The 70,155-nt window shown below is 50.9% G+C and overlaps 1 protein-coding gene across 2 annotated transcripts; it reads right to left on the bottom strand.

Moving 5' to 3' along the window:
* Positions 1 to 18,003: 18,003 nt before the first annotated feature.
* Nkain1 (sodium/potassium transporting ATPase interacting 1) lies at positions 18,004 to 58,792 on the bottom strand. 2 transcript variants are annotated; one of them, XM_070037415.1, is made up of 7 exons: positions 58,612 to 58,792; positions 24,020 to 24,157; positions 22,367 to 22,447; positions 20,925 to 21,137; positions 20,004 to 20,064; positions 19,691 to 19,772; positions 18,004 to 19,601 (listed from the first exon to the last, which is right to left on the bottom strand). In XM_070037415.1, the coding sequence occupies exons 1-7, from the start codon at positions 58,663 to 58,665 to the stop codon at positions 19,592 to 19,594; spliced, it is 639 nt and encodes a 212-aa protein (XP_069893516.1). In that variant the 5' UTR covers positions 58,666 to 58,792; the 3' UTR covers positions 18,004 to 19,591. The 2 variants fall into 2 exon arrangements, with proteins under 2 accessions (XP_069893516.1, XP_069893517.1); XM_070037416.1 differs by having other exon boundaries at positions 20,925 to 21,122.
* Positions 58,793 to 70,155: the final 11,363 nt, after the last annotated feature.

Here is a 70,155-nt window from a genome sequence, read left to right as displayed (position 1 = left end):
TCCATGGGGCTGGGAACGTAGCTGAGTGGTAGAGCGCTTGCCTCACATGCATGAGGCCCTGGGTTCAATTCCTCAGCACCACATAAGCAGAAAAAGTTGGAAGTGGTGCTGTGGCTCAAGTGGTAGAGCACTAGCCTTGAGCTGAAGAGTTGAAAAACAGCGCCCAGAGTTCAAGCCCCATGACTGACGAGAGAGAGAGAGAGAGAGAGAGAGAGAGAGAGAGAGAGAGAGAGAGAGAGAGAGAGAGAGAGAGAGAGAGAGAGAGAAAGAAAAGAAAAGAATTCCTTCCAGCTGGGTGTCCCCTAGCTCATACCTATAAGCCTAGCTACTTAAGAGGCTGAGGTGTGAAGATCATGGTTCATAACCATCCTGAGACTTTATCTCCAATTAACACTAGAAAACCAAAAGTGGAGCTGTGGCTCAAAGTGATAGAATACTAGCTTTTTTTTTTTTTTTTTTTTTTTTTTTTTTTTTTTTTTCCATCATGGGGGTTGAACTCTGGGTGCTGTCCCTCAGCTCTTCAGCTCAAGGCTAGCGCTCTACCACTGGAGCCATAGTGCCACTTCCAGCTTTTTCTGTTTATGTGGTGCTGAGGAACCAAACTCAGGGACACACGCATGCAAGGCCATAGTGCTAGCCTTGAGCAAAAGAGCTCAGGAACAAAGCCCAGGCCCTGAGTTCAAGACCCATGGCTGAAAAGAAAAAAGAAAAAAGAATTCCTTCCAAAGCTGGGTGCTAGTGGCTCATACCTATAATCCTGGCTATTTAGGAGTCTGAGATCTGAGAATCCAGGTTCAAAGCCAACCCTGGCAGGAGAGTCTGTAAGACTCATCTCCAATTAACCACCAGAAATCAGGAAGTGGCTTGTGGTTCAAAATGGTAGAGCACTAACCTTGAGTAGAAGAGCTAAGGGGCAGAACCTAGACCCATGTTTCAAGCACTATGACAGACACAAAATAAACAAGTAGATAAAAATAAAAATAAAAATTCCTTCTAGGGGCTGGGAAGGTGGCTCAGTGGTAGAGCGCTTGCCTTGCATGCATGAGGCCCTGGGTTTGATTCCTCAGCACCACATAAGCAAAAAGAAAAAAGCCAGAAGTGGCACTGTGGCTCAAATGGTAGGGCGCTAGCCTTGAGCTGAAGAGCTGAGGGACAGCGCCCAGGCCCAGAGTTCAGGCCCCACGACCAGACCCCCCCCCCAAAAAAAAATCCTTCTAGCCAGTGATGTGAGGATAGCTCATTGGTGAAGCCTCACCCAGCATGTGTGTGGCTCTGGGTTCAATCTCTAGCACTGTAAATAAATGAGCAAATAAATAAATAGTTTAAAAAAAAGAATTACGGAGCTGGGAATGTGGCTTAGTGGTAGAGTGCTTGCCTAGCATGCATGAAGCTCTGGGTTCAATTCCTCAGTGCTACGTACACAGAAAAAGGCTAAAGTGTTGCTGTGGCTCAAGTGGTAAAGCACTAGCCTAGAGCATAGAGAGTCCAGGCCTGCACTGAGTTCAAGCCCCAGGACCGGCAAACAAAAGAAAAGAAAAAGAAAAAGAAAAAGAGGGGCTAGGAAGGTGGCTCAGTGGTAGAGTGCTTGCCTTGAGCTGAAGAGCTGAGGGACAGCGCCCAGGCCCAGAGATCAGGACCCATGACCGGACACCCCCCCCCCCCAAAAAAGAAAAGAATCACATTTGGGGGCTGGGAAGGTGGCTCAGTGGTAGAGCGCTTGCCTTGCATGCATGAGGCCCTGGGTTCGATTCCTCAGCACCACATAAGCAAAAAGAAAAAAGCTGGAAGTGGTGCTGTGACTCAAGTGGTAGAGTGCTAGCCTTGAGCTGAAGAGCTGAGGGACAGCGCCCAGGCCCAGAGTTCAGGCCCCACGACTGGACCCCCCCCCCAAAAAAAAAGAATCACATTTGGACAATTCAAGTGTCAGATAGTACATTGTTTTATTTAAGAAAAACTTTCCAAGTTGCATGCCAGTGACTATGTCTGTAATCTTGGTGCCCAGGGGGCTGAGATCTGAGGATCATGGTTTGAAGCCAGTGTGTACAGGAAAGTCCATGAGGCTGTTCAGTAAACCACCAAAAAGCCAGAAATGGAGGTGTGGCTTAAACAGTAGAGGGCTAGCCTTGAGCAAAAAAAGCTCTCAAGAACAGTACTAAGGCCTGAATTCAAGCCCCAGTACTGGCCCAAAACACGCAAAACAACAGCAGTGCAAAAAGAATTTCTCATTCAATACAGACAACAGCAATGGTAAATGTGCAATCAGAAGTCTGAGACAGGAGAATCATTGTGAGTTCAAGGTCAGCCTGGGCTACACAGTAAGACCTTGTCTGAAAAAAAAAATAGAAAGCACAATTTGCAAAACACTGGTAGCTCATACATATCATCCTAGTTGAATCTTAAACCAGCTAGCCAACAGCCATAACAAATCTCCTAATTCTACTGAGTTCTCCCCAGAACTCAGGAGATGGTGAATGAGTCAACTATGGCTTGGGAGGATGGAGGAGGGAGCTAAGATGCAGAGAACTGTTGCAATTCTATTTTGAATAGCATTAACTCTACAGATTTCTCTCCTCCATACGCCACCAACACATCCTTTCCTTCCTTCCTTCCTTTCAATGACTTTTTTCTCTTTTTATTTATTTTCTGTTTATGTGGTACTGAGGAATCGAACCCAGGGCTCATGCATGCTAGGCAAGCACTCTACCAGTAAGCCACATTCTTAGCCCCCAACACATTCTTTTTTTTTTGGTTGGTTGTGGGGCTAGAACTCTGGGCTTGGGCACTGTCCCTCTGCTCTTCAGCTCAAGGCGAGCACACTACCGTTTGAGCCACAGCGCCACTTCTGGTTTCCGAGTGGTTTATTGGAGATCATAGTCTCATGGACGTTCCTGCCCAAGGTGGCTTTGAACTGTGATCCTCAGATCTCAGCCTTCTGAGTATCTAGGATTACAGGTGTGAGTCACTGGCGCCCGGCCACATTTTTTTTTTTTTTTAAATTTCAGTTCCTATGTTATTCTAGGTCTAGATTCTGTATATGAGAGAGGACATGTACTGTTTGTCTTTCTCAGTCTGGCATATTTCACTTCACATGCTGGGTTCCACTTCTGCCCATGTCTCTGCAAACAACATAATTTCATTCTTCCTTCCAAAGCCCGATCTTTCAACTACCCTAAGGACAAAGACACCACCAAGACTAAAAGAACAGACAGAGAGGGTCACATTGCAGCCCATGTTGGTCATGGGGCTTGAACTCAGTTCTTCAGTTCAAGGCTAGCGCTCTACCACTTGAGCCACAGTGCCACTTCTGGTTTTCTGGTTTCACGGACTTTCCTGCCAGGCTGGCTTTGAACCTCAATCCTCAGATCTCAGCCTCCTGAGTAGCTAGGATTACAGGTATGAGCCACCAGGCCGGCCAGCCCGGGACCATCTTTGACATAAAGTAACAAGTCTTCAGGGCATGAATGTGCAGAATGGGATTTTTGTTTTGTGAGTGGTAATGAGGCCTGCAGACTTCCCAAGTGGGTTCTGGATCCACGGGTAAAATACATTTGCTAGGCTTTGCCTGAGAATTCACACTATTACAGTCATGTGTGAGCACAGGTGGCTGAGAGTAACTCCCAAAGGCCCAAGGGAGACTGGGTCTTGATGGTAACAAGCTTGGCTTTATGAGTGAGAGAGTAAACATTATAAAGGGAGGATAATGTTCTAATCAGCAGTGAAAGTTACCAAAGGCACCCGGCCCAGCAGGATCCTGTGTATCTTGGTAGACATCAGGTAATGCCAAGGTTCTGTGGTCCTTGTTGTACTGAATTGCTTTTAATTCCTGCAAGGCAATCTCTCTCTCTCTCTCCCTCCCTCTCTCTCTCTCTCTGTCTCTGTCTCTGTCTCTCTCTCTCTTTCTCTCTCCCCCCCCATCCCTCCCTTACCCCTCATGCCAGTCCTGGGCTCAAGCATCTGGCTAATTAAAACCATTTCATTTATTTATTTATTTTTGTCAGTCGTGGGGCCTGAACTCTAGGCCTGGGCACTGTCCCTGAGCTTTTCAGCTCAAGGCTAGCACTCTACTGCTTGAAGGACAGCACCACTTCTGGCTTTTTCTGCTTATGGGTTGCTGAGGAATCAAACCCAGGGCTTCACTGAGCCACCTTCCTAGCCCCTAAAAGAGTCTTATCCCCAATGAGCCACAAGAAGCTGGAAGTGGCTGGGCACTATTGATTCATGCCCACAGATCCTAGCTACTCAGGAGGCTGAGATCTGAGGATGATGGTTCAAAGTCAGTCTGGGCAGGAAAGTCCATGTGACTTATTTCCAATTAACTATCAAAAAAAAAAAAAAAAAGCCAGAAATGGAGGTGTGGCTCAAGGGGTAGGGGTCCTTGAGCAAAAAAGCTAGGAAAAGGGACTGGGGAGGTGGCTCAGTGATAGAGCGCTTGCCTCACATGCATGAGGCCCTGGGTTCCTCAGCACCACAGAAGCAGACAAAAGCTGGAAGTGGCGCTGTGGCTCAAGTGGTAGAGTGCTAGCCTTGAGCTGAAGAGCTCAGGGACAGCGCCCAGGCCCAGAGTTCAAGCCCCATGATGGAACACCCCCCTCCAAAAAAAAAAAAAAAGCTAGGAAAAAGCACCCTGAATTTAAACTCCAATACTGACACCAAATAAAATACATTCTGTTTTTTTTTTTTTTTTTTTTTTGCCAGTTGTGGGGCTTGAGTTCTTGCCCTGGGTGCTGTCCCTGAGATCTTTTGTTTGTTTGTTTGTTTTGGGTCCGGTCATGGGGCCTGAACTCTGGGCCTGGGCACTGTCCCTCAGCGCTTCAGCTCAAGGCTAGCGTTCTACCACTTGAGCCACAGTGCCACTTCCAGCTTTTTGCTTATGTGGTGCTGAGGAATCGAACCCAGGGCCTCATGCATGCAAGGCAAGTGCTCTACCACTGAGCCACCTTCCCAGCCCCTGTCCCTGAGATCTTTAGTGGTGAGCATTCTACCACTTGAGCCACAGCACCACTTCCAGTTTCCTAGTGGTTCATAGGTGATAAGAATTTCACAGAGGGGCTGGGAAGTTGGCTCAGTGGTAGAGCGCTTGCCTTGCATGCCTGAGGCCCTGGGTTCGATTCCTCAGCACCACATAAGCAAAAAGAAAAAAGCCGGAAGTGGCGCTGTGGCTCAAGTGGTAGAGCACTGGCCTTGAGCTGAAGAGCTGAGGGACAGTGCTCAGGCCCAGAGTTCAGGCCCCACAACCGGACCAAAAAAAAAAAAAAAAAAAAAAAATTTCACAGACTCGGGGCTGGGAAGTTGGCTTAAGGCCAGGAGAAATAGCTTCAGGCACAGATGGATCCAGGAGCTTTAATGGTATCATCAGAAGCAAATTTCTAGAAGCTGCTTTCTTTTGCGCTGTCTCCATTCTCAAACGGACTGTGTCAAATATTTTTCACCACAGCTACAGCCCTAGGCCAAGCTCTGTATTCGTGTGTGTGTGTGTGTGTGTGTGTATGTGTAGGTCCTGGGACTTGAGTTCAGGTCCTGGGCATTGTCCCTGAATTTTTGTGCTCAAGGCTAGTGCTCTACTACTTGAGCTCAGCTCCACTTCAGAGTTTTTCTTTTTTCTTTCTTTCTTTCTTTTTTTTTCCGGTCGGGTCTTGGGCCTGAACTCTGGGCCTGGGCGCTGTCCCTCAGCTCTTCAGCTCAAGGTGAGCGCTCTACCACTTGAGCCACAGCGCCACTTCTGGCTTTTTTTTTTTTTGCTTATGTAGTGCTGAGGAATCGAACTCAGGGCCTCAGGCATGCAAGGCAAGCGTTCTACCACTGAGCCACCTTCCCAGCCCTTCTTCAGAGTTTTTAGTAGGTAATTGGAGCTAAGAGTCACAGCCTTTCCTGCCCTGGCTGGCTTCAAACAATGATCCTCAAATCTCAGCCTCCAAGTAGCAAGGGTTATAGGCATGAGCCACTGGCCCTCAGCTCCAAAGCATCTTCTCTACCTCCAAGAAGGTAACAGTCTCTCTTTTTTTCCTCTGCCACTTTCCCCCACTCCACGGCTCTCTTACCCAACAGCCACAAGCCCATGGCAGACTTACTTCGGTCCAGATCGGCGGGACCCCGCCCCGCCCCGCCGCGAGCCGTCAATCACACTGTTGCTAGGGGCTGCTTTGCTCTGATTGGTTGAGCTCGAGAGTCACGTACTCCAGAGCCGCTGGACGTGTGGGCTGAGTGGGGGATGCCAGATCTCCTGGAAAGGCTGGGGTTCTCCTGTTACTAGAAGGGAGAAGTCATGCTGGCAGTGAGAATAACAAATGTGCGTTTGTGTGGTGTTTGCACACCAGCTGACAGATATTTAAAAAGCAAAAAACAAAACAAAAAACCAAACTGCCAGAAGCCAATCAGATTGAACTGGCTGTGGGAGCCCCAGGAGGATTTTCTTCATCAACAGTTCTTCATTTAACAACTTCGTATTGTTATCACTCATTTCCAGGCTTTATCCAAAGGGAATCTGCTACTCTCTTGAATCAGAATGTGATAATATACTAAATGATGAGCCTTGTCTCGAGCTGTGCCTGGCATTCACTCAACAATATTTATTAGGCTTTTATTAGCATTAGAGAGTTGCTGCAGCAGATGACAGCTGTGAAGGCCACAGCAGTCACTCTCCCTCTTGGGGCTTTTATTGAAGGGGGAGGAGAGGAAGAGAGATAATAAGGCACCCTAGCTGTAATCCTAGCTACTCAGGATGCTGAGATCTGAGGATTGTGGTTTGAAGCCAGGGGGGGGGGGGGCAGAAAAGTCCCTGTGAGACTCATATCAGACTAAGCACTCAAAAACAGGAAGTGGCACTGTAGTTCAAGTGGTACAGCCCTAGCCTTGAACACAAAGAGGTTCAGGGGCAACACCCAGGCCCTGAGTTCAAGTACTATGACCAACAACAGAAAGTTCAACTTAAATAGACACAAGCACTTCCTAAGACTCAACTCCCTGAGACTCTGCTTTACTTTGTAGTTTCTTATACCACTGGAATTGTCCAATCGTATTAAATCAGTTATAAAAGTAATGGCATAATGAGCTGGGCACCTGTAGTTCATACCTGTAATCCTAGCTAGTCAGGAGGCTGAGACCTGGAGGATCAGTTGGAAGCCAGCTGGGGCAGAAAAGTTTCTAATTAGCCAACAAAATATTGGTAGAGCTCCAGTCGTGAGTAAGAAAGACTAGCAAGAACATTATGCCCTGAGTTCAACACACACACACACACACACACACACACACACACACACAATGCCTTAGTTAAAAATAAAAATATGACAAGTTAAAGCCAGGTGCCAGTGGCTCACACCTGTAATCCTCAGGAGGCTGAATTGTGAGGATCATGATTCAAAGCCAGTCTGGGCAAGAATTATCCATGAGACTCTTCCAACTAGCCAGCAAAATATTGAAGTAGAGCATTGGCTCAGGTGGTAGAGTGCCAGCCTTGAGCAAAAAGCTAAAAGAGTGCTCTGGCCCCAAGTGCCACCAGCACACACACACACACACACACACACACACACACACACACACACACACACACACATTTTTAACGAAAGCCAGGCACCTGTGGCTCAGGTCTGTACTCCTAGCCACTCAGGAGGTTGCCCTCTGAGAATTAAGGTTCAAAGCAAGTCCAGGCAGGAAAGTCTGTGACTCTTATCTCCAGTTAACTGAAAGCTGGAAGTGGCACTGTGGTTGAAAGTGGTAGGGCATTAGCCTTGAGTGAAAAAGCTCAGGAACAGGGCCCAGGCCCTGAGTTCAAGACCCACGACACATACAAATATCAAATAAGTAAACAAAAAATTGAAAGTCAGATAGGGGTCTATTACAGAAATGTGCCACAGGGTGTGAGCATGTGGCAGAATCCAAGGAAGGCCCTTACTGAGGAGTAATCTCAAAGACAAGATTTCTCAGGGCCTCCTGCTCTCCCTGATAGCCAAATCTGGACACGTGTAGTGAACGGCAGAGAAAGGAGATTTATTACGTGACGATCATGGGAAGACAGCACTTCAGAACATCTTCAGTCTTCCTCCCCAAAGAGACATCTGCTATAAGCAGGCAGAATTGGGGACACAGGGCTGAGGGGTCTGCATGGGCCCACCGCTGTCACAGGCGAGGCCCACCGATCAGTCGCACTCTCAGGCCTTGTACTGGGAAGGAGGCTGGAGAAGCTATCACTGAAGGAAGAAGCATCCCGCTCTGGATAAACACATCTTTGGGGTCTGGCGGGTACCTCCAGACTTCCAAGATGGCTGCAAAGACAGAATGGCTCGTGGCAAGGGCAAGGGAGCCGGACCTCAGTGCCGCTCTCGGGCTTCTGGGGACCCTTCCGGGGCGCACTGTGGCTGGCATTTTCCCGGGGCGAGGCGGAGGCTGGGGCTGGAGTTTACCTGGGCCCCGCCCTGCGTGGGGGGGGGCTGGGGCAGGGCCAGGCTCTGGGAACAAAGGAAGTGCTCCCGCAGCGCCCGCACAGCCCACCGCCGGGGCGGGGCGGGGCCCGACCCCAGGTCGGCGCCTGCACCCCGGCGCACCCGCCCAGGCCGCAGCGGAGCTGACTCCTTGAGGCCGGAACCCCAAGGCTCCAGAACAAAGAGGGTCGGTGGGGCCCGGATCCCGTGAGCGGAGGGGCGGGGCTACGCCTGGCCGACCCACCAATCAGGGCCACGAATCCAGTGCTACCGGGGCCGGGGAGCGGAGTGGGCGGGGCCTGTGAGGACAGGCGGGAGGGTAGGGCGGGGCCCCGAGCTTTGTGGCTAGACACTCTTTAGGGACTCAGGGGTTTGGGGGTACAGAGGCGGGGCCAGAGCTCCAGGAGGGTGAGGCAGGGGACGGAGGAACCTGGAATGTCTCTGTCTGGGGACACAGGAGTTTAGAGGGGGGTAAGGAGAGGGAGGGGCCGGTGGGGAACCACTGACACCGCAGGTTGTCTATGGGGGGCGGGGACACAGGGACTTAGAGGGGTCGGAGGTGGGAGAGGCGGGAGGGGTGCAGGGCCTGGCCTCGGGCTGGATTCCCAATGCCGCCACAGTTCCCCGCAGCCGCATCTCTGTCCTGCCAGGAGTCCCTTCCCCGTGGGTGCGAGGCCCACAGGGTGGCTGGATTCGGGCTGAGAGAATGGAAAACCCCCTTCGCTAGCACCTGCTTTGAACTTGACAGGAGAACTAGCTGCTCAGGAGGCTGAAATCTGAGGATCAAGGTTTGAAGCCAGTCTGAGCAGGGCTGTCAGTCTTGGGGCTTGAACTCTAGGCCTGGGCGCTGTCCCTCAGCTCTTCAGCTTAAGGCGAGCGCTCTACCCCTTGAGCCATAGCGCCACTTCCCGTTTTCTAGTGGTTTATTGGAGATCAGAGTCTCAAGGACTTTCCTGCCCAGGCTGGCTTTGAACCATGATCCTCAGATCTCAGCCTCCTGAGTAGCTAGGATTACAGGCGTGAGCCACTGGCACCCGACTCCAAGACGTTCTTATAGCCAATTAGCCATCAAAAAGCTGGAAGTGGAGCTGTCGCTAAAGTGGTGGAGTTCTAGTCTTGAAGGGCCCACACCTGTAATCCTAGCTACTTCAAGAGGCTAAAGTTTAAAGGGCACAGTTTGAAACCAGCCTGGGCAGGAAAGGTCAGGAGACTCATCTCCAACAAAAGGGGCTGAACCTCAGCTCAAAATGGTAGCGAGATGAATGAATAAACAATATCCCTGAGTGGTTAATTGGAGATAAGAGTCTCATGGATTTTCCTGCCTTGGCTGCTTTGAACCCCTGTCTTTAGATCGCCGCCTCCTGAGTAGCTAGGATTACAGAAGTGAGTCACCAGCGCCCAGCTTCCCTAGCTTTTTTCACTCAAGGCTGGATCTCTACCCTAGAACCACAGCTCCACTTCTGGCTTCTTGCTGGTTAACTGGCTGTAGGGTCTCATGGACTTTCCTGCCTGGGCTGACTTTGAATTTTTTTTTGTTTTTGTTTTGTGGTCCGGAGGCTTGAACTCAGGGCCTGGGCTCTGTGAATGAGCCTATCTGTGTGCAAGGCTAGCACTCTACCATTTGAGCCACAGCACCACTCGGCTTTTTCTGATTAGTTTATTGGAGGTAAGTCTCACGGACTTTCCTGCCCAGGCTGGCTTTGCACTGCGATCCTCAGATCTCAGCGTCCTGAATAGGCAGGATTACAAATGTGGGCCACCAGCTCCTGGCTGGCTTTGAACTTGGATTCTCAGGTCTTAGCCTTTTCAGTAGCTAGGATTACAAACATGAGCCACTCACCCCGCCTGGCAAGTTTTGACTTTGGTGTTCGGTGGCAATGGTTCACGCTTATAACTCTAGCTAGTCAGTAGGCTGAGGGTTGAAGGTTTTGTTTTGTTTTTGTCAGTCATGAGGCTTGAACTCGGCCTGGGCACTGTCCCTCTTCTCTTCAGCTCAAGGCTAAAGCTCTACCACTTGAGCCACAGAGCCACTTCTGGTGTTCTGGTGGTTTATTGGAGAGAAGAGTCTCACAGACTTTACTGCCCAGGCTGGCTTTGAACTGTGATCCTTAGGTCTCAGCCTCCTGAGTAGCTAGGATTACAGGCGTGAGCCACTGGTGTCCTGCAGGGTTGAAGTTTTGAGGCCAACCTGGCAGAAAAGTTTGGGAGACTACAGCTGTCCTTCCCCTTCCCACCCCCACCAATAAATAAATCCAGCTGGTGCTAGGTGCTGATAGCTCACACCTGTAATCCTAGCTACTCAGGAGGCTGAAATCTGAGGATCAGTGTTCAGAGCTATCCGGAGCAGGAAAGTCCATGAGAAAACTGGAAGTGGCACTGTGGCTCAAAGTGATAGAATACTAGCCTTGAGGAAAAAACAAACAAACAATAAAACCAGCTCAAGGATAGTGCTCAAGCCCTGAGTTCAAGCCCCACAACCACTACCACCACCACCACCAAAAGTCCAGCTAGAGGTGTGACTGACTGGGTTACTGGCCCTGTGGCTTGGTTCACCTCTGATGTCATTCTTTGCTGATTTCTCTGTTCTCTTGTCCAACTCAAAATGAAAGACCCTAGGACTCTTCAGCCCTCTCAGTCCACACCTGCTCCCTTGGTGACTAGACCCACCATTAAGATCAACACCAAGAATTATAGACTGTCTTCAGTCCAGAACTTTCCTCAGATCAAACTGCCGTCTTCCCATCTTCACTCACCTAGGCATCTCAAACTCGCATATCCACACTCAAATGCCAGAATCCTCGAACCTGCACCTGTTGCTCTCATTCCATGGCAACGCCGTTCTTCCACTTGCTCAGGCCCTAAACTATGATTCTCTGTTCTTCCCTTTCAATATCTCCCAGATCCAAATCCAGCAGCAAGTCCTGTTAGTCCCTCTCAAAAACATATGTATTGCCAGTCCTGAGGCTTGTACTCAGGGCTTGGGCACTGACCCTGAGCCTTTTTGTATTCAAGGCTAGTGCACTAACACTTGAGCCACAGTGCCACTCCTGGCTTTTTCTGAGTAATTTGTTGGAGATGAGAGTCTCACAGACTTTCTTGTTCAGACTGCTTTAGACTGCAGTCCTCGGATCTTAGCCTCCTGAGTAGCTAGGATTACAGGCGTGAGCCACCAGCACCCAGCTCCAAAAACATATGGGAATCCAGCCACTTCCACCTCCTCCATGTGAGCCACGGGCATCTCTCATCTACATTACATAGAGGCCATCCGACCTTGACCATCTTCAGTCTCTTTTCCATGCAGGAACCAGGGCTGTTCCTCCAGCTTCTCATTCCATGCAGGACACTCAAGGGCAGCAACCTGTCTGATGAATTATTCTGCCTTCATCTCCCATGCTTTGAACATCATAGGCTTCCTTTGCATCTCTTCCATGTTCAGGCATGCTCCAACCTCAGAGCCTTTGCACCTGCTGTCTCTTTTGTTTGGCTCCAACCTAACTTCTTGGGGCTGGGAGTATGGCTCAGTGGTAAAGTCCTTGTCTAGCTCGCACAAGGCCCTGAGAACCATCTCCAGCACTTAAAACAGCAAAAATAACAAGAGAAAGCCAAACAAACAAAATCTCTCTCTCTTTCCCTCTCTCTCTCTCTCACACACACCCAAATGAAAAACAAAAACAAAAACAAAACAGAAAAGTCTCTGTCTACCTAACTTCTTCAAGATTTATATCAAAAATCTTTCTTAGTAAGACCTTCCCTAACTGACTTGACCTACAGTTTAGACTGAACAAGGTTCTGGATAGTTCCCAGCACTGCATATAATCACAACATAATAGTAATACTAGAATGGAATTTGTCACCATTCCCATTTGCTACATGATGCTTATTGGATGTATCATATTTTGCTTGCTTATGTGGTGTGTGTCCTCTTCCTGCAGGAATAAACTATTGACTCTTTTGTACCAGTGTTGGGGCTTGAATTTAGAGCCAGTACGTTGTCCCTTAGCTTTTTCCTTCAATACTGGTGCTCTACCACTTAGGCCAAAGCTCCACTTACAGCTTTTTGGTGGTTAATTGGAGATAAGGATCTCAGACTTTCAAACTGTGATCCTCAGGTCTCAGCCTTCTGAGCAGTGAGTCACTGGCTACCAGCTTATATTGTCTGTTTTTTTTTTTTGTTGTTTTGTTTTTTGTTTTCCCTTGCTCAGTAATGGCATTTGAACTCTGTGCCTGGGTACTAACCTGAGCCTTTGAGCTCAAGGCAAGCACTTGAGCTTCAGCGCCACTTCTGTTTTTTTTTGTTGTTGTTGTTTTCCTGGTGGTTTATTGAAGGTAAGTCTCTTGGACTTTCCTGCCCAGGCTGGCTTTGAACCGCTATCTTCAGATCTCAGCCTCTTGAGTAGCTAGCATGATAGGCATGAGCCACTGGTACCTGCTATATAGTGTATGTTTTATTCACCGCTGAATCCTCTGTTCCCAGCATATAGTAGGTATATAGTAAACATCTGAAGGATGACTTCACCTGTGTGGTGTGGCTGGAGCTGAGGATCTTTAAGAAAGTACCCCAGGCTTAGTCTGAGTAGAATGTCAACAGAAAGGCCTCTGATCATTCATTGTACCCAGTCTTCTGGTGTCATCCAGGGCATCGGTCGCAGATGCCAGATGGGAGGGATCCCCCGTGGCCACAGAGGAAGGACTGGAAGCCAGGTGTTGGCTGGGCTGTCTGCAGTTGCACTTGTCTGGACCTGCTGGCTTCAGGGCAAACTGAAAAGCATGCTGGGGTGGGGGCAGGGATGGGGCAATGTACACCTGCCAGCCATCCTCACCTACTGGAGCAGAGGGTCAGAGGAGGGAAAGACAGGACCCCTAATCGGCCTCCCTACCTCTATGTGTGTGTGTGTGTGTGTGTGTATGTGTGTGTGTGTGTGTGTATGTATGCCTATGTGCATGTGTGCGTGCGCACACGCACACACACTGGTAATGGGGCTTGAACGCAGGTCTTGACCACTATCCTTTAGCTTTTTTGGGGGGGGTCAGCCATTGGGCTTGAACTCTGGGCCTGGGCACTGTCCTTCAGCTCTTCAGCTCAAGGTGAGCGCTCTACTACTTGAGCCACAGCACCACTTCTGGTTTTCTGGTAGTATATTGGAGATTAGAGTCTCAAGGACTTTCCTGCCCAGGCTGGCTTTGAAGCGCGATCCTCACATCTCAGCCTCCTGAGTAACTAAGATTACAGGTGTGAGCCACCAACACCCTGCTCCCTTGGCTTTTTTACTCAAGGCTATTGCCCTACCACTTGAGCCACAGCTTTACTTCAGCTTTTTGCTAGTTCATCGAGATAGTCTTACAGGTTTTCCTGTTTAAGCTGGCTTCCAACTGTGACCCTCAGATCCCAGCCTCCTGCATAGTTAGGATTACAGGTGTGTGTCACTGGCACCCAGCTACAAGACTTTAAAAAAAAAAAGGGGGGGGGGAGGACTGGGAAGGCGGTTCAGTGGTAGAGCCCTTGCCTTGCATGCATGAGGCCCTGGGTTCAATTCCTCAGTACCACATAAGCAGAAAAAGCCTGAAGTGGTGCTGTGGCTCAAGTGGTGTAGAGCACTCGCCTTGAGCTAAAGAGCTGAGGGACAGTGCCCAGGCCAAGTTCAGGCCCCACGACTGACCAACACACACACACACACACACACACACACACACACACACACACTGTGGCTGATTTCTATTCTAGTATTTCGAAGACTACTTTGGGCACTTTGAAAACTGAGCAGTGATTAGAAGGCAATTTGTCCTTCCTGGATGATTCCAGCACACACAGGCTGCTGGGAGGTGGCCGGGAATGGCAGGAACTAGGGTGCGGCCAGCTGTGCACTTTCTGGGCCGACCAGCTCCACCGGTTCCAAAGTGGTGAGCTGGGGAATAAGAGCGGGTCTACCTGATTGCCACAGGACCTGCGGGGCGCTGCCTGCAGGTGCTCCCACGCTCACCAGGCACCGGCTGCCAACACACATCCTCCTCCCCCGCCCAACACGGGACAGGCCTCCTGCAAGCAGCCCAGCTTCAAGCAAGCAGCTTTTGTGCAAAATCCTTCAAAAGTGCTCCCCCCCCCGCCCCCCAGTGCTCCTGTACTGGGCTAACGTAGCCTGGTCCAAAGTTCAAGGCTCCATAATCTAGGAAACACTCCTTCCTTGGGGGGAAGAGGAATGCCCCTCCCACAAAAAATGTCTGCATTCCTATTCCCTAGGCCTGTGACTGGGCAACCAGAAGTAAGAGATGGTGTGATGGGGGAGATCATCCTGCATTATTTAGGTGGATGGATCTAATGATGTGATGCCTTAAATGCAAAAAATCAGCCAGGCACCAGTGGCTCACACCAGTAATCCTAACTACTCAGGAGGCTGAGATGTGAGGATTACAGTTCAAAGCCAGTGGGGGCAGAAAAGTTCATGAGTTATGTATTTATAATTCCTGGGGCTTGAACTCAGGGCTTGGGCGCTGTCCCAGAGCTTCTATTTGCTCAGACTAACATTCTACCATAGCACTGCTTCTGGTTTTCTAGGGGTTAACTGGAGATCAGTCTCACATGCTTTCCTGCTCAGGCTGGCTTTGAAAAGTGATCCTCCAAACTTGGCTTCCTGAGGCTCTTAGGTCCAACTGACTACCAAAACTCTTGAAGCAGAGCTGTGGCTCAAGTGGTAGAATGCCAGCCTTGAGCAAATGAAATCTCAAGGAGAGCATGAGGCCCTGAGTTCAAGCCCCAGCACTGGTACAAAAAAAAAAAATAACCCATGATTTTGGTGAAGTGATGGAAGACTGGTCAGAGCTGGGGTGTTGCTGGCTGGAAAGGTGAGGAAGAGATCATGAGCTGGAGATGTGGGTGAAGTACATTGTGCAGGCATCTCAATTTTAGCCCAATGAGACCCACAAAGGGCAAAACTCCAACAAATATGCTCTGTTTTAGGTTTGAGACATTAAAGTCAATCCACGATGTTCAAAAAGGAAGGGAGGCAGATGGGTGCCGGTGGCTCACGCCTGTCATCCTAGCTACTCAGGAAGCAGAGATCTGAGGATCGTGGTTCAAAGCCAGCCTGGGCAGGAAAGTTCGTGAGACTCTTATCTCCAATTAACCACCAGAAAACTGGAAGTGGTGCTGTGGCTCAAGTGGTAGAGCGCTCGCCTTGCGCTGAAGAGCTGAGGGACAGCACCCAGGCTGAGTTCCAGGCCCCACAACCGACAAAATAAAAAAAAAAAAAAAAGGAAGGGAGGCAAGCAAAAAAAAAAAAGAAAAAGAAAAAGAAAAATAATGACACTAAGGTTGTGGTAATTTGTTATGACAGCAACAAGAAATGAATCCATTCCCCACTGAAACTTCCTCCAACTAATTTTACTTTTGCCCCAGATATCATGTGCTCTCCCTCTGCTGTTCCCCAATATCCTCAGCCTCTTGGGTCTCCTGAGCTGCAATAATGCCTGTGTCTACCATAGCAATGACCCTCCCCCAAAAGAATATAAAATGTGAAGTTAGAAACTCAAAATTATTGATTATTAAGAATAGGGCGAAGCTTGAAAGGCAGAATCTCCCTGTAGAAAAAAAAAAAAAACTCCAGGCTAGCCATTAAAAGGAAAAATCCCAGGGGCTGGGAAGGTGGCTCAGTGGTAGAGCGCTTGCCTTGCATGCATAAGGCCCTGGGTTCCATTCCTCAGCACCACATAAGCAAAAAGAAAAAAGTCGGAAGTGGCGCTGTGGTTCAAGTGGTAGCCTTGAGCTGAAGAGCTGAGGGACAGCGCCCAGGACCAGAGTTCAGGCCCCACAACCGGACCCCCCCCCCAAAAAAAAGGAAAAATCCCAAAGATAAAGGCTTGAAGTAAATTAGTGAGTTAAACACCGGGTTATTGGAATTCGGTCAATAACAGTGAAACTCGGAAAGAGTCAGAAAACCTGTAAGGTGGTTTGATTTGGGGTGTGATAATTAAGAAGTTTGAGATTGCTTTGCTTATTGAGAGTGTAATTGCTATTTCACTAACTTGCTTCTTTGCTGGGAAGATTTGGGATAAGAACTCTGCCTTGATGACTTATTGCCTTGGTTATTGGAATGACTGGACTTGTAACTGCCATCTGTAATCATTAACTGCTAGCCCTGCGTCTGTACCTTGCTTGTCAATTATGAAACTACCACTGAACATTTGCAAGTGCCCCCCCCCCCATCCATGGATCTTGCCTTTACATACCCTGAGCTAGTTGACTTTACTGCTGTTCTTCACTGTTTTGGTATAGTGAGGGGCAGTCGCTGTACCTAATAAAGATTCCTAGCCCTACTGACTGTTGGTGACTCCTTTTGCTGATCGTGGGCTGGAGTCCCACTGGCCCCAGGAAGTTGAGATACTTCACCATCCCCTCATTTGTGCCCACCTCGTTACCCTCTGCCCACACATTCAGCAGGCTACCCATGGGCCAGGAGCCCTTGGAAAGCAATGTCTGACTTACTCTTCTCTGGACCCCAAGACTCAAGGTTGATGGAATGGCACAGGGCACCAGGTTGGGTTTGTGTGTGTGTGTATATGGAGAGTTCTTATGTAAGAAGTCACCAGGGAAGAGCAGGTAACAGCACCCATTAGGGAGATTTCTTTCTTGTGGGTTGTGGGACTTGAACTCTGGGCCTGGGCACTGTCCCTCAGCTCTTCAGCTCAAGGTGAGCGCTCTACCACTTGAGCCACAGTGCCACTTCTGGTTTTCTGGTGGTTTATTGGAGATGAGTCTCATGAACTTTCCTGCCCGGGCTGGCTTTGAACCATGATCCTCAGATCTCTGCTTCCTGAGCAGCTAGAATTACAGGCATGAGCTACCAGTGCCCGGCTCATTAAGGAGATTTCTAAGATTCAGGTAAGTGCAAGTACTGATACCCAGGCTGTACCCCCAGCAAAGGATCCAGCATGTAGGATGCAGGAATCCAGGCATGTGCAGGGTACTGGCTGCCCACTCTGGCCAGGCCAGTAATTCCATTGTCACAAAGGGGAAGAGCCAAGAAGCGAAGGAGGCCTGGGAACACTGACAGGACACACACTGAATCAGAAAAACCCAAGGCTTTCTAGGGAGTAGGAAGTATGTCTTTTTTTGTTTCTTCTCTTATGGCAGAACTGGGATTTGAATTCAGGGTCTTGCACTCAAGTTTGTTTGCTTGGCTGACACTTGACCGTTTGAGTCTGCCATTTTTTGTGTGTGCACAGGTACTGAGGCTTGAACTCAAACCCTGGGCGCTGTCCCTGAGCTCTGTTGCTTAAGGCAAGTGTTCTACCACTTGAGCAACAGCTCTACTTTCAGCTTTTTGGTGGTTAAATGAAGAGTCTTACGGATTTTCCTGCCCAGGCTGGCTTTGATCCTCAGATCTCAGCCTCTTGATAGCAAGGATTACAAGCATGGGACCAGTGGCACCCAGCTCTGTGATCTTTTTTGAGGAGAGGGGTAGTGACTTGTCCACAGCCAAGTGGAGGTACAGAGGCCAGGGCAAACCAGTCATCGCTTCCTGGACTCCGCCCATTCTCATAAAAGGTCTTGACCCTTTGGAGGGCTTCCTGATCCAGAGGGCAGCACAGGCAGACAGAGAAGAAAACACCATCTTTAATCAGCCCACCCCCATGGAAATGAGGGGAGCCTGCAAGGTCCCTGTGAGAAGGACACCGGGATCTCTTGCAAAAACCAGCTTACAAAAACAAAAGGCTTCAGAGCACCAGTGGCTAAACCCTTGGAGGAGAAAGAGGCCTGGGGAAGTGAGGTCAGCAGACCAAAAGTGGAGTCACTGCCCAGCCCAGCTCAGGGAAGACTGGAGGAGAGCATCTGTGGTCATCATAGCTGGCCTCTCTGGTGTGTAATCCATGGTCCATGGCCTAGGCTTCCTTCCCAGTCCTCAAGCCTCCGGGCCTCCTTCCTAACCCAGGCCCTTTCACAAACAGGGATACAGGCCTGATCCGCTGTCTGTGACTCACCAGCCAGTGCGCAAGACACAGGGACCTCAGAGTGTCTGTGGAGGGAGGTGCGTAGGCCGGCCCTCCTGGACCATTCCCTCTCAGAACACCTGGGCTTGCTGGGGACACTGGAGGGGTCACAAACACTGGAAGGCCACACACGCCAGCATCCAGGTAGGGACAGTCCTCCTCCTCTCGGGCTCACAGTAAGTGAGGGGTGAGTGGAACCATCAGGGGTTACTAGGGAGGAAAATGGAATTATGGGAGTAGGAGACCTGGAAGGGTGGGTGAGTTGTGGCCCTGTCTTCCTGGCTCAGATTGGCCAGGGTTGACAGAGGCTGTGTCTCAAAAGGCTTCCTTGTGGATCAGGCCAAGTTCCAGGCTTTGGGCTGTGTCCATCCGGTCCCCAACAAGGGGACGAATGGGTGTATTGCTTTGAGCGTGGTGGTGGCAGTGTGTGAGCATGGACGTGTCCCGACTGGAAAAGGGCTTGGAAATGGGATGGAGAGAGCTGGCGCTGGGCGTGGCCGCTGCTTCAGGGAGTGTACCCGGCTCCAGGCCCGCCTCCACCAAAGCCGTGCTGTGTGATCTCAAGCAAGTCTCTTCACGTCTCTGGGTCTTAGTTCCCATATCTCCAGAGCGGGAGTTAGAATCCCAGCCTAGCTGAGGGAACAGAGAGTCAAATGAGAAAACTAACAGAGTCCATCTGCTAAGGGATCACTTTAGTTCCTGGAGGTGGGGAAACTGAGGCCCAGAGAAGGCAAGGGGCTTTGTCAGATGTCACCCAGGGTGGCTTGTGATGGGAGTGTGATTGGAACCCAGGACTCCTGCTCCTAGTTCACAGTATGTTTGCCCAGGGCTGATAAATGAGTGGTAGGATGGGGGTGAGTCTGTCTGTCTGTCTGTCTTGCTGTTTCTCTCTCTGGACCAGAGAGCAAGATGCTGGGTGAAAGGGAGAGGCTGAAAAAGGGAGGCAGGCCCTGGCCCACGCCAAGATTGAGATTAAAAAAAAATACAAACCCCCCCATTTCCCTCCCCGCCCCTGAAGTCCTGCAGTCCCACTGCCCAGGGCCAAGAGCAAGTCCAATCCAAGCGCAAGTCCACTCCTTGGGCTGCAGTCTGCCCGCGCGCCGGCAGGGGGCGCGCCTGCGCATCGCCGCCGGGCTGGCCGCGGCCGCGGGGTACCCCAGCCGGCGCCGGCCGGGGTGCTGGGTGCGGGGCCGGAGCTACCCGGACCTGCGGGACACAAGAGGCGGGTTAGGGGGTTCGGATAAGTGCCGTCCGGATGCACCCCCGCCCCCCGGCCCCACCCAGCCGGGACCCACGTGTACAGAGGCTGCAGTTGTAAATGCGACGTCTTCTGGGGCGCCTGGTATCCGTAGGAGTCAAAGCCACCGATGAAGTCAACTGCGGGGGGGGGGGGGGGTTGAGTTAGGAGAGGGGGGCTGCGTCCTGAGGGAGCGGAGGAGGGCGCAGTGGGGTGGGCTGGGGGGGGGATCCCATCCCCAGGACAGGATGGAGGGCTGGCAATGTCACCCCATCCTTCCACCCTCCCGCCAAGCCCTGTCCGAGGTGCTGACATGCAGGCCGTGTTGGGGGGCCGGGGCAGGGGGGGTCCTCACACCCCCCTGTACTCACAGCTGTCCTCCTCCTCCAGGAAGACCTTGCTCACGTAGCAGGCGAACACGAAGCCGAAGAGCTGGGTGAGGAGATGACACATCAGTTTTGTTTTGTTTTTCCTTCACAAAACATTGTCTAGCCAAATGGGGTGAGGAGGAGGCTTAAGGTTCAACACACTCCAGGTAAGAGTCAAATATAGCTGGATGCTGGTGGCTCACGTCTGTAATCCTAGGTACTCAGGAGGCTCAGATCTGAGGATCATGATTCTAAGCCAGGCCCAGCAGACTTATTTCCAATTAAACACTCAAAAACCATTAGTAGAACTGTGGCTCAAAGTGCAGGGTGCTAGCCTTGAGTGAAAACAGCTCAGGCCCAGCACCTAGGCCCCAAGTTCAAGCCCTATGACTGACAAAAGGAAAACAAAACAGAAAAAGGCTTAGAGAGAAAGTGACTTACCCAAGGGCCCAGGGTTTGTTCTAGGTATTTAAACAGGATAGACTCATGATCTGATGTTCATCCTCTTCATGAACTTCCCTTCCCCACACAGACAAGATTGGGTGAAGGGAGGTAACATGAGATAAGGAAATAGATCCAGGCAGAGGTACAGACAGCTGGAAGACTTAGGGCCAGATCTTTTTTAAAATATTTTTTTAAAGGTTGATACTGGGGTTTACACTCAGGGCCTGGGCTCTGTCTCTCAGCTTTTGCACTCAAGGCTGCTCCCTTTCCATCTTTTTGGTGGTTAGAGATAAGAGTGCCACAGACTTTCCTGCCTAGGCTGGCTTCAAACTGTGACCCTCAGATCTCAGCCTCCTAGGGAGCTAGGATTACAGGTCTGAGCCACTGGCGCTCAGCTCTTACCCTCTTAACTAGGGATAAAGAAAGGGGCTAGGGTAGAAACCTCCATTTCTAGAGGTGGAGTTGGAGAGCAGATCTTACCGCCAGGAAGATCTGCAGGGCACTGCTAAGGGCTTCTATGTAGGGATAGTCAAGCAGGCAGCCGGAGACGGAGATGACGTGGTGGTCCTCCAGGGCAAGGCGGGAGTTCAAAACAGGCGTCACCAGACAGCCGGGCCCATTCTCCATCCACCAGGAGCGGTGCAGCGATGTATTGAAGGTCATGATGAAGTCCCTGTCCTGGGAGCAGAGGGCCTGGGATACTGAGCAAGGCAGGGGAGGGACCAGGAGATCCCTTCCCAGACCCTACTTCACATCTGGACAGGCTGCAGCTGCAGCCTCCCCTCTGGCTTGCTTTGTGAAGGGAACAGAGGAAGACTAAACCTGCATGTTCACATTTGGCCAGCAGGTGGCACTGGGTGGCCATGTTTCTATCACTGAGATGGAAAGGGGTTGGAGCTGAACACACAAGAGCCTTTGAATTTCACAGAGGGGACAATGTGGGAAGTCTCAATTCTCCAGCCATGGGTGATAATCAGTAGAGACCCCTTCCCAACCAACTGGGTCTCCTCTATTCTCCCTCTGTGTCCCTGGGCACCCCCTCCCTCTGAAGGTCAGGTCCTCAGCCTCTCATCCAGAGTGAGCAGCCCAGAAATTGGCATCTGGGCTCTCCTCAGACAGACGGAGATTTGCTACATGGACTGGGGGCATAGTTCACGTGGTAGAGTGTCTGCCTAGCCACAGGAGGCAAGCTGATCAGGTGAAGCACTGCGATGTGTGATAGTTTTGTCTCTGTGGTGACCGCAGGCAGTAGCATTCCTGCCTCCACTGTTTAGAGGAGGAAACTGAAGCTCAGAAGACACGGTTTTTATTATTTTTTGGTCTTTTTGCCCAGGTTGACACTGCTGGGAAAAGTTAAGCTAGGATTGGAACTGAGCAGGGTCAAATCACAAAGCCAAGGCTCCTGTTCACATATTTGGCCTCCTTTATTTCTAAGAATAGAACTCATATCTCTGGGCTTGCTCTTCTTCGAGCCAGACAATCTCCCATTTCAAGAGCTCTTTGTGTGACCTGGGCCACTCAGTTTCCCTTGAACCCACACAAGTCTCTCTCCCTTCTGAGGAAGAGTGAGCAGCATTGGACCCAAGGGAGTATTTTCCCCAACTTGCTTCAAACACCCAACTACGATTCACAGGGTCTAAGAGCAGGTTTCCTGGCCAGCACAAGCTGCTGCTTTTTCACTGAGCTTGGGATCCACCGGGCTCCCCAGCTGCCTCTTCACACGGACCACTCTTCATCTGTTCCGTTATTGTTTATGGGAAGGGTGGGGGTTGGAAATAGAAGTGGAGGCCACAGATTATTCGGGTGTTTAGAGGGAGGGGGAAATCTCTTAAAAGAGATGATCTTCCAACAACTAGAGGCTCTGCGGTCAGGATGGGAAAGGTCTGGGTGCACCCTAAGGCACAGCCAGGCCTGAGGCTTACCTGGGACAGCTGTCCAACCTCCAGGTAGAAACAGATGATGAACGCATTCCAGCCAACCCAGAGCACCAGCCAGGCTGCGTACTGGGGAAAGCAGAGGGGAGTTCAGGGTGGGGGCTGGGGGTGGGGTGAGGAGGGGACGAGTCAATGGAGATAGAGCTCAAGGGCAGTAGGGCTCAGCAGGGAAAAGGAGGACGCTTCAGAGAGCATGTTCAGGTGTACAAGTGCTAGCCACATCCTATAGGGCAGACATTGATGTCCAGACATCACTAATCTAAGGCCGAGAGATCGAAGCATCAGGAGATCACACAGCTAGGGAGAAGGAAGCCTGGCCCTGGAATCCATGTATTCTTCACTCTGCTGAGAACAACATCCACTGGACTAACTGGCAATCTCTAGTACATACTGGAGTCACTCTGGGACTAGCAGTGGTACCTGGAGTCCCAGCAACTCCAGAGGCTGGGGCAGGAGGATCACTTGAGTATCAGAGCCCGTGGTCAGCCAGGACAGTACTGTGAGACCATGTCTCATTTAGAAGTAAAGACAGATTCCTGAATGATACCTCCAAACTTGTGGATTCTTTATTGTTGTTGTTGTTGTTGGTTGTGGGGCTTGAACTCTGGGCCTGGGCACTGTCCCTCAGCTCTTCAGCTCAAGGCCAGCACTTTATCACTTGAGCCACAGCGCCACTTCTAGTTTTCTGGTGATGGATTGGAGATAAGAGTTTCACAGACTTTCCTGCCCATGCTGGCTTTGAACTGTGATCCTCAGATTCGCCTCCTGAGTAGCTAGGATTATAGGCGTGAGCTACTGGTACCCAGCTGGGATCATTATTATCATTATTATCATTGTTATTATTTTTTGAGACGGTGTCTCACTAAGGCTGACCTCAAACTCAATCCTGTGTCAGCTTCCTGAGTGTTGGGATTATAGCTACGCCCAGGCTACCTCTGCTTTTCCTAGCTTGTGTGACCTCAGGAAGGCTGATCCTCAGCTCCTCAGCTGGAAAACACAGATGGAGGACCGGTCTCCTCCCAGACTCTCCCTCCCCGAGCGATGGCAGCGATGAGACAAGAGCTCCTGAAAGTCTGAGGCTGTGCCACCACACAAACCTTGTTTATGTTTGTATTATTTCCCTAAGAAATTCTTTTTTGTTTTTGAAAAATGTACTCTTTACTGACTTATGTAATGTGACCCCTCTGTATACCCCCTTTATAATTACAATAAAGAATTATTTTATTTTGTTGGTCATGGGGCTTGAACTCTGGGCCTGGGCGCTGTCCCTCAGCTCTTAAGCTCAAGGCAAGCGCTCTACCACTTGAACTACAGCGCCACTTCTGGTTTTCTGGTGGTTTATTGGAGATAGGAGTCTCACGGTCTTTCTTGCCTGGACTGGCTTTGAACCGTGATCCTCAGATCTCAGCCTCCTGAGTAGCTGGATTACAGGCGTGGCACCGGCAAGAATATTTAAAAAATTTCTCTTTTGAGTTTGTTTTTTTTTTTTCCCTCAGGAAAATTCTTTATGGAAAACACCAGCATGTTCTCTGAGATTCGGGCACTGGTACTCCCAGCTGGGCCACGGGAATGGGGAGAAATTCTGTGGGCAGGGCAGGGGTGAAGAGAGAGGCAGCTTGGGATTGGGTAGAAAAGCCATACCAGGATGAGGTACCGGGAGCGGTACTGCACGGTGCCGAAGATGCCCAGGATGACCGCCATGATGTGCAGGAAGTTGGCCAGGATGGGGGCCCACTGGTAGCCCAGGAAGTCAAAGATCTGCCTCTGCAGTGCAGCCACCTGTGGAGAGACCGGCTGAGTCGGCTGCACCTCCCTGACCCTGGGGAGCAGGTGACCCAGTTACCATGGTCATGATACCCAAGACTCTCAGTACCAAGGGGATGCTGGGAGGTAGAGCAAGTTAATGGGCGAGGGTCAGGGGGGGACCCCAAGTTAGACTGGTCATTACTTTGAGGAAAAGCAGGAGCCAAGGTTCAGAATATCTTCCTTCTTGCTCAGGAGACCCTCCCCACAAGCCACTGGAGCGCCTATCCCTTCCCCTCCTTCAGAAGCTGGGAGACTCAGGGTAGCCTGACCCCGCCAGCAGGTGAACTCCAGCCAGAATCACTGTTCCAAGGATCCCTGGCTGAAGGCCGTCCTGGTCCATGGGATCTCTGGGCCATAGAGAAAGGATGGTTTTCATTCCCCTTCCCTAGATCAACGCGAAACGAGTCTCATGCGCTTCCGCTTCCTGCTTCTGGGCCCAGAGGTGGTCCGCTGCACACTAATGTTGTACTGGGTCCATCACCTGCTCTGCTCAAATGGGACTTCGGAAAATGAACACAAGTCGGGTGTGAATGGTGTGGCCGCACTGGAGTTTACCCACTGCTGTCATCCTAACAGAGACCACTGTGTGAAGAGGCCAGAGATGACCGTCAGACACACATGGAAGAGAAACAATGATTGAACCAGTCAATCATCAGACATGTGATTGAGGCCAGCCTAGATCATTCTTGGGCTTGCCAACCCACCAGCTGACTAAAGATGCTAGGCCCAGATCAGAGCCATTTCACTCACCCACAAAATCCTGAGCTATTTTAAGTCACAATTTGGGATGATTTGTTATGCAGCAAAAGCTAACTGATACATGAAGGGCTCAATCACCACTCTCTTCCCAGCAGGTCTCTGTTTAATCTCATATCTGATCAGCTTAAGAATTAAGGTGCAGAGGATAACTATTGTGTTTAACTGTCTGCTATCTCTTTCTCAAATGAATCTGTCTGCTTTGGAGAGCCACCTCCCACCACAGGTGCTTGTGGCTTTAGGAAAGGCTGATTCTATTCCTAGTTTTAGGACAGAGCAGCTTAACCTAGGCATAGCCAAATAATCAATGACGGAGAGATGGAGCCAGGTGCTCACACTGGTAATCCTAGCTACTCAGGAGGCTGAGATCTGAGAATACAGTCTGAAGTCAGCCCAGGCAGAAATGTCTGTGAGACTCTTACCTCCAATTAGTCAGAAGTGGAGGTGTGGCTCAAGTGGTAGCAAAAAAGCAAAAGGGGTATGCCCTGCCCCTGAGTTCAAGCCTTAGTACCAGCACAAACAAATAATGGGAGACAAAGAGATGGTGCTGGGTGCCAGTGGCTCATGTCTGTAATCCTAGCTCCTTGGGAAGCTGAAATTTGGAGGACCATAATTCAATGCTAGCCCCAGTAGAAGTCCATCAGACCCCAATTGAGAAATAAGCAGCAAAATGCTAGGCTGGACGTATAGCTCAAGAGGTCGAGGGCCAGCCAAGCCATCAAGATAAGCAAGCGCAAGGATTGAGTTTAAACTCTGGTAATGGGGGTGGGGGGAGAGACATAGAGACGGGGTCAGGAATGCGCATGCGCCTGTAGCTAGCTGCTCCTGAGGACCACTGGGCATCTGTGGGGACAACAGAGACACAGCTGCTCTCTCTCTGCCAGGATACGGAATGGAGCTGTATGGCTACCTCTGTTTGCCCCCTTGGGAGACAGGGCTGTCTCAGGAGGAGAATGGTTGCAGGTCTAGGATCTAGCCGTTCCTAAAACATTCTCCTTCCCTCCACTTTTTTGTACTGATACTGAGGCTTGAATTTACATCCCTGCACTCTCTTTTTTGCTCAAGGCTTGTGCTCTACCACTTGAGCCACAGACCCACTTCCGGCTTTTTGGTGGCTAACTGGAGATCAGAGTCTCGCAGACTTTTGTGTCCAGGCTGGCTTCGAACCTCAGCACTCAGATCTCAGCTTTCTGAGTAGCTAGGATGACAGGCATCCGTCACCAGCACAGATCCCTCTCCCTGTACCTCTGAAATCTGTGCCTTGCAACCAAATAAAGCAGAGGGGAGAGAGGTGCTGGCTGGGGAGAGGAGGGGAAAAGGCCTGGTCAAGTGAGGAGTGCTCAGAAGCCTTTTCCTGGCAAGGAGGCGGGAGGAGGAGGACCGGATGCCACCACGCAGATGGCGAAGCTTGGGCAGAGACCAAGGAAGCTGCAGGCTTGAGCAAGGGAGAGAGCAGAGCCTGGCAGCTCCTGGTCCAACCCTGGCCTCTTCCCATCTGGCTTGCAGCTGGTTGGTGGCTCTCCTGGCAGGGCTCTTTCCGAGTTCATCTCTTTCTGGCTGTTCCTTGGCAGAGGCCAGGACTGGGATTTATCTCATCTTGAGACTCAAGAGGCTCGAAGTGACGTGGCCAAGGTTGCCCAGCAGGATGGTGGCAGAATAAGCCTTTCTCTGCCACCTGTGTGTCATCAACGCCCCAGTGTATCTAGAGACACAGGTTGGGTGGAGCGTCTGTCTCTGCTCAGCAGCTTTGGCAGGTCACCATGACCGTGGTGTCTCAGGCTCCTGACCCACGCATAGCAACCAGGGCACCAGGTATCCACAGATAGCCAACCCTGTGTGTCTGTGTGTGTGTGCTGGGACTTAGCTCAGGGCCTTGCCCTCTTGTGGATTACAGGAATGAGCCACCAGCACCTGGCAGATAATCCAGCTTTGACTTCCCATGGTCTGTGACCTGTGGAGGATCCGCTGCCCCAGGGTGTGCCCAGGGCACAATGCCACAGTGTCTCTGTCATGTTCCCCTCTGCTCTCTCATTTTCCTCCCTTCACCCGGACTCTACCTAGCTTGGTGGTTTGGGTGCACCGGGTGCTTACACGTCATCTGGTGCCTGGTCCTGGGGAAGAAGGTCCTCATCAGAGGATGGGGCCGGGCAGGCTGTGGCAGAGCTGTCCTTGAGCATGGTGTGGCTGAGGAGACGCCCTGCCCAAATAGGTCCACCTGACAAGTGATCTTACCCCATCCCCACCTGACCCACGAGATCAAAGCCCCTCTGTTCCTGCCACCTCACTAAGAACATCAACATCGGGGGACAGTTTTAAAAAATAATAAAGCAGCACAGCTGCTTTGGAGTTACCCAGACTCGGGTTCCAAGTCTAGCTGTGTTGTATAATTCAGGGCAAGTTCACTTTCCCACTCTGAATAGATAAGCCCTCCCCAGAGAAGGTGTTGTGAGGACATGGAGATATCACAAACCGACAGACAATTAGACGTGATAAACAGTGGCTAATTAATAGAGGACCTCACAGTCTAAGCTTCTCAGTTTGGCACTAAGGTCTGAGAGGATCCGGCTCAATCCATCATTACCTCAGTCCCTGCCTCCAAGAGTCTTACACAACAGCTCAAATCCCCTCTTCCGCTCCTTTCTTTTTGTTCTATCTACCTCCTTGGTCTAAGTGCAGCTCCACTCCCTCCATGGTGTGTGCTTGGGTCCTTCAAGACCCACCAGGAGCTCCTGTCCCTGAACATAGCCACTGGCTGGCCCTGACCCTCACAGCCATCCGCCCGTCTCCCCATTCACGCCCAACCTTTCCTTCCTTCCTGACATGTATTCACCATCCACCTGACACGTGACACCCTCTGACCTCCAAATCCCACTGTTTACATATTCACAGAATGGTTCGTCTATATGGGGTTCTGTACTGGCCCTGGGAGTAAGTTGGGGTCCCTTTTGGGGTCACCATCCTAGTAGGGGTGGTAGATGGGAGATCCATAAAACCCAGTGTATTCAGCACCATAAACAGGACCAGGTGATACAGACTTAAAGATACCTTCCCTATTTTTATTTTTTTGTTGGTCGTGAGGCTTGAACTCAGAGCCTGGGCACTGTCCCTGCCTGAGTTTTTTTTTGTTCAAGGACAGCACTCTATCACTTAGAGCCACAACGCCACTTCCAACTTCCTTGGTGGTTAGTTGGAGATAAAAGTCTCACAGATTTTCCTGCTTGGGCTGGCTTCAAACTGTGATCCTCAGATCTCAGCCTCCCAAAGAGTTAGGTGATGCATACCTATAATCCTAGCACTTGGGAAGTAGAAAAGGAGAATGAAAAGCCTGAGCTACTCCAGGCACTAGCGGCTCATGCTTGTAATCCTAGCTAGATCCTGGATTTCAAGAGGCTGAAATGTAAAGATCAAAGTTGGAGTCCGGCCTGAACAGACAAATCTGAGAGACCAATTAACCCCCAGCAGACTGCTGGAAATGGAGGTATGGCTCAAGTGGTCGACAGCAGCTGGGAATGAAAAAGCCAAGTGAGAGAATGAGGCCCTGAGTTCAAGCCCCAGTCCTTACACTTTACACACACACACACACACACACACACACACACACACACACACACACACACACACACACACACACACACACACACACACAGAGCCTGAGCTACACAGATCCTGTCTCAAACACTACAACAAACAAACAGAACTCTCTTTTTTAAAAAACTGAGATGCAATGCTTTATCATCTCAATGGCACAGTTATTGTTTGCAGTGTTGGAGAACCCAGGGTCTCTTGCAGGTGAGGTGAGCGCTCCTCCAATGAGCTACACCCAGGCCTTCATGTTACTGTTTCAGTGGAAAACCACGTCGAATGCTCAGAGCTCTGCTTGTGCTGGGTGACAGCGCTGGTTGGCAGCGATGGAAGAAGGCCGGCCCCTTGCCCACCGGGGTGCAGCAGCTCAGAAGCAGGCCTGGTGACTGTCAGCCCCAAGCGGGCGGCTCGGGGCATCGGCTCCTCTGAGGGGAAGAATCCTGCCGAAACCACGGCAGCCTGCTCCTTTGCACGGATTCTGGCTTTGGGGATATGTGTATCTGTGGGTCGGGTCGGCAAACCGGGCGGCACAGACTTCTGGAACATCTATGTGGGCCAGGAACAGAGTTCTGGGGGCAACTCATGTAGCCTCCTCTTGTAGTTCTGGGTAGGGCAAGGCAGGCTACCAGCCCTGCCCAGGGCTTTCCCTAAAATACAGAGAGGATGGAGGCCCCTGACGCCAGTTCTGGGGGACAGACAAGGTCACATCATTGGAACCTCAGCACCCTGTCTTCCTTCGCCTGCCAAGGTCTACAGGAAAGCCCCTCATTCCGGCCCCTCTGCTCCGCTCCTTTCCTATACCTTACAAGCCAGCAGCACCCCCGGTCCTCTGCCCTGCCTGTCCCTCTCCCCTCATGCTCCTCAGGCCTGAGCTTGGGGTGGTGCCCGCCGCCCCCTCCGCCCCCATGCTGCATCCAAGCCACATAACCCCGTGGCCCTGAGCTTCAGCACCTGTGGCTCCCTGGCTCCTTCCACAGCTGACCACATCAGCCACTGGGCTCCGGTGTTGCCCCAGCTCTAAAAACACACTTGACCTTCCAGCCTACTCTGGCACCTGGATGATTGTGTCACATGCCTTCCCATGACCTTCCTTTCGGCCGATCTCCCCACCCACAGCCCTGCCTCCGGCCCCAACTTACCTCCCAAGGCCCTCAGGACGCTGGTCCAGTTCCATCCCACAGTCCCAGCGCCTCAGCCTTGCCCTGGGCCCACAGCGCCTCCTCCACGCTCTCCACACCTGGCCAGACCCCGTGGGCTCACAAGTGCTGCACAGCGGCGCTAGAGTCGCTCTGGGACAGCATGGGTGCGCTGCAGAGCGCTACTGACCTCTGAGGCTCCATCCTTGCTCCCTCCCCTCTTCTTCCTGTCCTGTCCACTCCTGAACGCTCACTTTGTCACTGAAAAACCACCCCGCCTTGCTCATGTAGCTAGCTCTAGACTGTAAATGGCGCCCCTCTGCCACCACCATGCCCACTTTCTGCTCAGCCAAGGAAACCTGTGGCCTCAGTGTCACCAAATCCAGCAGACACATTCTGTGCTCAGCGTCTTGGTCTTTCTTTCGCCTCCTAGGATTACAGGCGTGAGCCACCGGCGCCTGGCTTTCCTGGTCCTTCTTGACTGCAGATGCCTCCTCCCGCCCGTGGCGCCTTTCTCTGGCTTTTATCCAGAGAGTCTGGGTTGGAACCCTGGTGCCATTGGACATGGCACAAACTTGGGCAAGTCACTAAATCCCCCAGGCCTCAGTTTCTTTGCCAACATAATGGGTGTGATTTGGCCATAGGGCTGGGCATAAGAAGAATCAGAATTGTTTAAAACTGTATTCCTCAGCAGAATTCCCTACCTCCCCCACCTCCCGACTTTACTTTTTTCCATGGCTCTGATCTTTAGCTAAAGTCCATACCTTCCTACAGCCTGGATGGCAAAGCTCCCCGGGGGTAGAGATTCCTGCTTCTCACCCACTGAGCTCTTCCCAGTATGTGGAGCACAGGTTCTAAAATCTATACCTCCTTCCCTCCTCTCCAGCCACCACCCTGGCTCTGGTGCCAGCTCATCTTCTTACAGTCCGGGCCCTGAATAGCCAAGAGCTCAGGCCCATACCTCACCCCACTTCCTGCTTGCAGGAAATGCAGGTCCCCTAAAAGCCAGGAATGGCCCACCCAGGGCAGCCCTTTTACAATTCACAATTCACTGGTGGCTCAGGGCGGACTTTTCCATCTCTTTGCCGCAGTGCTGGGAAAGGAACCCAAGGTCTTGAGCATCCAGGCACTGAGCTACGCATACCCAGTTGTTTTGTTATTGCTGAGACAAGAACTTGCGAGCCGATGGCTGACACTTGTAATCCTAGCTACTCAGGAGATCTGAGGATTGAGGTTTGAAGTCAGGCAGGACAGGAGATTCTGTGAGATTCTTATCTCCAATTAAGTGTCATCAAAAGCTGAAGTGGAGCTGTGGCTCCAGTGGTAGAGTGCTAGCCTTGAGCAAAATAGCTCAGGGATAGTACTCAAACTCTGAGTTCAAGCCCCAGAATCAGCACAAATACACACAAAGAACTCACTATGTGGCCCTAGCTTGGCAATCCATCCCAAGTGCTTGCAATCCACAGGCGTGTGCCATTACACCTAGTATGTACGTACAGTGAACTTAACATGCCCAAATGGGGCCTTTTACCAGCGTTCTGAGCTCTTATATCATCCACCCACGTGACCAGCTTCAGGGTTAGAACCTCAACCTCATCTCCCTCCTCCCAGTGGCCAGGTATTATGAACTTCTGCACAAAAGTCCCATGGGGCCACTTTTCTCCCATGTTTCCCCTCACCTGGCACTACCAACTCCCCTCCCCTAGCCTTCTCAGACTATCAGCGCCCCCCCCTCCTGTGCAGCCTGAAGCCCCAGACTCCTCTGCTGCCCCTCCCCCGCTCAGCTCCCAGCCCCCACCCCTGATTATTTATTTATCGGGTAGTTGCCAGCAGAGGGGGATGCAGTTGCCATGGGAACCTTCAGCCCCGAGTCAGGGCTGCCTCTGTTCTCAGTAGGATGTGCTTGTCTAGACGCCAACCCCAGGAGCCTAACCCCAGGTGGGGGGTGAGGATGAATTATGCAGATGGGACCCACCTCAGCCCCAGGAAGCTGGTGAGGGGCGAGGGCAGGGAGGGGGCCGGGCTCAAGGCCACGGAGCCCATCAGAAGCCTCTGGCACCCAAGCCCTCAACAGCCAATTCTGCAAGTCAACTACTTCCTGGGCCAATTTTCTAGCTCTGTCTCTGTAAGTCTTAGACACAATCTAAGTCTGGTCATCTGGGGAAAGACAGAGAGGTGCCCAGAAGTTTCTGGAGGGAGGCTTAGTCCAACCCAGGTCTAGGTCTTAATAATTTTGGTTGGCTGCGGTGGGGGGGGGGTAAGAGGCTCACGTGGGGCCCCACACAACCTCTGGGTCTTGGTTTCCTTATTGTTTCCAGTATCCTCAAGATTTATACAGTCCACAAACAGCTCTAAATCAGCCCATGTTTGGCATCTGTCTTAAAGTATCCTAAAGATTTATGCAGTCCACATACAGCTCTACATCAGCCTACGTTTGGCACCTGATTGGTGCTCAGGACATGGCCACAGCCTTCACTGTACCCTCAAACTCAAGTCCCTCCCCCGGCCACTTTCCTAGTAGATTTCTGAGGCAGCTGAAAAAATGAATCTCAACTGAGCCCCTCATGCGTGAAATGAGGGGCTGGGCTGAAGCCGGCAGCAGGCTGGTGGAAGAAGCCCTGGAGATCTGCTGGCCCAGCCCTCATTAGGGACAGGCACAGTGACAGCAGGGAGGGACAGCCCTTTCAAAACCCACTCCACTAAGGGAAGGGCCCCTCAGGCCTAAGCTGGTCCCCACCTGGGGCTGGAGCCATGTATGCACCAGCTGAAAGAAACAGTGAAACAGAGCCTCATGGGAAGAGGCACAGAGGGGTGCGCGCGCGCGCGTGTGTGTGTGTGTGTGTGTGTGTGTGTGTGTGTGTGTGTGTGTGTGTGTGTGTGTGTGTGTGTGTGTGTGTGTGTGTGTGTGTGTGTGTGTGTGTGTGTGTGTGTGTGTGTGTGTGTGGTGGGTAGGGGTGTCTTTGGCAGGGGAAGTGGAAGATGGCTGGAAGGGACTCAATCCATTGAACAGAGACTTCTTGGCTCCTCCTCTATGCCAGGCCCTGGGCTAGATACCAAGCGTGTGGCCTGACTTAGCGCAAGCTCAGAGCAGATGAAGCTGGCCTCATGTGTCTCGTGACAGCGGGGGGCCTCCTCTATCCAGCCATGCCTGCCTATCTCCCCAGCACCCCTCTCTCTCTTCCAGAGCCTCTGTGTCCCAGGATAGTGGCCAATGGCCAGAGGGATCACTGTCAAACAAAGAAAGCTGAAGATTAATCCAACTCTATTGTTAAGCAAGGAAGGAAAAAAAGACTCCAAAGGTGTAGGAACTAACTGCAAAATCAAGAGCCAGAGAAAGATGACATTGTGACGAGAAATTATCCCTCCAGGAGAGACTCCTACATATACACACTTCTGTAATTTTAAAGATTGTTATTACTATTATGAATTTTTTTATTTTTGCTGGTCCTGAGGCTTGAACTCAGGGCCTGGGTGCTGTCCTTGAGCCTCTTTGTGCTCAATGCTAGTGTTTTAACACTTAAGCTACAGCACCATGTCCGTTCTTTGAGTGGTTAAATGGAGATAAGAGTCTCAGGGGACTTTTCTGCCTGGGCCAGCTTTGAATCGAGATCCTTAGATCTCAACTTCCTGAGCAGCGAGGATTACAAGCGTGAACCACTGGTGCTCAGCTAATTTCTGTAATTTTTTTTTTTTGGGGGGGATCAATCATGGGGCTGAACTCTAGGCCTGGGCTCTGTCCCTCAGCTCTTCAGCTCAAGGCTAGCGCTCTACCACTTGAGCCACAGTGCCACTTCTGGCTTTTTTCTGCTTATGTGGTGCTAAGGAATTAAACCCAGGGCCTCATTCATGTGAGGCAAGCACTCTACCACTGAGCCACCTTCCCAGCTCCTAATTTCTGTAATTTTACAACGAAGTTGAGCTGCGGACACAGCTAAGGGGTAGACTGCCTGATTAGCACGTGTAAGGCCCTAAATTCAAACCTCAGTACCACCAAAAAAAAAAAAAAAAAAAAAGATGAAGAAGAGGAAGAGAAGGAAGAACAGGAGAAGGGGGAGAAAGCCAGGTGCAGCGGCTCAAACCTGTAAATGTATGCTATTTGGGAGGTAGAGATGGAAGGCAGAGATCAAGACTAAGGTTTAAGGCCAGTCCAGAAATAAAAGCTTGTGAAATTCTATCTCAAGCAATAGTTGCGTGCTGTCAAACCAGCAATGAAGGAACACAAAAACTGGGAGATTCAAGCCCATGCTAATCTAGGCACATAAAACAAAAATCTCACTAAAAAATAACACAAAGCTGGGCATTGGTGACTTATGCCTGTAATCCTAGATACTCAGGATGCTGAGATCTGAGGATCACAGTTCAAAGCCAGCCTGGGCAGGAAAGTCTGTGGAAGTAGAACTCAAGAACTACATAGATCCTACCTTGAAACAACAAAACAACTGGGCATGGAAGTGTACATCTATAATCCCAGCTATAGGAGAGGCAAGGGTAGAAGGATTACATGTCTAATCCTAGCTACTCGAAGAGCATAAAAAGGAGGACTGCAGTCCAAAGCCAGTCCCAGGCAAAACTCAAGACCCTACCTGACAATCAAAGCAAAAAGGACTGGAGGTGTAGCTCAAGTGGTAGAGAGCTAGAGAGCTGGTTAGCTAATACAAGGCTTTGAGTTTAAACCACAATATCACAAAATAAACAACAAAGAAAACCACTAGAGCATCAGTAGGCCTCTCTAGTGACCCCAGGCAAGACTCTTCCTTGGGACCTGTCTTTTCTTTTCTTTCTTTCTCTTCTTTCCTTCTCTTCCTTCCTTCCTTTCCTTTTTGGTCATGGGGCTTGAACCCTGGGCCTGGGCACTGTCCCTTAGCTCTTCAGCTCAAGGCTAGTGCTCTACCACTTAAGCCACAGCGCCACTTCCAGTTTTCTGGTGGTTTATTGAAGATAAGAGTTTCATGGACTTTCTTGTCTGGCTGGCTTTGAACTGAGATCCTCAGATCTCAGTCTTCTGAGTGGTTAGGATTACAGGGGTGAGCCAACAGTGCCCAGTTTTTCTTTTTTTCTTTTATCAGTCCTGGGGCTCTAACTCTAGGCCTGGTGCTGGCCCTAAGTTCCTTTATTTTTTTTCAAGTCTAGCACTCTACCACTTGAGCCACAACACCACATCTGGCTTTACCTGTGATTAACTGAAGAGTCTCATAGACTTTCTTGCCTTGGCTGGCTTTGAACCGTGATCCTCAGATCTCAGCTTCCTGAATAGCTAAGATTATAGAATTGAGCCACTGGTGCCTGGTGGACCTGTTTTCCTCTGCACAATGGAGATCTCTTAGCTCTACTTCCACTTGTCTGCAGGGTGTGGTATTGGTGAGGCCTTTTTAAGTGGGCGCGGGGCTGGGGGAGGGAGCCTGGTCCTAGGGCCCTAAGAGCTCTGCCTTGGGTTTGGCGGTCCTGTTTCCCCAGGGGGCTAGCCCTGCCTGTTCCCAAGTTCCACCTGCTCCTCACAGCCCTGGCACAGTGGCTCTGATCTGTGGCAGTCAACAAGTCTGAAGTTGCCTGGTCAGGAGGGAGCAGAGCCGGGATGGGGAACCTGGTTTTTCTTTTTGTCTGTCGTGGAGCTTGAACCCTGGGCCTGGGCACTTGACCCTAAGCTCTTGGCGAGTGCTCTACCACTTGTGCCACAGTGCTACTTCCAGTTTTCTGGTGGTTTATTGGAAATAAGAGTCTCATGGACTTTCCTGTCTGGGCGGGCTTTGAACTGTGATCCTCAGATCTCAGCCTCCTGAGTAGCTAGGATGACAGGTGTGAGCTACTGGTACCTGGCTGGATCCTGGCTTCTTTACCCACTTGTGTCCCCTGCTAGAGAAGTGGAAGGGACAGTGCAGGGGCAGAGCCTGCTCAGGATGGCTCCAGCTCCCAGAGGACAGCCACACATGCTGGGACTAACATTTATTTATTCATCTCTCCCTGCCAGATGCAGTTCTAAGCAGGTGGCATCAATTCACGCATCTACTCTACAGATGTTTCTGCATCCTTTGTGATTTAGGTCCTGAGAACTCCCTGTGAGAACCATGGACCCAGCCCAGAGAGCATGCAGGAGGAAGACACATCCTTCCCATGGCAAATGACATAAACCAACACTCCTGAGGCTGACAACTCTTTCCTTACTGAGAACCTGCGGCATCTATTTCCACACTCCTGCCACATCTCAATCCTACTGCTGTGTACACATATGGAAATGGAGGCCCAGAGAGCAAGGGGACACAGAAGCACTAAGACTCCAACACCAGTCTGTTTGAGCCAAGCCCCGGAACTCTCTCTGAGTCTGTTAGCATGGTCTGGAGTTTGGGGATCTCACCCTCAGCAGCCCTCCTGAGGCAGGGGGTGTGGGGTGGCATCTTCTACTCCAGCCAAGCAACCTCCCTCTCCCTCAGGACAAATCCTTGAGCCCTCAAGCCCCAGACCACCATCTGTCTGTCCTCACGCCCTCCTGCTGTGGCCCAGCCCGCTGCTGCAGTGAGGCCTGGGGGGAGCCAGGGAGCAGCTGGTCACCACCTTCCGCGTAATTAGCCCTCAGAGACCAGCTTGGAGCTGCAAGGAAGTCCAGGGCTGTCTCAGCAGGCTGATCTGGCCAGCGCCGGTCCTGTCAGGAGGCAGGGGCCTGGCCTCCATCTCCATGGCAACCCCATCCCTTCATCTCAGTGACCACTGACCCGTCCACACCCCCTCCCCAGCAGGGGGCTCCGCAGACCCTTTCAGGGCAGAACTGTCTCCCTACACCTCGATGCTGGCAGCTCCATTAGAACACGGGTGCCTGGGAGTGATCCAATTAACATACATCTACATTAATTTGCATAAAGTCTGGGCCCAGCGGCCCAGGGTGGGGCCAACCAGGGGGAAGTCTAGCAAAAATCAGAAGTCCTTTCATCCCCCTGGACCTGTTTCCTCATTAGCCATCTGGTCCAAATTCACAATGGCCACAAGAGGAGGCAGGGGGAAAGGGTCTTGAGGCCAGTGACTGATTCAGTTTCCTCCTCTGGAGATGGAGACAGGACTCTTCCAAGCCCAGGCCTCACCAATCTCCCCTATGAGCTCTCTCCCACCTCTGGAGCTCCTTGCTTTCTTCCTGTGAGCAAGCCCCTCTCACTGGCCCAGGAAGATCCTCAGCGAAGTCAGCGCAAGGATCTGAGCCCACACCTCCTGGCCTTTTTCCTCCTTCATTTCTGGGTTCTGGGCACACATGACCTCCTAAGGGCTTTGTCCCTGAGCTGATGTGTCCCTAGATGAGCAGGAGGCATGTGGCTCTGGCTCCAGCACCCCCTACTGTAGACAGCCAAGGAGGTGGTATAAGAGGGAGTTCTGGAGTCACACCATTCTGGTCTAGGTTTGTGCCCTGCTACTTCATAGCTGTTTGAGCTTGGATTCATTTTCCATGTAAGCCCCAGCCTTCCCATCTGTAAGATGGGGGATAAGGACTCTCTGACCCTTTCCTGGAGTGGCAAGATTTAAAGGGGATAAGCGCTGGCTGTCATTGACATGGTAAAGAGGAAAACCCTAGAACCAGCTGGAGGGCTGAGATAGGAAGAGATGTTTTAGATTGGCTTTGAGCTGAATACAATAGTAACTAGAAAGACCCGCTGTCCTTCAGAAGGGGACAGAGTAAAGTGTGGTGAGTGCACCTGCAGGTACACACGCAGACATTCCAGGGGGCTGTGGAAAGAAGGCGGAGCGACACCATCTGAAAAGGCAGGCTGTACAGTGAGGAGTAGGAAGAAGAATAATTAGAGGAGGAGAAGGAAAAAGATGAAGGAGTCAATGAGGGAGGGAGGGAAGGAAAGAAGGAGGGAGGTAGAAAGGAAAGACCGAAGGAAAAGAAAAGTTATCAAACTGTCAAGTTGCCCAACCCAGTGGCTCATGCATATAATTCTAGCTACTCAGGAGGCTGAGATTTGAGAATTGCAGTTTGAAGCCAGTCTGGGCAGGGATATCCATGAGATTCTTATCACCAATTAGCCAAAAGTGGCACCGTGGCTCAAAGAGCTAACCTTGAGCAAAAGAGCTCAGGGTCAGCTCCCAGCCTGAGTTCAAGCCCCATGACCCACCCACCCACCAACCAACAAATAAACAAACAAAAAACCTGTTAAGTCATTAACTCTGGGGAGAAGAATTTAGAAGGGTTGACCAGATATATTTCTGTAAGGTTTGTACCTCAAGGAGTAATATTTTACAAGACAACAAAATAAAGGCATTAAAAATGGCTGCTAGGGGAGCAGTGAGCTGTTCCTGTCTGCTTGGGTCTAACTGGTTTCTTGGAGTGAATCATTTTTAGGGACAAACCCCATAAAGATCTGGGCAAGGTGGGAACTGTCGCTGGATAGTTTGGAATGGTCCTGGATGGAGGCAGTGAGGAAAGGAAGGAAGGAAGGACGGAAGGAAGGAAGGAAGGAAGGAAGGAAAGAAGGAAGGAAGGAAGGAAGGAAGGAAGGGTGGGAGGGTGGAAGGGTGGGAGGGAGGGATAGAGGTAGACCTCAGGTCCTGGGCTTTATCTGTTGGCCTTGAGAAGGAGGGAAGGTGAGAGCAGACAGCCCTGGGAACTAATGCTCAGGAGAAGGCTGAGCTGGAGGTGGACGTGATACAGAAACACTGAGGCCTTTCTTGGCAAGCTGAGAGCAGACCCCAGAATCCTCCATGCCCAGGTCCTACTCTCCCAGTACACTCTGAGTGTTCTGCCCTTTGCGTTGAAGATAGCTGCAGGGAACATAGCCAAAGCAGGGAAAAAGCACGAACAAGGAGATGCGGAGACAAATGAACATTCGGACAATTAAAATGATGATTAACCAGATTCTCCAACTAAATATAGGGAGTACCAGTATATAATTAAGCAAAAAGGAAAAACAAAAAACAAACAAAAACTACTTGTGGCAGAAAGCACCTGAATGGAGTGGGCACTTTGGCAGAGAATTCATTACAGAGAGTTCAGAATTTCAGAAAGATGAAGGCGGGTGGGAAAGACCAGACTGAAAACAATCAGGTTATTCCTTTCCTTTCCATAGGCAGAAAAATGGAGACTTAACGAGGCTTAAACGCTTGCTGAAATTCACATCGAGTAACCGATGGAAGTTAGATCTAAGCAAAACCCACCTCAGCCATCATGGGTGACACACACTGATCCATTCATATTGCTAAGATACCAGTATTTTCAAACTAATCGACAGATTCAATGCAATCTCTACCAAAATTCCAACCATCTGAGCCAGATCCTGGTGACTCCTATCTGTAACCCTAGCTATTCACAAGGCTAAGATCTGAGGACAGCAGTTCAAAGCCAGCTAGGGCAGGGAAAGTCCATGAGACTCTTACCTCCGAATAACCAGCAAAGGCTGAAGTAGAACAGTGGCTCAACTGCTACAATACGAGCCTTGAGTGAAAAAGCTAAGGGACAGCGTCCATGCCCCGAGTCAAGCCCCAGGAGTGGCAAACACACACACAAAAGAAATTGCAACCACCTCCTTTTTGTTGGTCTTATGATTTGGATTCAGGCACTTGAAACACACCCTGGCAATCTTTTTTTCTTTTTGCATAAATGGATATGCTTGTCTTAAAATTTATATAGAAGATCTGGGCGTTGGTGGCTCACTCCCGTAATCCTAGCTACTCAGGAGGCTGAGATCTGAGGATCGGGGCTCAAAGCCAGCCCAGGAAGCAAAGTTTGTGAGACTCTTATCTCCAATTGACCACCAGAAAAACTGGAAGTGGCACTGTGGCTCAAGTGGTAGAGCACTCACCTTGAGCTGAAGAGCTGAGGGACAGTGCCCAGGCCCAGAGTTCAAGCCCCACGACTGACAAAAACAAAACAAAACAAAAATTTATATGGAAGGAATTCAAGGAAGGAGCACAAGTAGTAAATAACTCTGGAAAAGAAGAAAGTTGGGCCAGGTACTGGTGGCTCATGCGTGTAATCCTAGCTACTCAGGAAACTGGTATCTGAGGACTGAAGTTTTAAGCCAGCCCAGGCAGGAAAACCCATGAGATTCTTATAATCAACTAACCACCAGAAAACCGGAAGTGATGCTGTGGCTCAAAGTGGTAGAGCACTTGAGTGAAAAAGCTCAGGGATAGCATGTAGTCCCTAAGTTCTAGCCATACAACTGACAAGAGAGAAAGAGAGAAAGAGAGAGAGAGAGAGAGAGAGAGAGAGAGAGAGAGAGAGAGAGAGAGAGAGAGAGAGAGAAGAAAGTTAGTTGGAGGATATGCTTTCTGACTTCAAGACAATGAGAAAGAGCATAGTATGGGTATAATGTTAGACACAGATCCACAAATAAAAAATAAACCCCTATGTTTGTGGTCAATTGGTTTTCAAGAAGGATGCCAAGCACAGTTTTCTTAACCAAGTAGTATCAAGACAACTGAGTATCCATACGCAAAAGAATGAAGCTAGGTCCCACTTTCTACCATCTACAAAAAGTTTCTCGAAATAGAGCAAAAACCTAAATCTAAGAGTAATAACTGGCATTCACACTTGTAATTCCAACACTTGGGAGGCAGAGGCAGGAAGATCATGAGTGCAAGGCTATCCCAGGACACATAACAGAGACTTGGTCTCAGAAAACAACAACAGACAAGAGAGGCAGGGCCCGTCAGCCCAGCTGCTTAGGCAAGCACTCTACCACTGCAGCCACAGCCACAGCTCTGTTGGGGCTGGAAATGTGGCTTTGCGGTAGAGTGCTCACCTAGCATGCATAAAGCCCTGGGTTCAACTCCTCAATACCACAGAAACAGAAAAAGCTGGAAGTGGCTCTGTAGCTCAAGTGGTAGAGAGCTAGCTTTGAGCAAAAGAAGCTCAGAGAAGGCACCCAGGCCCTAAGTTCAAGCCCCAGGACTGGGGGGGGGGAGGGGGGGGTAGAAGGGAGAGTCTTTTAGACTCTCCTGCCCAAGCTGGCTTTGAACCATGATCCTCAGATTTCAGTCTCCTAAATTGCTAGGATTATAGGCTTGAACCATGGGCACCCAGCTAGAAATCTAAATTTTTAACGAATTCTCTCAGCAACTCTAATGCAGGCTGGAGTTTGTGAACTTTGGCCTTAGACTGCATCGGGAGCAGAGTGAGACACCACGGCAGGTTTTGAGCAGAGGGAGCCGGGTCAGTGGTGCATTGTATTAAAACCACAGATGCTGAGGATGGGTCCAGGGCAGCATGATAAGGGGCGGTGGCAGGCTGCCTGCCAGGACCTTCACCTCCAGCTGGACAGCCTGTTTCAGACTTCAGAACAATGTAGCTTCCCGTGTGAGGGAGGGGCCCTGGCCATGAGGATGTCAGAGGTCATGATGGGCAGAGGGCCTGTTGTCACAGTAACCACCTGTCGCTTGGAAATAGGGGGGAAGGTCCCACAGAGAGGTCACTGATGGGGAGCTGGTTGTCAAGGCAACCTCCAGTCAGGTGGGGCAGGGAAAGAGAAGGCTGGTTGTCCCAGGGAGCCCATTTACCCTAAAGCCCTAAATGCCTCCTCTGACTCCATCAAATCCATTCCCTCACCTGTAACTTTGGGCCCCACGTGGCACACTGCTCTCTTCTCCACCAGGAAGCCACACCCACCGGGTCCCAGCAGAGACCTGGAGGGCTGTCTTCATGGTCACAGCTCTAGGAACCACCGTGACTCCCGTCAAAAGGCCAGAACCTCCCATCTGCCAGGCCCTCTCCTCTCTTTCGGCAAGGTGGCTTGGGAGGCAGCCACCTGTCTGGGGTGGGTAACTCACACCTGTGGCAGGGCTAATCACTGCTCTCAGCAGGCCCAGGGCAAGAGGAAGAGGAGCAGGGGGTGGGTCAGGGAGGATCGGGGAGAATGACAAAAGGGGTGACACTGATCAGGATGCATTAGTCATAAACTGCTTTGTTGAATGGTAACTGCATTGTACAACTACTCAATGGTAATGAAAATATAAGTTAAAAAAAAAAAAAAAAGAAGCCGGGCACTGGTGGCTCACGCCTACCATCTTAGCTACTCAGGAGGCTGAAATCTGAGGATTGTGGTTCAAAACCAGCCTGAGCAGGAAAGTCAGTGAGACTCTTATGTCCAAATAACCACACACAGAGATACAAAAATCCAGAAGTGGAGGTGTGGCTCAAGTCGTAGAGGGCTAGCTTTGAGCAAAAAAGCTCAATAACAGTGCCCAAGTCCTGAGTTCAAGCCCTAGGACTGTCACCAAAAAAAAAAAAAAAAGTAACAGGAGACATGGTATGTTTAACTACTGCACAGTCTTCCAGAGACCTTCAACAAAGCAGTTCAGGACAAGTAGGGCCCATTTGTTGTCTTGCCTGGCTTGAACCCACAATCCTCCCTTTCTCTTCTTCTTAGTATCTGGGATGACAGGCTAGAGCCACCATGCCTGGACTTCAGCTCTGGGTCTTTGCCCTGCTCTTTGGAGGAGTAGGTATGTCAACTCCTGGTGGCTATTTCTAGCTTGTAGAACACCTTGTGGGAAAGAGCAACGGTTCTGTGGTCAGAAATATTCCTAAGGGGGGCTGGGAATGTGGCTTAGTGGTAGAGTGCTTGTCTAGCATGCATGAAGTCCTGGGTTTGATTCCTCGGTACCACACACACAGAAAAAACTGGAAATGGCGCTGTGGCTTAAGTGGTAGAGCGCTAGCCTTGAGCAAAAGAAGCTCAGGGACAGGGCCCAGGCCCTGAGTTCAAGCCCCAGAACTGCAGGCTCATGCCTGGAATCCTAGCTATGCAGGAGGCTGAGATCTAAGGATCACGGTTCAAAGCCAGCCTACTCAGCAAAGTCCCTGGGACTCTTATCTCCAATTAGCCACCAGAAAATCGGAAATGGCGTTGTGGCTCAACTGGTAGAGCACTTGCCTTGAGCTGAAGAGCTCAGGGACAGTGCTCAGGCCCAAAGTTCAAGCCCCATGACCGAAAGGGGTAAAAATGTTCCTATTGACTGCTGATACTGATCACTGTCATATTTTGCTTGTTTTGAGATAGGGTCTCACTATATGGTCCCAGCTGGCCTTAAAAATCATGTTCTTCCTGACTCAGCATCTGGAGTGCTGAGATTACAAGTGTATACATACCATCATCCTTGGCTTGGTTGCTGTTCCTATTAATCATCTAGGCAACGGAGTCCTTGCCTGGTAAATAGCTTCCTCTGGGTAATGCATACTTCCTACCATCCTTCTTGCTAGCCAGCAGGAGCTTTATTCTCTTTCCTAGATTTTTTTTCTTATTTCTTTTTTGGTTGTTAGTTGTTAGTGGGGCTTGAACTCAGGGCCTGGACGCTGTCCCTGAGCCTCTTTGTGCTCAAGGATAGCACTCCACCACTTGAGCCACAGTGCCACTTCTGACTTTTGAGTATTTATTTGGAGATAAGAGTCTTGTGGGGACTTTTCTTCCCAGGGTTGGCTTTGAACTGCGATCCTCAGATCTCAGCCTCCAGAGTAGCTAGCATTATAAGCGTGAGCCACTGGTGCCCGGCTTGTTTCCTAGTTTTCCTGCAATGGCTCCCCTGGTCCTTGGCAGGGCATGACCAGGTCTTCTCTAATTCAGCATGTGGAGCTCAGCATGCAAGGCACAGTCCTCTTCCCCAGCTTACTCCAGTGCTTCTAGAGCGAGGTCCTTACCCACTGCCAAGGGTGCTCCTACCCCTGTGGGTGAGCTGGAACAGAGTGGCTGCTGGGGCTACAGGGAATCCCAGGGCTGCCCCAAGCCCCAGCCACCCTCCACCCCTCCCACCCAGAGCTGATAATAGGAGTGGCTCTAATTATACTCTAATTGCTTTCTTCCAGGCAGTTTCTCTGGAGCCAAGGAGTTCAGAGTTCATGAATAAATGAAGAAGGAGGAAGCAGGAAGGGATGTTTATTGATCCACAAATCTCTACGTTCCAGTCTGCCCCACAAATGCTTGGTTGGGTCTGCAGCGCTGTGCAGTTCCGATCGCGTGCAAACCAGCACCCAGTCCCAGCCCCCCCACCCCCCTCCCCCGGAACAGATGGTGGTGCTGCATAGGAGCCAGGTCACAAGAAGCTCCTAAGTTGGCCTGGGGCCTCAGTCCCACTGCTATGGCTGACTTGCATTGTGCTCCTCTTTCCAAGGCTTCAGTATTCCCAGCTAGACAGTATCGGGGTAAAACCAATGAAGTGACAGCACCACCCAGAAATGTTAGTTCTTCACATGCCAGCAGAGGAATCACGCAGCTAGCAGAGACCTGGGCCAGGTGAGCACTGCCCCCACCTGGCCCCTCCATCCAGTTCCTCATTCTCCAAGGAAGCAATAGGAGAGACAAGCAAGTGTGAGCAAGACCTCCATGCAGGTGGGCACCTGGAGGGCAGATGCCCGCTCTGCCACTCACATACCAAGACTTGGACAAGACACTTAAGCTTCCAGAGCCTCTAGCTGCTCCATCTCTCAGATGGGAATGATAAGATGTGTTGTGAAGGTTGCTCTAGGGCAAGTAAGGGCCTTGCTGTAATTTCTAACCATGCCAATAGCCCTGCAAGGTACAGACTGCTGCCTGACTTATAAATGAAACGCCTCAAGTACAGGACTGGGGCCTTACACCTAGCATAAGAAAGCTTATGGTTCAGTCACCAACACAGGGGCAAGGGTGGGGATAGGAGAGCTATGGTTTGGAAATAAAGTATTCCCCAAAAAGGTTTATTGATAGCTTGATCCTCCATTGGGAGGTATTATTTTGGTAGATTTGTCTATTTATTTTGGGGGTGCTCATCCTGAGACTTGAACTCAGGACCTGGGTGCTGTCCCTGAGCTTTTGTGCTCAAGGATAGTGCTCTATCACTTAAGCCGTAACTCCACTTCTGTTTTTTTCTGGCAGTTAACTGGAGATAGGAGTCTCATAGACTTTCCTGCCCAAGCTGGCTTTGAAAGGTAATCCTCAGAACTCAGCCTCCTGGGTAGTTAGGATTAAAGGCGTAAGTCATTAGCATCTGGCCATCTGGCTTTTAGAAGGTTCTGAAAACTTTAGGAAGTAGATTTTTTTTTTTGGGGGGGAGGTCCATCAAGGGGCTTGAACTCAAGGCCTGGGTGCTATCCCTGAGCTCTGCATTGAAGGTTAGTGCTCTACCACTTTGAGCCACAGTGCCACTTCCAGTTTTCTGGTGGTTAATTGGAGATAGGAGTCTCATGGACTTTCCTGCCTGGGATGGCTTCACACCGCAATCCTCAGCTCTCTACAGGCATAAGCCACCGGTGCACAGCTAGACGGTGGATCTAGCTGGAGGAAGTAGGCAACATGGGGCATGTCCTGGAGGCTATTATGTTCTCCCAGTCCCTTCCCCTCTCCTTCTCCTCCACATGCTCCCATTACCCTGATGTTCTGTCTCACCAGACCCAAAACACAGTCAAGGGACCATGGGCTGAACCCCCTAAACTGTGACTCCAAATAAGACTTTCATCTCTTAAATCGCTTTCCCTCAGGCATTTTGTGAGCAGCAATGTAAAAGCACACTAACATGGAAAACTGGTCACAGAAGTGGGGTTATTGTTGTCACACTATATGACCATGTGGTGCAGAACCTTTGGAACTGGTTTGAGGGAGGGATTTGGAGGAGTTTGGAGCTCCAATTAGAGACTCTACGATGCGGCTAGCAGAGCTTATTGGGCATCTGGAGCATTCCGCTCATTTGAGAACCAGCAGTGATTGAGGATTGAACTGAAGGCAAAGCTTTCCTGTTATTTTCATGCTCTACATTTTGTCCGTGTCCTGAGACTTTGTGGGAGGCTGACTTTCAAGGCGATGAACTAATTTATCTGGTAGTTGGACATTTCAATGCTATGCTTCAGGTTGTGTCATGGTTATTGCTAGCTGCTTTCAATCAGTTTTACAGTGACAAGCAGGAGAAAAAGCAGAATAGACTAGAAAAACCTCCTTTTAGTTAGAAAAAAAAAAAGGGTGGGGCTGGGAATGTGGCTTAGTGGTAGAGTGCTTGCCTAGCATGCATGAAGCCCTGGGTTCGATTCTTCAGTACCACGTACACAGAATAAGCCGAAAGTGGTGGTGTGGCTCAAGTGGTAGAGTGTCAGCCTTGAGCAAAAGCAGCTCAGGGACAGTGCCCAGGACCCTTAAGTTTAAGCCCAGGACTGGCAAAAAAAAAAAAAAAGATAAAAAAGGGGGATATAAAGTTGGGGATTAGGGAGGTATACACTGGGCACTGGTGGCTCACGCCTCTAATCCTAGCTACTCAGGAGGCTGAGATCTGAGGATCACAGTTCAAAGGCAGCCAGGCAAGAAAGTCTATGACTTTTTTTTTTGCCAGTCCTGGGGTTTGAACTCAGGATCTGGGCATCGTCCCTGAGCCTCTTTTGCTCAAGGTTAGCACTCTACTACTTGAGCCACAGCTCCACTTCTGGTCTTTTCTGTTTATGTCATACTGAGGAATTGAACCCAGGGCTTCATGCATGTTAGGCAAGCATTCGACCACTAAGCCACATTTCCAGCCTATCTGTGAGACTCTTACCTCCAATTAACCACCAGAAAACTAGAAGTGGCACTGTTGCTCAAAACGGTAGAGCACTAGCCTTGAGCAAAAGAGCTCAGAGATAAGAGATAGTGCCCAAAAGCCCTGACATCAGACCCCACAACAACAACAAAAAACAAAACAAAAAGTAGGTGGGCCTAACCTGAGTGAATTTATCACTGTGGAATGGGGGGGATGTCCTTGGGGGCTACATCTTGTCTATCTGTCTCTTTCTCCCTTCTTCTCCCCTTCTACTTCCTGTCCACCATGAGGTAAAAGTCTCTTCCACCACATGCTCCAATAGTCACCAGGAAGACAAATGACTGTGGATGGAATCTTCTGAAATTGTGAGCTAAAATAAATCCTTTGTCCCTATGATGCTTTTCTCAGGCATTTGGTCATAGAGACATAAAGTTAACGAACACAAAGGTAGAGAGAGATCAAGTGACCTGCTTAGTATCAGGAATTAAGTGGCCTACTCTGTTTGACCTTCTTGTGTACCCAGGAGCAGAGCCCCTAGCCAGACTCGGGCTTCCCCAGGAGTATGAGATACTTCAGTGAACATCCACAAAAACCTGTCACCACATCTGGACATGCTGCTTGTGCCTTAAAGACACTGAGGTACTGCACCCTTCAGATACTATCAGGCTGGCTGGTACACTGAGGTATATTACAGGATTAAGAAGACCTGACCTACCTTCCTGACCCACCTGGTCTCTTCACATCTAACTATAGAGGCTTCAGAAACAATCCAGGGGTCCAGGAGCAGAAGAAAGCTACTTGTCAGCTGAGTATGGCGGTGGTGCGCTTGTCTCCATGGTAACGGCGCAGTGTAAAGGCATCCTGGCATCATTAGGAAGCGCGCTGAGTAGTATAAACAGAGGCTGCAGTAGATTACACGCCTATTATGAGCAGTCTCGGGCTCTGAGCACTGGTAATTATGCCTAATTGTGCATTTAATTGTGTAATTGAAAACTCACATCTCTGGTTCAGGCTGGGGCTGTAGAACCTACCCCCCTCCCAAAAGAAAAGAGGCTTAGGAGCCAACCCTTACTCCAAAGATCTTAGGGCTGCCTTTCCTCTTCAGGCCAGGGGTGGCCAGAATGAGCTAAGGGGTAAGCTGCTTGAATACTCCTTTTTCCCTGCTTCCTGGGCCTAGAACTGGGCCAGGTTGTGATTTGGGGTGAGGAATGGGGCAGAAAGGAGCAGGCTGTGGCAGAGGGACATGAGAAGACCATGCAATGTCCAGGCTTTCCATTATTCAGAGCAGACCATATTTGTGCTACAGACACTGTCTCTCAAGTCCTTGGAACCAGCACCTGGTAGTTCCAGGGACCTGGATGATTATTAGATTGATTACACGTCTAAAAAATGTCATCCAACCTACACAAATTCTTCATCACTGCCCAACAGGAAACTCACCACCTGGCTGTTGGTCCTACCTGGGCTGAACCTTGGTAGAGTTTGAAAACAGAGATTGAATTCTATACCATCCTCCAATTTCCCATTTCACAGACTGAGAAAAATAAAGCACAAAGAGGGCCCAGGGCCAGCTCAAAGTTGCACAGCCACAGAGTCTAGTTCTGATTTGCAGCTACAGCATATTTCACACCTTAAGGCAACTCTGCATCTAGAATCATGCCTGAAACTTTGTGGGCGCTTCATAAACATTTCTGTATGTAACTGTGGGTAAGGGTTACCTGCTAGCATTTCATAATTTTCAGCCCAAGAGCTCAAAATCTCAGCCATCATGGCTAGGGGTTAGAACAGGGCCAGAACTCTTATTCCCCACCTGCAAGCCATGCTGAATCTCTGTGGTCTGAGGTTTACTTTCACAGCCAAGTATGCCACAAGGGCATTTGAGGTGGAGACAGTGTGGATGGTCATAGAGTAGGCAGACAGGAGAAAAAAGGGTCTCCTGAATCCCTGACAACTTGACATCCAAGTGTGAAGCCTACAACAGGCCACTAGGGGCAGGAAACTCCTCCTCTGCTCAGGTCCTCTGCTCAGCAAGGTGGTGATTCCAACTTCTGCTGGGACCTCAGGTTGCATGTGTACGTGTGTGTGTGTGTGTGTGTGTGTGTGTGTGTGTGTGTGTGCGCGCATACACTGGTTTTAGGGCTTGAATTCAGGGCCTTCCTCCCTTAGCTTTTTCTGCTCAGTGATAGCATTCTTTCACTTGAATCACACCTCCACTTCCAAAATTTTGGTGATGAACTGGAGATAAGAGTCTCACAGACTGTGCTGCCCAAGTTGGCTTCAAACTAAGATTCTCAGATCTCAGCTCTGAGTAGCTGGGATTACAGGCGTGAGCCACAGCCTCAGGCTGTACTATTATTCATCCCATTTTACAGAGAGAGGGGCAGCAAGACCAAGACCACATGGGTTAAGCAAATGGCTGCTCCATCCTGGCCTTCCCTGGCTGAGAAGGAGGGCATGTACCATTCCAGCTTTGCAGAATTTAGCTTTGCAGAACTGGCTGCCTTGTACACAAGCCTTCTGAGCTCCTGCTCTTCATATCCAATCTGCAAGGAGCTTCCCCGGCCACTCTGGGGGCAGATTAGCACTATCCTCATTTATAGAAGTGCACACAGAAGCTTGGAGAGGTCAAGGTCTTGTCCAAGCCCATCCACTACAAAAAGGTAGAGCTGGTACTCAAAGCCCACCTCCATGCCCCTGCATCTGCTAGCTGCTTTGACAGGTAGGCCAAGGAGTTCCATTCAAACCTGCAATCACAGCTCACAGCTCTTCCAAAGCCTTGGGGTTCATTCCTTCACCCTGTTGGCAGAGGCTCGAGTCCCTGGCAGGTTACTTTGCTGCTTGAGCCTCTCCCTCAGACTCCAAATCATCAAAGCACCTCTCCAGGTCAGGGAAAGCCAAGGCTAAGGCCAAGACACGGAACTAGGCTTTCTGACCCAAAGCCAGGTCCAACCCATGGTTTGGAACTAGTTTTCAAAAATGTATCTCTGACCCAGGCAGTTGTGGCTCAAGCCTGTAATCCTAGCTATTCAGGGCTGAGATCTGAGAATTGTGGTTCAAAGCCAGCCTGGGAAGAAAGTCTGTGAAACTCATCTCCAAGTAACCAGCAAAAAAGCTGAAGGTGGAGCTGTGGCTTAACTGGTACAGTGCCAGTCTTGAATGAAAAAGCCAAGCAAGGCCGGGAGCCGGTGGCTCATGCCTAGCTACTCAGGCTGAGATCTGAGGATCGTGGCTCAAAGCCAAGCTGGGCAGGAAAGTCCATGAGACTCCTATCTCCAATTAGCCACTAGAAAACCGGAAGTGGCGCTGTGGCTCAAGTGGTAGAGTGCTAGCCTTGAGCTGAAGAGCTGAGGGACAGTGCCCAGGCCCAGAGTTCAAGCCCCACAACCAGCAAAAAGCAAAAACAAAACAAAACCCCAAAAACAAAAAGCCTAGCAAGGACCCAAGGCCCTGAGTTCAAGCCCTAGTACTGGCATACACACGCACACATGCACACACACACAAAAGAACCTATGCAAAATAACCTGTTCTAGTTAGAGCTGACTATTTCCGCCTGGTCAGTTTGCAACAACTGTTGTCAAACTGCTTTCAGTCTATGACACAGCTGATGCCCAGAACGGATCTTCTGCTGCCTTGGGCTTCAGTGTGTCCATCGGGAAACAGGGACAAATCTACCTTCAGGAGAATACGGGTTGCTAAGTTGTCCGTGCGGGTTAGTTTCTTCCCTGGGTGGCTTTTTCCTCAGCCTGCACTGCTCCCTTTAGCCCAACACAGAGCCAGGCATGAGAAGAGCTGGGAAGAGGCTGCATGGGAACAGTAGTTCCAAAGACCCAGCTTCTAGTAACACCTGATGGCTGAGGTGATTTTCATTTCTGTTTCAGTATCCTCACAACCCTGGGGCAGGGGTGGGGGGTGGTCCCAGATCCAGAGTCAAATCCTCATTCCACACACACACACACACACACACAGACACACACACACAGACACACACACACAGACACACACACACAGACACACACACACACACACACACACACACACACACACACACACACACACACACACACACACACACACACACACACACACACACACACACACACACACACACACACACACACACACCCCAGCACTGGTATTTGAACTCAAAGCTAGGAAGGCACTCTACCAAGCAGCCACACCTCTAGCCCCGAATCATAATTCTGTACCTACTATTTATGTGGCCATGCTGACCACAGATAAACCAGATAGTACTGAGAGCCACAGTATGTAACGTGCCTAGTAAACCAGGCAAGGTGGTACATGCCCATAATCCCAGCACTCTGGAGGCTGAAGCAGGATGTTCTCTAGTATAACACCAGCCTGGGCTACACAGCAAATTTACAGCCAATCTGTGAACTACATAGAGAGATGCTATTTAAAAACAACAACAATAATAAAAAGAGCCAGGCACTGGTAGCTCACACCTGTAATCCTGGCTACACACAGGAGGCTGAGATGTGAGGATTGTGGGGCTGAGCAGGAAAATCCATGAGACTCTTATTTCCAATAAACCACCAAAAAAGCCAGAAAAAGGGTCATGGCTCAAGTGGTAGAGCACGAGCTTTGAGCACAAAAAGCTCAGGGACAGTGTGGGCCCTAAGTTCAAACCCCAGGATTGATACAAAAAAACCCACAACCAACCAAAAGAAAACAAACCACAACCTAGCAATACTAACCAAAGGACATTATCTCCAACCAGGCCCCATATTTATTTCTCCTGTAAGGAGACGGAGACTTGGAGCATTCATGGGAAGGACTTTGATCATTAAGACATTTAGCTGGGTGCTGGTGGTGCTTGTAATCCTAGCTACTCAGGAGGCTGAGATCTGAGGGTTGTGGTTCAAAGCCAGCCTGAGCAGATAAATCCACAACTAACTAATCAGCAAAAAGCCAGAAGTGGACATGTGACTCAAGAGGTAGAGCACTGGCCTTGAGTGAAAAAGAGAAGGGCGAGAGGTCGAGTTCAAGCCCTATACTGGTGTGTGTGTGTGTGTGTGTACACCTGTAGACACATTCACACTTTAATCTGGGCAGAGATGGAGCTGACCAGTCTAGCACACTATGTAGAGAACCCAGCAGTGTATCAGATGATTCACTTCACCGATTCCCCACAATGCTGTGGGGCAGAAGCGACTGTTTGGACTTCACAGTAAGGAGATAAGAGGTTCAGAGAGGGTGAGGGACTTTCTGGGAGTCACAAAGCAAGGCACTGAATCTGTGCTTCTGACCCCTGTTGCATATCTCAGAGCAGGTGCCATTCTCCTCTGTTTAAATACAAAACACACACACATCCCTGCAAAGGAGCCCCCCCTGACTGCCCCCCACCCCTTCATTCCACTTCACCCCTGAGTCTCACTGTCTACTACCTGAGAGCTTCAGGCCATTCATCTGCAGGGCCCCATGCTGCACAAGGGGGGAATGAGAAGCAGAAGAAGCCAGTGTGGCCAGCCCAGGACCCTGAAGCCAGCCCCACATTCCTCAGCCCCAGCCAAGCCAACCCTCCAGAGCAGCCCTGTAGATGCACAGGCCCCTCCCTGCCAGAGCTGCCCCCTCAGTCTACACCATCACCATCGCTAATAACAGCATCAATCAGCTGACCGTGTTTCACACCATTACTCCCAGCTCAGCTGGAAGCTGCAGATCTCCCCCCGTCACCCACCCACCACCTTCCAGAAGGCCAAGAGCTTTCTAGAAGGGAAAAAAAGCAATGCCACTAAGGTTTCTGCAGGTGCTGATGATGAACCAAGCACGTAGTTATAAGGACTTTCCACACCGCTGCGGGGCGGGGATCATGCTTTGTCCTATGCAGGAAGAAGCTGGTGCCCAGAGTGAGTTCATGAGTCCAAGATCACATGGAGCAGGGGTGAGGGGAGAACCACCACAGGAGACCACCAAGACAAAGATCTATTCGTGAACACTCACCGGGTCACAGGAAACTGAGGCTTAGACCTGTCTGAGGTCACACACTGGTCACCCCAGAGCAGCTGAGCGGTCAGGCACCAGTGGCTCACACCTGTAATCTTAGCTACTCAGGAGGCTGAGATCTGAGAATCATAGTTCAAAGCCAGCCCAGTCTGGAAAGGCAGTGAGACCCTTATCTCCAAGGAACCACCAAAAGGTGGAAGTATTTCTGTGTGGTTCAAATGGTACAATGACAGACTTGAGCAAAAAAGCTAAGGAATAATGCCCAGGCCCTGAGTCAAGCCATAGTACTGACACACACATACACATACATAAGTGCGCACACGTGTGCACATGCGCACACATGTACACACATGCACACACAAAGCAGATGAGAGGCAGCAGGTGCTTCTGCCATGACTAGTTTGGTGACCTTGAGCAAACCTCCTCATCTCTGGGAGCTTCAACTTCCTTCTCTGAAAAGAGGGGTGATAAAGTGTCCATCCCACTGTATGCAATTGCAACAAGCAAGATGAAGATGGTAAAATGGCCAGCGCTTATTGATCATTTAACATGTGCCAGGCACTTTGCCAAGCACTTTACATATGCAAGCTCATTTGGTTAAATGAGGTAATGCATATAAAATGCTTAGCACAGGCCTCCAGAAACAGGAGTGATGATCATGATGATGATGATGAAGAAACTGATGACAAATCTCTGGGGCAAACGTTCCTGGTTAGTCCCCTTCCCTTCAGGAAGATAAGCGTGACTACAGCTGGAGGATTTCAGGGAGGAGGAGGAAGACTAGGATGGAAGCGCATAGATTAGACAGGGAAGGGAAGGAAAAAAACAAGAATTAGGGAGTGAAAAGAGTTAATAATGTCAAGATGAGGAAGTGGAGCCAGGTACTGGTGGCTCACACCTGGAACCCTAGCTATTCAGGAGGCTGAGATCTGAGGATTGCGTGCGTTTCAAAGCCAGCCCGGGCAGGAAAGTCCATGAGACTCTTTTTTTTTTTTTTGGGTCCGGTCATGGGGCTTGAACTCTGGGCCTGGGCGCTGTCCCTCAGCTCTTCAGCTCAAGGCTAGCGCTCTACCACTTGAGCCACAGCGCCACTTCTGGCTTTTTTCTTTTTGCTTATGTGGTGCTGAGGAATCGAACCCAGGGCCTCAGGCATGCAAGGCAAGCGCTCTACCACTGAGCCACCTTCCCAGCCCCTATGAGACTCTGATCTCCAATTAACCATCAGAAAACCGGAAGTGGCGCTGTAGCTCAAGTGGTAGAGCACTCGTCTTGAGCTGAAGAGCTGAGAGACGGCGCCCAGACCCAGAGTTCAAGCCCCACAATTGACCAAAAAAAAAAAGAGGAAGTGGAAGTGTGGCTTTTAGCTAGGTGCCAATGGCTCACGCCTGTAATCCTAGCTACTCAGGAGGCTGAGATCTCAGATTGCCGTTTGAAGCCAGCCTAGGCAGAAAAGTCTGTGAGAGTCTTATTTCCAATAAACTACTCAGAAAAAGCTGAAAATGGGCTGGGAAGGTGGCTTAGTGGTAGAGTGCTTGCCTAGCATGCATGAAACCCTGGGTTTGATTCCTCAGTACTATATCAACAGCAAAAGCCAGAAGTGGCACTGTGGCTCAAGTAGTAAAGTGTTAGCCTTGAGAAAACAACATTCAGTGATAATGCCCAAGCCCTGAGTTCAAGCTCCAGGACTGGCAAAAACAAAACAAAACAGAAAAAGCTGAAAGTGGTGTTGTGGCGCACGTGGTAGGGCACTAGCCTTGAGCACAAAAAGGCTCAGGGACAACGCCCAGGCCCTCACTTCAAGACCCAGGACTGGCAAAAAAAAAAAAAAAAAAAAAAAGCCAAGTTCAAGCCAGGTGCTGGTGGCTCATGCATGTAATCCTAGCTACTCAGGAGACTGAGATCCGAAGATAGATGTTTGAAGCCAGCCCAGACAGGAAAGTCTGAGACTCTTAGCTGCATTTAAACACACACACACACACACACACACACACACACACACACACACACACACACACACACACACACCACACACACACACACACACACACACACACAGCCAAGTGAGAGCATGAAGCCTTGAGTTCAAGGCCCAGTTCCAGCACTAATAATAACAGTATCAAAACGATACACCAAATAGGAACAGGAAAGCAAAGGACATACAAGTTCTATAGAACAGACCAAGAAGCAATACAAGTTTCACACCAGCCCAGACAGGACCCCAGGAAGCCGTATCAAAGGCTCTTCCCACTTAACAAATAGAAAAATCAAGGCTTACAGTGAAGTACAGACTTGCTCAACTTTACAGGATGTCAGTGGTAGTGCAGGGCTTGAATCCAGGTTTCCTGCTTCTCAGCTCAGAGCTGCTTCCCACAAGATACAGAGCAGGGGGGGCACCTAAATATGCCTGGGCCCCAAGTCTGGGAAAGAAACCCAGAGTATGGTTCTATTATTCCCCCCAGTCCTGGGGCTTGAACTCAGGGCCTAGGCACTGTCCCTAAGCTTCTTTTGCTCAAGGCTAGTACTCTACACTTGAGCCACAACACCACTTCTGGCTCTTTCTGTGTATGTGGTACTGAGGAATTGAACCCAGCGCTTCATGCATGCTAGGCAAGCACTCTACCGCTAAGCCACCTTCCCAGCTGTATGGTTCTTTTGGAGTGTGCATATGCCAGTACTGGAGCTTGAACCCAGGGCCTTGCTTTTAGCTCAAGGCTGGCACTCTACAATTTGAACCATAGCTCTGCTTCTAGTTTTTTTTTTGCTTGTTAATTGGAAAATAAGAGTCTCTCAGACTTGTCTGACTGAGCTGGCTTCAAAACCTGATTCTCAGATCTCAGCCTCCTGAGTATCTAGGATACAGGTGTGAGCCACCAGTGCCGGTCTGATCTGGATTATTGAGAGATAATACTGAAAAGCTACCGTCTGCATACAGAGTGCTCACTGTACCTGGCAAGGAGAAATAATTACATGCATTTAACCCTCCCAATAACCCTAAGAATAACTCCTGTTATTATTTAACAGTTGGCAGTTAGAAGGTCAGCAACTAACCCATCCCTGATCAAACCCCAGAAAGTAATGGGAGTGGGACCTAGAACCCAGATCTATCTTGACAAACTCCAGAGCCTTAACTCCTGCCTTACATAGGTCATGTCAATGACACAGTTCCTATCTTTTCTCCAGACTCCCAACTCTCAGGCTCTACCGTTTCACTCAAAGCAAAACTAGTCCAATACAGAAAAGTGTTTGAAACTGGCCTGCTTCACTGTAATGCTTAAAACCCCATTTGTAAGAAAAACGGCCGTTTCTCTTCTTAAGTTTTTCAGCTGAAAAATATTCAATCATCTCTTTCATCCCTCAGTTCTTTGGTGGAGACAACAGAGCCCTCCCTCTCTCCCCTCAGGCTGGTGAATTTAGCATCCCAGGAGCATTCACTCTATGGGAGCTGCCAAGCAGCCTAGGCTCCAGGGGGCTAGTGACAGCTGGAGAGACCCTCTTTGCAATCAACTCCTAGCAGCGGAGCCAGGAAACCAATTTTCAAGTCCTTCCTCAGAGCACCCTCCAGATTGTCTCATGAACCCTCACTGGCTGCCCTGGCCACCCAGGCAGGCCCTGGCAGAAGCCGAGTTCCACCCAGGTCCTTTGCAACACACCGGGGGAAGGGGACTGGTGGTCAAGTGGCATTTGTTTAGTGGGATTCAAGAGCTATGGAGGCAGGTAAATGGGGGGCAGGCAGACCCTCCGAAGTGCACGGGGACACAGGGCTGGGAAGGTAGCTCAGCGGTAGAGTGTTTGCCTCGCATGCATAAAGCTCTGGGTTTGATTCCTCAGCACCACATATGCAGGGGGAAAAAAAGCTGGAAGTGGCGCTGTGGATCAAGTGGTAGAGCGCTAGCCTTGAGCTGAAGAGCTGAGGGACCGCACCCAGGCCCACAGTTCAGGCCCTATGACCACCACCACCACCACCACCACCACCAACAACAACAAAGAAGGTAACAGACCGTGGCGCTCCTGGCTCATGCCTGTAACCCTAGCTATACTCAGAAGGCTGAGATCTGAGGTTCAACACCAGCCCAGGCAGGAAAAGTCCATGAGACTCTTTATCTCCAAGAAACTACTCAGAAAAAGCTGGAAGTGGCACTGTGGCTCAAGTGGCAGAGCACTAGCCTTGAGTACAAAGAAGCTCAAGGGAGACAGTGCCCAGAACCTGAGTTCAAGCCCCAGGACTGGTTAAAAAACAACAACAGGTAAAGTACCAGCTTTGAGTGAAAAAGACAAACGAGAAAAAGGCCCTGAGTTCAAGGCCAGTTTTGGCATGCACTTTCACATATACACATATATACACACACATACTCACTCACATGGCAACAGAAGACAGATACCAGGATCCCAGTTCCCACACAACTCTGAGCAAGTAGCATCATAGTGTTGCTATGAAGGCTACGTGACTTGATCCATGGAAAAGCACTTCCCAAAGCTAACCCATGTCATCAGCAGCAGGAGAGAATGAACACAGAATAAACTGCTAACAGATTCAACTATGACAAGGGGCTTCGGCACAGAAAGGAGAAAACTTACTTTTATCTTCTTCCCTATGTGCTTATTTACTCATTTTGTATGTTATTTACTCATTTACGTATGTTACTTTTATATGCACATGCGCCAATTGTGGGGCTTGAACTCAGGGCCAAGCTGCTGTCCTTGAGCTTTTCTGAACCACAGCTCGACTTTTAGCTTTATTTGTTGTTGTTCTGTAGTTTATGAAAGAGAAGCGTCTACTGGACTTTCCTGCCTGGGCTGGCTTTGAACTGTGATGGTCAGATTTCGGCCTCCTGAGTCACTAGGATTATAGGGATAAACCACTGGCAGTCAGCTATTATATGTTACTTAAATAAATTTTTTTAAAAAAACCAGAAAACCTAGCTTAACAAAACATATATAAATTAGCAAACCTAGAGAAAGAATTTCCTGAAAGGTTTCAAAATTTCTTGGGATTTTATTTTCCTCAAAGTAGATTAAAAGGGGGGCTCCTAGTAGGAGCCAGACATTGCCAATAACGAATTCATTCATTTATTTTCCAAATATTAATGGCATATCAGGCACCATTCCAGCTGCTGAGGATTTAGCAGGGAACAAAACAGGCCGTTTCTGCCCTTTTGGAGTTTCCATTCGAGGTGAGATGAATTCCCTCTGCCATCAGCACCCATAGACATTCTGAGGGCAGACCCAGACGGCCAGCTGAGGAAGTCACTGGGGTTACAATGTTCAGATCCCAAGGTTTTGCATCGCTGCCCATGAGGACAGGTTTATGGATGGCCTAGCTGGGGCAGGTGTCCCCCAAAAGGAGAGAAGCAAGCGAAGAGGTCTGTACATCTCCCCAAAACATGACGGCTTTCCTTATCCTCTCTGCACCTGTAGAAGGCAGAGGGGAGTCGCGTGCAGGTCAGAGCCGGGACCCAGATGAGGAGGTCCAGCATCAGTGAGGTTCAGATGCCCACAACTCATCTTAAGATCGGAGTGCTGCCCTGGGGATCCGCGTACAGTTCTGCCAAGAGTAGGAGACTCTCAAGTTCCCTTTGGGGTCCTGATTCCAAGAGGGGTTGAGACCCTGGCCACCTCCCGAATTCACAGGCAAAGGCCTCCCTTAAAGGCCACACAAAGTCACTACCCCCGGCCTTCCAGAGACAAGGACCCGAGTTCTCCAGCCCGAGGCAGACACTTCCTCCTTACCGGCTCTGATGTCCCCAGGCACCCAAGTATCTTTAGATCTGCTCTGCCCGGCCCCACCCCGCTGCTCTGGTGGAACTGAGCCACACTGAGTGGCCAGGGGCTGGCCAAAGCAAGAGGGTGGTCCCGGTGCCAGGCTAGATCAGGATGGCCCCGGAACTCAGGGGCGGTTCGTGGTGACCCTGTCTAGGGAGGCGGCTCCCCAGCCCGGGCCACCCCATCCGGAGGGTGACGGGAGGCCCAAGTCGCACAAAGGAGGGCTGAGCTTTCTTGGAGTCTGAGATCGCAACACATGGATGAACGTGGACCCGAAGCGGTCGGAGACCCAGAGACGCGCCCGAGACGCGCACCCGGGCGCGGACACGCTGCGATGGCTCCGGAGGAAGGGACACCCGCACCGACCGCGACCTGGTGGGAGACCCGCGCCGCGGACCTCCGCGCCCCCGCCGGGCGGGCTCGGACACACCCCCGCCCGCCCCCAGGGAGCCCGGGGCCCCGCGCGCAGCCCCCAGCGGGAGGGGACACCAGGCCCCCGCGGGCTGGGCGCGCAGATCCCGGGCACGGGGCGGGCCGGGTCCCGGGCCCCCCCCACCCCCGCCCCGGCGCAGGGGGCGACGCCGGGGGAGCGCGGGGCACAGCCGCCAGGAGCGCACACAAAGAGCCGGCCGGGCCGGCGGCGCGAGCAGGCTCCGCCCGTCCTTCCCCCGCGCGGGACCCGGCCCGCCGCCCCCCGGCCCGCCCGGCCCCGCCGCCCCGACGGGGCGCGCGGCTCACCCCGCCCCGGCCCGCCCGGCCGCCCCGACGGGGCGCGCGGCTCACCAGCTGCAGGCAGCAGAAGGCGACGAGCGTGCAGCGCCCGCTGCACTGGCCCATGGCTCCGGGGCCGCGCGGGCCGCGCGCCTCCCGCTCGGCGGCCGCCGCCTGCTCGCGCCGCGCGGGCTCCGCGTCCTCCGGCCGGCGTCCCGGGGGGGCGGCGTGGCCCGCGCCTAGGGCCGGGCCCGGGAGCGCCGGGTCCCCAGGGCCGGGGCCGGCCGCCCGCGCTCCGAGTCCATGGTCCCCGCCGTCTCCGGCCCGCGCGCGGGCTCGGCCGCGCCTCCTTTGTCTGCGGGCGGCCGGGAGGCGCAGCTCCGGCCCCGGGCGGCCCGCGCCGAGCGCACAGCCCGCAGCGCACGCCCCGAGCGCCGCGCGGCTCTGCCCAGCTGGGCCGGCCGCGGCTTCCCGGCCCACCACGTGGCTCCGCCACCGCCACGGAGGAGGGAGGGGAGGGGAGCGCAGGGGCGGGGCGGGGCGGCCGCGGGAGGGGAGGGGAGGGCGCGGAGTGGAGGGGGGGAGAGCGCGGGCTTGGACGGCGCTGCGCACTCGCTGTGTGACCTTGGGCACACCACAGGACCTCTCTGGTGGTCTCGGGAGCAAAGTAAGAACTAGGTCTCTCATAGGCCACCGTGTGAATAAAGCAGTTCAGCAGCCCGGGGGGCTGGTGGCTCCCATCTGTAATCCTAGCTACCCTAGAGGCTGAGATCTGAGGATCACGGTTCAAAGTCAGCGTGGGCAGGAAACTTCGTAACATCTTATCTCCAATTAACCACTAATTTAAAAAAAAAGGGGGGGGGGCGGAAAATGGAGCTGTGGCTCAAGTGGTAGAGCACTAGCCTTGGGACAGTGTAAGACCCTAAGTTCAAGGATAGAGAGAGACACAGAGAGAGACAGAGAAAGAGAGACAGAGGGGTGGGGGAGGGAGGGAGAGAGAAAATAATGGAGCATTCCTCCTTCCGCCCAGTCTCTGAAGCTCTGGGTTCCAATCTAGCCCTCTGTTTCCGTGTTCCTCCTGGAGATCTCCTGATGCCAGCCTGGCCATATTTTCTTCTGTTCTTTCCTTCTCTTGGTATTTATTAAGCCCCAAACTGCAAGCTAGAGATATGTAGAAACAAGCATTGTTCATTTCCTATGGAGCTTCACAGCCCAGGCGCTATCCCAGCCCCCCAAAAGCACCTCCAAAAGTACCCCCAAGAACAGGCCTCCAGGTGGGCTTTGGCCACCCCTTCACTCCGCTCCCAGGAGTAAGTCAATAGATTGCCAGCAAAAGATAGCCATTTTCCAGCCACCGCCAGGGTACTCAAACTGGACTCATCCCAGTTTTTTTTTTCTTTTTGTCCAGTCATGAGGCTTGAACTCCAGGCCTGGGCAGCGTCCCTGAGCTTCTTTTGCCCAAGGCTAGCACTCTAATACTCTGAGCCACAGTGCCACTTCCAGTTTTTGAGTGGTTAACCGGAGATGAGTCTCATGGGCTGGGTGCCGGTGGCTCATGCCTGTAATTTTAGCTACTCAGGAGGTTGAGATCTGAGGATTGCAGTTCAAAGCCAGCCCAGGCAGGCAAGTCTGTGAGACTTATATCTCCAATAAAACTACTCAGAAAAAGCCGGAGGTGGTGCTATGGCTCAAGTGGTAGAAGGATAGCCTTGAACACGAAGAGTCTCAGGGATAGTGTCCAGGCCATGAGTTCAAGCTCAGAAAACAAAAAGTAGGGGGTGTGGGGAGGCTGGCAATGTGGCTTAGTGGTAGAGTGCTTGCCTAGCATGCATGAAGCTCTGGGTTCAATTCCTCAGTACCACATAAACAGAAAAAGCCAGAAGGCGTGCTGTGGCTTAAGTGGTAGAGTGCTAGCTCTGAGCAAAAGAAGCTCAGGGACAGTGCCCAGGTCCTGAGTTCAAGACCCAGGCCTGGAAAAAGAAAAAAAAAAGAGTCTCATGGAGACTTTTCTGCCCCAGCTGGCTTTGAACCATGATCCTCAGATTTCAGCCTCCCGAGCAGGCATGAGCCACGGGCGCCCAGCAGCCCACCCCGGTTCTATGCATTTTCCTCCTCGCTCTCCTACTTCTCTGTGTTCACTTTCCCTCCCCCATTAGCCCTTCTCCAGTAGGAATCTCTAACTCACCCTGTGGGCTCCCTGTTCCTTCCAACGGCCCATGAAGTTCTGTAGGCAAGATCTTCCAACTATGCTCACGAAATACCTACTGTGTGCCAGCCTCTCCACTTGGGATAAGAGGGGGAACCATATATATAGTTTCTGTCTTCCTTCATAAAGCACAGTCTAGTGATGAACTGTCATTAAAACAAGCCAACAGCCGGGCGCCCGTGGCTCACGTCTGTAAGGCTGAAATCTGATGAATTGCGGTTCAGAGCCAGCCTGGGCAGGAAAGTCCGTGAGACTCTTACCTCCAATAAACTACTAGAAAACTGGAAGTGGTGCTGTGGCTCAAGCGGTAGAGCACTCTCCTTGAGCTGAAGAGCTGAGGGTCAGCGCCCAGGCCCAGAATTCAAGCCCCATGACTGGACAAAAAAAAAAAAAAAAGGAATAGCTGTTTGAATCCTTGAATGCACTTTCCTGCCTGGGCTGGCTTTGAACCGTGATCCTCAGATCTCAGCCCTCTGAGGAACTTGCCTAGATCACGCCAGGCCTGTGACCCTCCTGGTTCCAAGGCTTGGCTGCCTCACTACAAGTCTGACCTGTGGACCAGGGATGGCCCACCTGACCTCAGTGACCCCACCTCTGACCCCGGCCATCCCCACTCAGTTCCGGTCCTGCCCTCAGGAATCCAGCGGCCCCTGCTTCCCTGCTTGGAGCTTGTTCTGTCTTGAGTGTGGCTGGCATTCAGTTCTCAGCTGAGAGAGGACTAGCTCGGCTTCCAGATCTCCATTCAGATGCTGTTCCCCACGAGGCCTTCCTTGACCCTCTGCCGTGTCGGGGAGGCTCCCTCTTCCCCCCCAGTCTGCGCCACCTCTTCTAGCTCTTTCCAGAACTTTCCCGAATGACTGGCATGACCTTATTTCTGTGAACTCCAGGAGGACAGTGATGGCGTGGCGACTCATCTCCACCTTCCCCTGTGTTTGGGTCACTGCAGGACAGAGAAACGTGGCGGAAATGAATGATCCTACCCCATCACTTCTTCCTGGCTTCAGTAACTAGCAACCTTGGGGGCCTCCACCGCTCCGGGAGGTACCAGATGTAAGGATTAAGCCCACCTTTGGTCCTCGGCTCCATCCACCCAGACCTGAGCCCCTCCCTGCCCTGGAGTTCCGCCATACAGCTGGCCCCTTCCTCTCTCCTCCCAGACCCACCTGAATCCCAGCTACCTCCCTTCCTACCCCAGACCCTGCTGCTACCTGATAGCGGAGCCTGCCATGTGCTCCCAGTTGGGGGAAATATGGCTTCTCTAATAAGCCTTGTAATCATCTTTCTCCTGTGCCTGCCTGCCTCTGCGTGGTCCCCTGGGATGGACGTGGGGATCCTTCACCCGGTTCAAAGGGGGAGGCTACCCAACCGCTGGCACGGGAGGAGTCACCTTTGGCCAGAGGCTGGGGTTAGGAATGGGAGCTGAGACGGGAAATAAAGGACACACCCACACTTCCGAAGGTTGGCTCAGCTCTGGAGAGAGGCCTGGTGGCTGTGATGTGGATGGGGGGGGGGGGTGCTAGGGAAGCCCCTTACTCTAACCAAGGCGAGGCAGGGTCTGCCCTCCGGGAGAACATTCCCTCATAAGAGAGCTGAATGTTCAACCTAATAATTTGCCCTGCTCTCAAGTTGAGGAATGAACGTGTTCACTAATTATAGCTTCTGGGATGTTTTCTGTCACCAACCAATTCTTCCTCCCAGCTGGATGTCTGACGATTTGATTCGGTTCTGACACTAACTTCCACACTCGGGGCACGTCACGCAGGTGAAGCGCTCAGTCCTACAAAACTTCCTCTGCTTCCGAGGCCAGTCCCAAGCCTCTGGCCACCACCAGGCACTGTTGACCAATAGGCTGTCCCCCAGGCCCCACAGCCTCTTCCTCATGTTCCTGATGGGTAAGAATAGCTCTCTGGCCGGGTGCCAGTGGCTCATGCCTGTAATCCTAGCTACTCAGAAGGCTGAGATCTGAGGATCGTGGTTCAAAGCCAGCCTGGGCAGGAAAGTCTCTGAGACTCTTATCTCCAATTAACCACCAGAGAACTGGAAGTGGCCCTGTGGCTCAAGTGGTAAAGAGTTCGTCTTAAGCTGAAGAGCGGAGGGACAGCGCCCAGGCCCAGAGTTCAAGCCCCATGACCAACAAAAAGGAAAAAAAAAATAGCTCTTTGAGTCCTTGAATGTACTTTACTTGTGTTAACTAGCTTGTTATAAAGGACACCAGTCAATCACCTGGCTCCAGGGTGTTAGGCCTACCATTGAGGATGACAAGCCTGATTGGAGGATTGCAATTCAAAGCTAGCTCCAGGCAGGAGATACTTATCTTCAACTAACTAGCAAAATGTGGGAAGTGAAAGTATGGTTCTCAAGTGGTAGAGCCCCAGCCTTGAGTCAAACCAAAACCAAAGCCAAAACCAAAAACTAAGCAAGAGTGTGAGGTCCAGAGTCTAAGTCCTAGCACTGGCAATAAGTCAATAAATAGCTGGGCACTAGTGGCCAGCCTGTAATCCTAGCTACACAGATTCTGAGCACTACAGTTCAAAACCAACCCAGGCAGAAAAGTCCATGAGACTCATCTCTAATTAATTACCAAAAAAGCCAGAAGTGGAGCTGTGGCTCAAGTGGTAAAGCTCAAACCTTGAGCCCAAAAGCTCAGGCCCTGAGTTGAAACCCCAGGACTGGCACAAAACATAAATAAATAGAAACCGATGGGCTGGGAATGTGGCTTGGTGGCAGAGTGCTTGCCTTGCATGCATGAAGTCTGGGTTTGATTCCTCAGCACCACATATACAGAAAAAGGTGGAAGTGGCGCTGTGGCTCAAGTGGTAGAGCGCAAGCCTTGAGCAAGAGAAGCTCAGGGACAGTGCCCGGGCCCTGAGTTCAAGCCCTAGGACTGACAAGAAGAAGAAGAAGAAGAAGAAGACGAAGAAGACGAAGAAGAGGAGGAGGAGGAGGAGGAGGAGGAGGAGGAGGAGGAGGAGGAGGAGGAGGAGGAGGAGGAGGAGGAGGAGGAGGAGGAGGAGGAGAAAAGAAACTGATCAAGGATCATTTGGAGAGAGAGCATAGGGTGAGGTCCAGAAGGTTCCCCCTTGGCAGGGTTTCCTTCTGTTAGATGGACGTCCAGAATCCCATGGCTTGAAGATTTTTATTGACTGCAGTCGCAAGGCCTTGCCTTTCCCAGAGATCCACGATTCCAATCTCTAACTGCTTGTTCTTTGCCGTCCTCACAGGGCCGCACTAAGCCGCCTCATTAGCATAGATCCAGTCAGGACAGAAAGCAGCTTATGACTATCAAAAGACATCTTAAGGGGCAAATGTGGTGCAGTGTTAGAGCGTGTGCTTAGTTAGCATCTGCAAGGCTCTGGGTTCCAATCCTCTGTACCACAAGGTAGAATCTAGACCACAGCTGCATGGGCTGGAGGCTCTGTGTCAGAAAGCAGGGACAAAAGGACCAAATACGTGTTTGGGTCGACAGTAACTGGACCCTGCCCAAGCTGTGCAGAGTCTCACTGAACTTCACAGCCCTTAGGGGCAGGAGTTGTGATTAACAGCTCCAAGTTCTGGGTGAGGAAAGGCCGGCGCCCGGGGGTTCAGTCACTGCCCCGAGTCCACAATAAGGGGATGGCTGAAGCCAGCTGTGAACCCAGCTGGGCTGTTTTACGTGTACTATTCCTTCTGTTTCCAAACCTTCTTGTTCTTCAGAAGAAAGCATGTGCTGCTAAACAGACGGGAAAAGTGGGAAAAAGCGGAAGTGGAGAAAGAGAACCAGCCACCACAGGTCTCTGACCTTGTCACGATCTCCCATAAAACCCCAACATACCCAGGGGCTCACACCTGTAATCCTAGCTACTGAGCAGACTGAGTTCTGAGGATCGCGGTTCAAAGCCAGCCAGGGCAGGAAAGTCCATGAGACTCTTATTTCCAGTTAACCACTAGAAAACTGCAAGTGGCGCTGTGGCTCAAGTGGTAGAGAGCTTGCCTTAAGCTGAAGAGCTGAGGGACAGCACCCAGGCAGTTCAAGTCCTAAGACCGACCAAAACAAAACAAAACAAAAAAACAAAAAAACAAACCTAACTTCAATATATCAGTCCAAGGTTCCTAAGAGACGAAGTGGGAAGATTTCTGGTCTAGATATTTTTCAAAGTACTGTTTATTTATTGAAGAGGGGAGAGAGAAAGAGAGAACCCAAAGGACAGAGAGGGTAGGTAAGTTCTCTGAAGTCACACAGCACCTTAGGGACAGAGTATACTGTCAGTAGGGTGACATTGTCCAGTGTGTTACTTTGCCTGCCTGCTTGCCTGCCTTCCTTCCTTCCTTCTTTCCTTCCCTCCCTCCCTTCTTCCTTCCTTCCTTCCTTCCTTCCTTCCTTCCTTCCTTCCTTCCTTCCTTTGTCTTTCCTTTCTCCCTCCCTCTCCCTCCCTCCCTTCCTTCTTTCTCTCTTCCCTCCCTCCTCTTTCTCTTTCTTCCCTTCTTTCTTTCTCTCTTTTTGCCTCCCTTCTTTCCTTCTCTCTTTTTTCCTCCCTTCCTCCCTCCCTCCCTCCTTCCCTCCCTCCCTCCCTCCCTTCCTTCCTTCCTTCCTTCCTTCCTTCCTTCCTTCCTTCCTTCCTTCCTTCCTTCCTTCCTTCCTTCTTTCTGAGATAGAGTCTCTCTTTCTCTATATCCCAGGCCAGACTTGAACTTCAATCCTCCTGCCTCAGCCTCCAGAATATCTGGGGCCACAGGTTCAACGCCCTTATCCTCAGCCTAGCAGATTCAGCTACATGCCCTGCCTCTCTGGTTCCTGATGGCATCTGAGTTTGTGACTCTTGGGCCTGTTTTTGGAGAGGCAGAGTTTTTCAAACACGCAGTCTGAGAGGTGCGTGGGTCACAGAGTCAGGATTGTGGCGGGAAGGAAGGGTCAAGCGTGCTTGGGATCAGCTGGCGATGAACGCTTTCAGAGGAAAGTGGTGGCTGAAATACAGGTTGCTAGACAGGAGCCTGAGTGCCAGCGGCAAGCTGAGCCCCTCTTATCTGCAGCCTTTGCCTCCTGCTGCCTCCTTTTGTTGTTGTTGTTGGTCCTGGGGCTTGAACTCTGGGCCTGGGCGCTGTCCCTGCGCTCTTCAGCTCAAGGCAAGCGTTCTACCACTTGAGCCACAGCACCACTTCCAGTTTTCTAGTGCTTTATTGGAGATAAGAGTCTCATGGACTTTCCTGCCTTGGCTGGCTTTGAACCGTGGTCCTCAGATCTCAGCCTCCTAGCTAGGATTACAGCGTGAGCCGCCGGCGCCCGGCTTCCTGTTGCCTCTTTACTGCCACTCACTCTCTCCTTCCAGCTCTCTGCCAAATCTCAAGCCCAGAGAAAACTTCAAAGGAAAACAAAATATCCCTAAGAGGAAAGACCAGTAGGAAAAAGAAGAGGACAGAAGGTATTATACTAACTACCCAGGAGGCCGAGATCTGAGGATCACTGACGGAAGCCAGCCATGGCAGGCAAGTCTGTGAGCCTCTTATCTCCAGTGAACCACCAAAAAGCCAGACGTGGAGCTGTGGCTCAAATGATAGAGTGCTAGCCTTGAGCCTTGAGCCTGGGGCAGTACCCAGGCCCTGAGTTCAAACCCTGGGCTGGCACAAAAAAGAAAAAACAAAAGAAAAAAAAAGGGAAGGAAGGAAAAAAGAAAGAAAGAAAGAAAGAAGGAAAGAAAGAAAGAAAGAAAGGAAGGAAGGAAGAAAGGAAGAAAGAAAGAGGAAGGAAGGAAGGAAGGAAGGAAGGAAGGAAGGAAGGAAGGAAGGAAGGAAGGAAGGAAAGAAAGGTTGCAAATGGGTGGAGAGTCCTAAGTAGCATCAAAGTGATAAAGCTTATAGAAACCATCTTTTCTTCAGTCTGTGGGTTCAGAGTCTTCAGCCCAGAAACTGCTGACAGCTGAGACTAATCTCCTTTTTCATCAGCCAGTGGAGGCTGTGTGGCTTTCAGTTCAAGTCTGCCCTGAGGCTTGCTGAGCTGGGACATTGAGAAATGAGAGGAGGCCCAATCAGCCCCATGTGGCCATTGGGCCCTAATTCTGCTGCACTGGGCTTGTCCCCGGGCTCACAGAGGACAGGAAGACAGATGGAGTCGGGTCAGGCCTGATCCCTCAGCAGGTCCCAGATGCCCTGATAGGATTGGCCATTCCCTGCTGATTCTCCCATTCCCTGTCGTTTTCCATAAGTCCTTCCCCAGGTATCCACCCTCAGCCAACAGTCCACCGAGTCCTGAGATCACCAGCTTAGAGAGGGAGGAGAAGGCCATTAAAGAAGCAAAGCTGTTCTTGCCATTTGCATCCTGATCACAATATACTCCTCAGCTTTCCAAGGAGTTGGGGTGGGAGTGGGGATCAGGTCTGTGTCTGTGGACGGCGAGAGGGGACAGCTCTAGATGCTAGGATCAACACATGAGCGGTGTCTGACAAGCGGTATATTGATCTTCGTTGGGATGTCTGTCTTTGTGGTAATGAGTAGAGCACTCAGGATTTGGGGGCCTTAGTTCTCTACTTTGTCATTTGCATCCTGAGCTCCAACACACTCCTCAGCTTTGTAAGGAGTCGGGAGGAAAATTCAGTTCTGTGGCTGTGGAGAGCGGCAGATTCAGGCCAGAACGGCCTAGCAGGTGATGTTCTGGCCCTAGATGTTGTGGTCCTGGGGCTTGAACTCAGGGCCTGGGCACTATTCCTGTACTCTATCACTTGAGCCACAGCACCACTTCCAGCACTTGGAGATTGGAGTCTTACAGACTTTCCTGCCTGCACTGGCTTCCAACTGCAATCCTCAGATCTCAGCCTCCGGAGTAGCTAGGATGACAAGCGTGAGCCACCAGCAACATCTGGTCTCCTACCACCACTCTTGGTGACTGATGGTGAGGAAGGAAAGTGAAAATATGACAGGAAGGCACCAAGTTGTGTTTTCTCCTGCCAGGCTTTTGCCTCACGTCTCGCTTGTTATTATTATCTTTGGCGTGTGTGTGTGTGTGGGGGGGGTGCTCCTCAGCGTGTAGTTCATGCACACAGTGCTCCTAGCGTGTGGGATGGCTAGCGCCCAGGCCTGCTCCCTCTGGCATTCCCAGGGAGCAGGGAAGGCTGGTTTTGATCAAGCTGCCCCTTGAGATTCGCTTGCAGATTGTTTTTGTGGAGCAGATATTGCGTTATTTTGAGAGTACAGGTGGTGTGCAGGCAGGGGTGTGTGCAGGAGAGTGTGTGCAGGAAGAGGCTGGGCTCATCTTGGCCAGTGTATGGACAGAAAGGCTGGGGATAAACGCAAATCAGAGGGAACCCCCAAAATAGGAATCAGGCACTGGGCGGGGGAGGGGAGGGGGCACTCATGTCCATCACCCTAGCAACTCAGGAGGCCGAGAGCTGGAGGATCGCCGTTTGAAGCCAGCTTGAACAGAAGTCTGTGAGACTCCATCTCTACAATAACCAGTTTGAAAAGCTGGGCTTAAAATCATGGCTCAAGAGGTAGAGTACCAGCTGAGCCAGTGCAAGATGCTGAGTTCAAACCCCAGCAATGGGAAGAAGAAGGGAGAAGGAGAAGGAGAAGGAGGAGGAGGAAAAAGAAAAAGAAGAGGAGGAGGAGAAGGAAGAGGAGGGGTGAAGGAGGAGGAGAGGGAGGGGGGCCGGGGGGGAGGGAAGGGATGAAGGTCAGGTTTTGGTGACATCCATGGGACACCTCAGATGTGCTATGTCTTAACTTTGTGATCATCCTCAGCTTGCTTCCGAAAATTAGTGACTCTATACACAATTCTTTTTGGTCCTGAGGATGGTGCCTAAGGCTTCCCCTTTCCCTGCCAACTACATAGGGTCTAATGCATTCTTTTTTTTTCTTTTTCCCCCATTGGCCTGAACTCTGGGCCTGGGCACTGTCCCTCAGCTCTTCAGCTCAAGGCGAGCGCTCTACCACTTGAGCCACAGCACCACTTCCGGTTTTCTAGTGGTTTATTGGAGATAGGAGTCTCAGGGACTTTCCTGCCTGGGCTGGCTTTGAACCATGATCCTTAGACCTCAGCCTCCTGAATAGCTAGGATGACAGGTGTGAACCACCAGCGCCCGGCAGGGCCTAATGGACATTCTTACACACACACACACACACACACACACACACCCCTAATGAAAAATTTAAAAGCCCAATTGACTTTGGAATCTGACACCCCTTAGCCATTGTGGTGATAGCATCCATCAGTCTGTTTGAGGGACAGTTCTATATGCTCACTCCTGTTATCTATGACTACCCTTAGAATTAAGATCATTCTATTTTTTTTTAAATAACAGAGGACTAACATAAAATTGGAACCCACAGATCTAAATCTGGGGAGCTGCCTCTGTAGGAAAACCCCAGTAAATGCTGCCCAGTCCTGTGTGAGGTGGAGAGCTCGGCTTGCCCTCTCTGCTTCATTCCACACAGCACTGTCCCCAGCCCACGGCAGGGAGAACACATGCATTTGCTTGCTTGGCTTTTGATTTTTTTTTGTGCCAGTACTGGGATTTGAACTCAAGGCCTGAGCACTGTCCTTAGCTTTTTCACTCAAGGCTGGAGCTCTACCACTTGAGCCATACCTCCACTTGTAGCTTTGTTTTTGCTGCTTAATTGGAGATAAGCGTCTCTCGTGGATTTTCCTGCCCAGGCAGGCTTCACATTATGATCCTCAGATCTCAGCCTTCTGGGTAGCTAGGATTACAGGCATGAGCCACTGGTGCCCAGCCTGAAGACTTGCATTTTGAACACTGATAGGGCCAGCTCATTTTCTTTTTTTTTTTTTTTTTGTCGGTCGTGGGGCTTGAACTCTGGGCCTGGGCGCTGTCCCTCAGCTCTTCAGCTCAAGGCGAGCACTCTACCACTTGAGCTACAGCGCCACTTCCTGTTTTCTGGTGGTTTATTGGAGATAGGAGTCTCACGGTCTTTCCTGCCCGGGCTGGCTTTGAACCGCGATCCTCAGATCTCAGCCTCCTGAGTAGCTAGGATTACAGGCGTGAGCCACCAGCGCCCGGCTAATATGGAGCATTTCTAACACAATAATAAAAACCCAGTTCACTTGGTCCCCAACAAGTTAGAATTGCATAGTTACCTAATGTATAGGGTTTTTGTTTTGCTTCTGTCTGTCAGTTATGGGGCTTGAACTCTGGGTCTGGGCTCTGTCCCGGAGCTCTTCAGCTCAAGGTGAGAGCGCTCTACCACTTGAGCCACAGCGCCACTTCTGGTTTTCTGGTGTTTAAATGGAAATAAGAATCTCATGGGCCAGATACCAGTGGCTCACACCTGTAATCCTAGCTACTCAGGAGGCTGAGATTTGAGGTTTGAGGTTCAGAGCTAGCCAGGGTAGGAAAGGCTGTGAGATTCTTATCTCCAATAAACCTCCAGAAAACCAGAAATGGCGCTGTGGCTCAAATGATAGAGTGCTAGCCTTAAGTTCAAGA

The sequence above is a fragment of the Dipodomys merriami genome, unplaced genomic scaffold (genome assembly GCF_024711535.1).
Source record: "Dipodomys merriami isolate MVZ:Mamm:240054 unplaced genomic scaffold, mDipMer1.0.p SCAF_28, whole genome shotgun sequence".
Classification (NCBI taxonomy): domain Eukaryota; kingdom Metazoa; phylum Chordata; class Mammalia; order Rodentia; family Heteromyidae; genus Dipodomys; species Dipodomys merriami.
The sequence above is the reverse complement of the archived record's forward strand: the minus strand, read 5'-3'. Positions and strand labels throughout refer to the sequence as shown.

What these genes read in the sequence shown, in the direction of transcription:
- Nkain1 (XM_070037415.1), bottom strand. Translation starts at nt 58,665, where the DNA reads ATGGGCCAGTGCAGCGGGCGCTGCACGCTCGTCGCCTTCTGCTGCCTG. An exon ending in AGGTTGGACAGCTGTCCCAG is followed by an intron (nt 21,138 to 22,366) that starts GTAAGCCTCAGG and finishes TCAGTATCCCAG; the next exon opens with GCCCTCTGCTCCCAGGACAG. An exon ending in CCCTGCAGATCTTCCTGGCG is followed by an intron (nt 20,065 to 20,924) that starts GTAAGATCTGCT and finishes CTCCTCACCCAG; the next exon opens with CTCTTCGGCTTCGTGTTCGC.